Here is a 72,089-nt window from a genome sequence, read left to right as displayed (position 1 = left end):
CCTGAGGCTCTGTGGCCACCTCCCGCATTGAATGGGGGAAGGCAGTAAGGAATCTAGTGTTTGAGGTCACTGATTCACGCAGTACCCAGACAGAGCGATGGAGGGGGAGTCTGGGATGCTACAGAGAGACACCTGCAGGTGGTGCATGGATCTTGGAAGAGCAAGACCTCCAAAGATCGCAGTCCTAAGGCTGCCACTGGAACCATTGTATTCTGCGAGAGACACCAGAGACAGAGAAGACCCACCGATCATTGGGTCCATCTTCAGGTTATAGCAGCTGGAGGGAAGTGCAGCAGCAAGCCATAGTGGCTTGGGGTCACTCCTAGGCTAAGTCCCTCCTAAGACAGTGCCCCCAAACCCAAAGTCATGGACCTCTTGGCTTGTATGGCGCCGTCTTAAGAGCCAGTGCAGTAGTAGGGAATTGAAGGCCCCTGGAAGACTTGACTCCTGAATCCTTTTGAAAATGCTCCATCAAAGATTGGCAGGAAAGGCAGGATCCTCAGTCAGAGGTGGCAAAAGCCCCTAGAACAGCTCCACGGTGTGGACTCCACAGGAGAAGGGAAGCAGAGACAGTAAAAGGCCACTGTTCCCAGAGAAGTACATGAGACAATGTCCTCAGTTTTAATGGTAAAAGCAGATGTGGCCTAGGGATTCTGTCTTCTCTCACTCTGTCCGTTCTGCTGCATCCCAAGGTCAGTGAGCGGTTTTCCAAACCAAAGTGCAGAAGTGATGCAATGAAAGGTTTATACCCCACGAAGCACGTAAGCCAAACTATCACGGGACCTACAGCAATCATCTTGCTACACTAGATGACAGCACAGGGCCCAGTGTGTGACCTTGGCTTAGACAATCATTTACCCTTCGCTTGCACGGGAACAGCACCACTTCCTCTGTCTGAATAATGATTTTCACAGGTGATGCAACAGGCCAAGGGCTTATCTCATGGTTTATCTTTGAACCCTTTCATAAGCAACCTGGTGTCTTGCACATGTTTGTCATAAGACAATCTGCTTTAGGTGACATGACACATTTACAGCATAAACTGTGGATATAGTGTACTTGGACTTTCCTTTGACACAGTCTCTCACCAAAGGCTCTTAAACAAAGTAAGTTGTCATGAGATAAGAGGGAAGGTCCTCTCATGGATCAGTAACGGGAAAAAGGGGTAAACAGTGAGGTGCAAAGTTTGCACATGACGCAATCTTACTCAAGCTATTTAAGTCCAAAGTAGACTGCAAAGAGTCACAGAAGGATCTCATAAAACTGCCCAAAGGAGCAACAAAATGGTAGTTGAAGTTCAATGTTGATAAATGCAAAGCAATGCTCTTTGGAAAACAACCTCAACTAAACATACAAAATGATGGCCTCTAAATTAGCTGTTACCACTCAAGAAAGAGATCTTAGAGTCACTGTGGATAGTTCTCTGAAAACATCCACTCAATTTGCATCAGCAGTCAAAAAAGCTAACAATGTTGGGAACCATGGGAAAAGGGATCGATAATAAGGCAATAAATATCATAATGCCACTATATAAATCCATGGCATGCCCATACCTTGAAAAGTGCATGCAGTTCTGGTCACCCCATCTCAAAAAAATATATATTAGAATTGGAAAAGATGCAGAGAAGGGTAACAAAAAATGATTACGGCTATGGAACAGCTTCTATATGAGGAGAGATAAAGACTGGGCCTGTTCAACTTGGAAAAGAGATAACTAAAAGGGGATATGATATCTATAAAAATCATGAATGGTATGGAAAGTGCTATTTACCCATTCACATAATACAAGAACAAGGGGTCACCCAATGAAATTAATAGGCAGCAGGTTTAAAAACAAACAAAAGGAAGTATTTCTTCTCACTACACACAGCCAACTTATGGAACTTGTTGCCAGGAGATGCTGTGAAGGCAAAAAGTATAACTGGGTTCAAAAAAGACTTAGCTAAGTTCATGGAGAGTAGGTCCATCAGTGGCTATTAGCCAAGATGGTCAGGGATGCAAATCCATGCTCTGGGTGTCCCTAAGCCTCTGACTGCCGCATACTGGGACTGGACGACAGGGGATGGATCATTTGATAACTGCCTTGTTCATTCCCCATGAAGCCGCTGGCTCTGGCCACGGTTGGCAGACAGGATACTGGGCTAGCTGGACCATTGCTCTGACCCAGTCTGGCCATTCTTATCAGCCATATGGAATGTGACCAGTCATACAGCTGCTGGACCCAGCCAAGGCACTTCCATCAATGGTATAGCAACTCAAGGCCACCGCTCAACTCTAGCCTGATAATCCCAGAATCAGTGGCGGGATCCGTCAACACCACCCAGGCAGCCAGGGGAAGATTGAGGCAAGATGCTTTGAGCCAGATGGAGCAATGAGTCAGTGACCAGCAGGCGGTGCGGCACGTACCTGATTGTTATTGGCCGGCCACCAGCTGCTGGTGCAGGATTTAGGGGGGAGAATAGCAGCATAGGTGAAAAATGGTTTCAAAACACTTACAGCAACGCACAATCAGAATCTTGCCAAGATGAATCAGGTCTTTTATATCACATGACTGGGGCTGGGTTACAACAGGCCTGATGGTCATTAACCTTTAACTCCAGTGGCTACTGGTACACCCAGCCACGGCGTGGATTGGTTGAGTACAGCAAGGCATGGTGGACTGGCACCTCTCTCAATCGGCTATCTTTTTCTCCAACATCCCAGCTTCCCTTTAAAAAGAGACAATTTCCAGGTGTAACATTGTGGAGAAAAACCTCAAAAGCATGACCCGAGTGTGTGCAGAGAGCCAGGAGCAATAGCTCTGAAGGGTGAGAAATGCCCCATTTGTCTCAGTGAGGGGGTTCACTCACATGCTCATGGATGTTCGTTTAAATAGCAACATTGCTGGCTATTCGTCGCTCCTGTGAAAAAGGAGAGGAAGGGTCACAGATCTGCACAATTTACTATGCATGAATCATAGAATCATAGAATCTCAGGGTTGGAAGGGACCTCAGGAGGTATCTAGTCCAACCCCCTGCTCAAAACAGGACCAGTTCCCAACTAAATCATCCCAACCAGGGCTTTGTCAAGCCTGACCTTAAAAACCTCTAAGGAAGGACATTCCACCACCTCCCTAGGTGACCCATTCCAGTGCTTCACCACCCTACTAGTGAAAGAGTGTTTCCTAATATCCAACCTAAACCTCCCCCACTGCAACTTGAGACCATTACTCCTTGTTCTCTCATCTGCTATCACTGAGAACAGTCTAGATTCATCCTCTTTGGAACCCCCTTTCAGGTAGTTGAAAGCAGCTATCAAATCCCCCCTCATTCTTCTCTTCCGCAGACTAAAAAATCCCAGTTCCCTCAGCCTCTCCTCATAAGTCATGTGCTCCAGCCCCCTAATCATTTTTGTGAGATCTCATTCTGTGACCCAAGTAGGAGGCAGTTAGGAGAGACCACTTATTCCCCACCCCCCCAGTCAAGATGGCGCTTAGTGACACGTCAACATATAATGAAGGTCAGCACAATCTACTGTGAGATGCATCTCATTTTGGTGACTCACGTGGGTGGAGCTTATTTTGTGGGTGGAGCTTGGAAGAGTATCACCACCTCCCTCTCCCCACTGCCATTTTGACTCCTGTATCCTTGTAACCGAGCGTCGACTCACCAGCGCGGCAGGTCCTGCTCTTTCTAGCCTCAGAGCACCTCCTGCTGGCTGAGGTCTCTCCCTTGGTTACTGGCCCTGTTGTCTCCACCACCTCTGGCCCCATGTACCTCCTGGACCCCAGTGTCCCTTACCTTGGGGTGCTGCTCCAAGGCAGTGCCCCCACACTCTGGGTCTCCCGGTTCTGGGGGAACCTCTTCCCCCTATGCCCACCTTACCTCAGTGGATAATGCCAGTCGTCATCTAGCCCCCTTTCCCTGGGGCAAACTGCAGTCTGTAATGGTCACTCATCATTGGCTAGGGGGTTGGACCAGCTGCCTTTCTCTGCAGCCCAGGTACCTCCTTAGGCCTTCCTGCCAGGCCTCAGCCTGGGAGATAGCCAGGCCTGAGCTCCCCAGCACCTCTTTCCAAGGTACCCTGTCTCTCCCAGGTAGCTAGGTCCTTCTGACTCCAGCCCAGGAGTGAGACTCTCTTGGCTCCTTACTCCCAGGCTCTTATCAGGGCCAGCTGTGCCCTGATTGAGCAGGCCACACCTGTGGCCAGCTACCCCCTTGGCTGCTCTCACTCCTTTTATCCCAGGAGTGGGGTAACCGCCCCGCTATACCCCTCCATTGAAAACAACCAACCAACCAGCCATCTTTGGAATAGAACATGGCAGCCATTCTGTGGGAGGCTATTCACCTGCATGCACCCATGGTGGATGTTAGGAAGAGGTTAGACATAGCTGGGAACTGGAGTGGGTGGATTTAGGCAAACCCAGAATGATTTGTTATCTTCCAGTTGCCCTGTCATCTCTCATAGATGCTCTGGGAGGAGGCTGCCTGTCTTTGATCTGCCCACTGCTCAATAAAGTTCAGACATTCCTCTGTTCAATGCCAATCACTCTGCCCTTTGTTACACTCGGTTCTAGGGACGCCATGTAGAACGTGAGTGGGATAGCGGAGAAGGCCAATGCAAGAATATAGGGCAATAATTAATGGCAGTGCTATGAATGTGATATATGAGCATCTATTTTTTGACCCATCATCCTAAAGCTACAGACGTGTAGTAAATGTTCTAAGTCAGTCGCCATTGTTTATAAAATGGTCTGGGGTTTTACTCTAGATGGAGATTTTTTGGTCAAATGTCAGGTGCTAGATTGTATGCACAAAATTACCACAATTAGGAATTCTGTTCTTATCGAACTGTTGGTCTGAATCCCTCTGAAAGCGTGCACTGACTCTGCAGCTCAGGGGACTGTACACTCCCGCTAGCCCCCACACACAATAGATTAGGTTACAGGTAAATGATTGATTGTTGCGTCAAGCGTCTCCCCATCTGCCACCAATTCATTTCCCTTCCTTTTCATATTAAAGGCTAAGAAGAATTTCTAGCTGTGGTAGCAGTACCCAGCACTCCACCTCAATGCCATAGGATTTAGGAAAGGATTATGCTGGCTGGAAATGGAGAAACAATGGGGCCTGAAAGATTTATGTCTCTCCACCTGATTCAGAGCTTGTCCATACCCATTGTTCACCTTAGGGCCTGGAAATCGAACCACCTCCAGAACTTGGCTTGTTGGGACTTTGCTTTTATAAATTACATAAATGAGTTTTCTGCTTCCTAGTATCAGCACATCAAGAGAATATTCCTTGACTCATTGGACTCACGTGAGCCCTGGCTCCACCTGCATAGGATGTTGGGGCAGGTGCTTCCCTGACACCAGAAACGGTGTCACAATTAGAGCTAGGTGAACTTTTGTTTGTCAAATGAAAAATGCATTTCTCTGTGCTCCAAGCTACTCATAAATTTGGGTCAAAGTCAATTAATAGTTTCAGCTGAGAATTTTTCAAAAATGTTAAAGTATTTCTGTGTTGCTGGCAGATTAGGTGTTAGCTCATGCCAAAGCCCCAGGCCAAGTCATTTATGTATTAATACAGATCAAAGGGATTGCTAAATGTATAAGAGTGTATTGGGTGTTTAAACATCATGAAAACTACTGGGATGTTACTGCCATTGTTTCACTTCTCTGTATCCCCTTATAATGTAATATCAAACATTTACGTAGTGTACACCCCTGTAACTAAATAACCCAATCAAGCGAGAAAGAAGCCTTGCGGAAGGAAAATGAAGAACTTTACCAGAAAAGTGCTAATTTCAAAGCAAGTGGGCATTGTATGTGATGATCAGAGGTCAAAGATGCTAAATGTACTCCTCACTCTCCGTCATCACAGGGTAGTGATCCTGTCAGCTTGTTTTCTGAGAGAAGAAACTCAGTATGGATTTAGGGAAATATCCTTTCTTTCTGGACTGATTGGACTCTTACAAAGTGGAACAACTGAACGAGAAGACAGAGATCCACAGGGAAACTGGCAGATTGCTACATCTCTGCTACCATTTGAAATTATAGTCTGACTCACCTGTACATATATTTTACCTGCTTTAACCTCTCAAGAACTCTCTTTTCCTTTTCTTGGCTAATAAACCTTTAGTTTACTATAGAATTGGCATCTAGAAATTGAATTACTTTTGGTGTAAGATCTAAGGTACCAGTCGATCTGGGGCGAGTCTCCTGGGACTGGAAGGAACATAAATATTATGTGATTTTTGGTGTAAGTGACCTTTTATCACAAATTCCAGTTTGTCTGGGCGGCTAGAGAGTTTAAGGGGACTGTCTGTGACTGGTACAGTGATCCAGGAGTTCATATTTGTTACTGGTGTGGTGAAATCGAATTATAGATCACACCACCAGTTTCGGGTCTCTGCCCCGGTTTCTGACAGTCTGCCCTGAAGGAGGCACCCATGGTTGTGAGCCACTCCACACAGTGTGACAATTTCATTTTGAAACTTTTAATTGTTTCAAAATGTTGTTTTGAATTCAAATATGGCCATGTTTTTTAAACTCTATGAAAAGGGGAGGGGTTTAAAACACCCAAAAAGGACAAATGAAGACAAAAATCTTTTAAAATACCAATAATTTTAGTTGAGTCAAAGCAACTTTCAGTCAGGCAAGGGAGAATTTCAGTGAAGAACTCACACTGAAACGTACCATTTGTAATTGAAGGAAGAGTCCATTCTGAGAGGGGAGAGGTGGTCATCTGCATTGAGGAACGTATTGCAACAACGAGCCAGTTTTTCAGAATGCTGCATGAGCAAATGCATCATCAAATGCATGTGTTGTAGGCTGCCTAATTAACATGTGCATTCACTGCAAACACACACGGGACCAGTACTGCAGATGTAATTTGTCTGTGCAGTTACAATGACTACACAGGTGGAGCAGACAATTTGCTCTAGCAATACAGGCCAATATATAAAACGCACAGGAAACGCTCCAGGTATGTTTCTCACGTGGCTTTATAGTTCATAAAAGGAGCTACTTTCACAGATGATGAGCGTGATCACCACAGGACAGGTTCAGCATGAATAGCTGTAAATCTTTCACACCAAGCCACGCTAATGTATCTCATCCCAGTAGGGTAGGGTCAGAATTGAGTTCAATCCTTGGTGTCTCCTGAGACTATACAATCGAGGCACCGTTAGTGCCAAAATGTGGCCGCTTATGTGCTGCGGCCACACATGCATGGGTAGCCGGACAGGAACAATCCAGCTCATGACAACTCTCACATTTACTGGGTGAGGCTTAAAAGATGCTTTGGCATTTCAAGTCATTGAAAGGCCCGGTCAAGTCTGTCTTCAGCAAATGCCTGTTCCCCACCTACCAGAGTACAGAGCTGTCCTGATAGGAGTAAGGGGTAAACAGTGAGGTGGCAAAGTTTGCAGATGATACTAAACTGCTCAAGATAGTTAAGACCAAAGCAGATTGTGAAGAACTTCAAAAAGATCTCACAAAACTAAGTGATTGGGCAACAAAATGGCAAATGAAATTTAATGTGGATAAATGTACAGTAATGCACATTGGAAAAAATAACCCCAACTATACATACAATATGATGGGGGCTAATTTAGCTACAACGAGTCAGGAAAAAGATCTTGGAGTCATCGTGGATAGTTCGCTGAAGATGTCCACGCAGTGTGCAGAGGCGGTCAAAAAAGCAAACAGGATGTTAGGAATCATTAAAAAGGGGATAGAAAACAAGACTGAGAATATATTATTGCCCTTATATAAATCCATGGTACGCCCACATCTCGAATACTGCGTACAGATGTGGTCTCCTCACCTCAAAAAAGATATTCTAGCACTAGAAAAGGTTCAGAAAAGAGCAACTAAAATGATTAGGGGTTTAGAGAAGGTCCCATACGAGGAAAGATTAAAGAGGCTAGGACTCTTCAGCTTGGAAAAGAGGAGACTAAGGGGGGATATGATAGAGGTATATAAAATCATGAGTGATGTGGAGAAAGTGGATAAGGAAAAGTTATTTACTTATTCCCATAATACAAGAACTAGGGATCACCAAATGAAATTAATAGGCAGCAGGTTTAAAACAAATAAAAGGAAGTTCTTCACGCAGCGCACAGTCAACTTGTGGAACTCCTTACCTGAGGAGGTTGTGAAGGCTAGGACTATAACAATGTTTAAAAGGGGACTGGATAAATTCATGGTGGCTAAGTCCATAAATGGCTATTAGCTAGGATGGGTAAGAATGGTGTCCCTAGTCTCTGTTCGTCAGAGGATGGAGATGGATGGCAGGAGAGAGATCACTTGATCATTGCCTGTTAGGTTCACTCCCTCTGGGGCACCTGGCATTGGCCACTGTCGGTAGACAGATACTGGGCTAGATGGACCTTTGGTCTGACCCGGTACGGCCGTTCTTATGTTATTATGTAAACAAGGAACTGGAGGTGTGGGGAGACTATAACAAATTAGCTGTAACTTTGCTGTTTGTCAAAAAGGAATTTTTCTACCTATGTGCATCGCTTCCTCTCACTTTGCAAATGGCACCAACACGCAGAGCATCTATTTAAACTTCTAGGATTGTGGGAGCAAAAATCAAATTTACAACGCAGGGACAATGCTGAAGTGGAGTTTATCTCTCTCTAGTTTGGGATTAGCCTACAAGTGTCAAAGTGAAAAACTTTTACTCTTCCCCTGCACCAGCCGCACTGCTTAGAGCTGGGTAAAACACTTAAGGGGAGAAGTTTATTTGCCAAGAAAAAAAAATGCACTTGCCGTTGACCTGAAACAAGTCATGCATTTGACATACGTTCGCAGAATAGTTTCCGACCCCAAAGTTTTCTTGGCCTAGATTCACAAGGGGACTGTAGCACGATTCACAAAGCTACAAGAGGTGAGGGTGTAGCAGTACCAGCTTCCCCCCTGTCAGGGCACTCCTGTGGGAGATGCGGGTTCAATTCCTCCCTCTGTTGATACGGAGCAGGGATTTGAAATTGACGCTTCTCCTTCCCAGGCGGATGCCCTACGCACTGGACTGCAGAGTCATTTCTCTCACCTGCCATCCCCCAGCCTGTGTGACTATTCGGGTATTTTATACAAAAAGTGGAATCACTTCAGCAGGTGAGACGCCCCTGTAGTCAAATGGGGGAGGCATGCTCCTGGAAGAATTCAACGCCCATCTCCACATAAGGCAGAGGGGGGAACTGAACTCAACTCTTCCACATCCTGAGTGTCTTCAGAATGTCTAACCTAGTGGTTAAGACAGAGCACATTATCCCCTCCCTCCCGCTCCACAATGAAACTAGCCCTTTCAAAGTGCCCAGCAACAAAGCATTTCTGGTTAAATTAAACTTTGTTCTACCCAAAACAGACCTTGTCAATTCTGCAAAGGTTTCAGAGTTTTTTAGTTCAGTTTGACTTGAACTAATTTTTTCCTTCAACTCCCCCCGCCCCCACCCCTAGGCACTGCCCAAAACTGGGGGGGAAAGTCAGTTATTTGTCCATCGCTACTGCTTGTGCCCATTGACATGGCACTGAAATTGGATGCAAGATCCAAATGTCCATCGTTTGATCAGGTGGCACAGTTAAGTGTGCGCCACCTTGCTGGACTGGGAACACCTAGGAACAATAGTGCCACTTAATGAATTCTTCTCAGGGAGTTGAGAGCAGGCACGTACTTCCTCACTGCTGGGTTCAGCGCACAGGCAAGCTTGCAAATCCGTGTATGGTGGATGAGTCCTGGTTTGAGGTCAGATCCGATACTCCATTTTCAAAATGGCCCTCTCTGGTTATAGCCAGTGCAGCACTTGAAGGGTCTCACAGTGCCTGGAGATGAAGTATTCTGTCCGTCTGCAGAGTAGCTCTAACTACCTCCCCGGCAACAGAACTAAAGCATGACCCTAGAGCAGGGGCGGGCAAACTTTTTGGCCTGAGGGCCGCATCGGGTTTTGTAAATTGCCGTGGCCCAGCCCAGCCCAGCCCAGCCCAGCCCTATTGTCCCCCCAGGACTCCTGCCCCATCCAACCCCCCTGTTCCCTGACTGCTCCTCTGGGACCCCTGCTCCAGCCATACACCCCTGCTCCCTGTCCCCTGACTGCCCCCGGACTCCCGCCGCCCCATCCAACCCCTCCTCATTCCTGACGGCCCCCCCGGACCCCTGCCCCAACCAACCACTCCTTCTCCCTGCCCCCTGCTGCCCCATCCAACCCCTCCTCTCATTCCTGATGCCCCCCCCAGGACTCCTGCCCCATCCAACCACCCCTTCTTCCTGTCCCCTGGCTGCCCCCGGAATCCCTGCCCCTGACTTCCCCCCGCTGCCCCATCCAACCTCCCCACCTTCCTGACTGTCCCTGGGATCCCTGCCCCCATTCAACCCTGTTTCCGCCCCGACCACCATCCACACTGCCCCAGGAGCTGCACTGCCCCACTGCCCACAGCATTACGCCAGCAGTGGAGTGAGTGATCTGAGACGGCAGGGGAGGGGGCACAGAAGGAGGGGGAGCTGGGGGTAGCCTCCCGGGCCAGGAGCTCGGGGGCTGGGAAGGACGGTCCTGCAGGGCGGATGTGGCCCGTAGTTTGCCCACCTCTGCCCTAGAGATAAGGTTACTTCACTCTCTGGTAAGATAATACTGGCTTTCGTTTAATCATGGATAGGGGCCTACCAAATTCAAGGTCTATTTTGGTCAATTTCATGGTCATAGGATTTTAAAAATAGTAAGTTTCATTATTTCAACTATTTAAATCGGAAATTTCACAGTGGGGGGGGGGTCCATAAGATTATGGGGGTGGGGCAGGGGTTGCCTTACTGCTACCCTTACTTCTACGCTGTTGCTGGGTGCAGCGCTGCCTTCAGAGCTGGGCAGCGGGAGAGCGGCGGCTGCTGGCCAGGAGCCCAGCTCTGAAGGCAGAGCCGCCGCCAGAAGCAGTGCAGAAGTAAGGTTGGCATATTATGGTATTGCCACCCTTACTTCTGAGCTGCTGCTGGCAGGGTGCTGCCTTCAGAGCTGGGCACGAGGCCAACAGCTGCCACTCTCCAGCCGCCCAGCTCTGAAGGCAGCACAGAAGTAAGGGTGGCAATACCTTGACCCCCTAAAATAACCTTGTGACCCACTCCGCAACTCCCTTGTGGGTCAGGACCCCCAATTTGAGAAAGGCGGGTCTCCTCGTGAAATCTGTACAGTATAAGGTAAAAGCACACAAGACAAAGATTTCAAGTGGGAGACCGGATTTCATGGTCCATAACACATTTTTCCATGGCTGCGAATTTGGTAGGCCCCTAATCACATGTCATAGACTACCAAAGAGGAATCATTTTTGGCCAGTACCAACATGGGGCCAGCTACAGCAGCCCTTAGCAAAGACTCTCTGGAGTAAAGGAACCATGCCTGGAGGCTACATGTCAGCTGGTGACCTACAGATGACTCGGAATCTTATAATTAGGCCCAGGAGCTATTCAGTTCCTTCCGAAGGGAGGGAAGACACAAGCAGCTACATTGAGAAGAAGCAAAGCTGAAGAACTTCAGTATTCTATAGTGTGTGGTTTTGAGTGCTTTAAAGTTGGCCACAGGACTAGGAATACCTTCATCTCTGAGCACACCTCCCATATTGTGTTGAAAATGTAACCCGACATAGCTGCAGTAGGAAGCTAGACAGTCTGATATTTCTACTGCATGCAAACAGCCTCAGTGAGCGGGGTTCTGACTCAGACCCCCCATTCAAGCCCCAGCAGATATGGATTTGGCTTTGCAGTTGGTTGTTCTTAGTGACAACTGCTCCTGTGTACATACACACTCACAAATTCCTGCTAAAAGTCAGTTGTATGTGCCCTGGCACGAATAGAGGAATGTGCCAGCCACCTGAAGCGGAGGTTGCTCAGAAGGCAAGTCTCTTTACGTCAGTGTCTCAACCCTTAACCTTTCCAGTCCTTGAAGTGTGCAGCTGGTAAGAAGAGTCCTGATAAGATCAGTTCCAGGCAGACCATGACAAAAGTGGAGTGTAGGTGTCTGGAAGATAACAGATATGTTCACACATACATGGAGTTCTTAGAACAGTGGGGGAAATCAACCTGCTGCCACATTCACTGTGGTATTTGCCCAAACAATCAGGGCTTGCTGGGACAAGTCTCATTTCCTCTTGCAAAGAATGGATAATTTGCCTGTACATGGCAATCTTCTGAAAGATACTGAGTCAAAATGTCTATTGAATCATTCACCTATCTGTGCAATTGCTTAAGTGATTGTAATAAAGATCATCCCTACCGAGACTTAGGGCAGAGGGACAACAACGTTTACTTGTACAAACAATTCTCTTACCGCCACCGCTCCCTGCTTATCTCCTCCAAGTACAGCCAGCGCTCCTTTGCTGTTCCTCTGGGCCAAAGTCTGCTGCCTCCTATTGCTGATAGCTCACAAAGCAACCGCAACTGCCACTTCCCATCTCAAGTGCTGACTCATCCCCCTTGGCTTCCACAGCAGCCCTTGGCAAATTCAGGAAGCGATGAGTCACCCGGGCAGAGACATGGAGCTGATCCAAGTGTGTAAGGAAAACATCAGACAACAGAGACCGGGCAATAAGAGATGTGGGGGGGACCAGAAGAAGGTGGCTAGAGAAGAATACTTAACTCTTCCTTGGCGCTTCTCATGCAGAGCATCCTTATCCCCATCTTAAGGAAGGAGAAAATAAGCAGAGTGGCGAAGTGACCCTGGATGTCAGTGGCAGAACTGGGGACAATCCAGATGGCCCAGTGTCCTTTCCCTGGAACATGCTGCCAATCACTCAGTAAGGGTGAAGATAGTAGCTAGGTTGACAGAAGCAGTCACTCGGGGAAGTGTGTTCCTTCACCAACAGAAAAACTCCTGTCAGCGTAGTGTGGGTTTCTGTCACCATAGCGTATACATGGCCGAAGAGTAGAGCTGGGCCAATAACGGATTTTTCAGTTCACTGGCATTTACAAATAGAAAAAAATATTTATTTGATCCGAAATAAAATGTTCCGTTTTGGTTTTGAGCTATTTTTCTTTTAAAAACTGTTATTTTTTAAAATAAATCGAAGGAAATTTCTAAATAAAATTAAAACAAACAAACCCTTCCATTTCGATTGTTTTCAGTGTTTGGGAGATTTTATTTTTAAACAACTCAGCAAAGTCAACAGGAATTCGTGAAATGTTTCTGTGCACTGGAATTTGCATTTTTTTTTGCAGAGAAAAAAAAGTTTCAGATGAAAAAATTTTGCCCAGCTCTAATTAAGAGACCCTGGTTCTGCTCTGCGAATTGCTTCTGTAGGGCTCTGGTGCATCTAAAGGCTCTAGAAAGGCAAAGGATAAGATTACATCATGGAATCAAGGGTCAGTGAGTGACACTTGCCACCTAACCCAATAAGGCTCCTGCATCAACAGCGACGTGTGTTTGTTTTTTTTAACCACACAAAAGGATTTTAAAACTCAAAGAGTAAAAAATAAGTCAGTTTTGTTTTAGCACAAGAGACGAGATGCAGAGTTAATGTTAAAGATAGGTCTGGCAAAAAAGCACCAGACCCTCAAACTCTTGGGATGTGCATAGGATCCCGGTGGCTCAGACCTGCTTCCATAAGCTGGATTTTTATTGGGATGGGCAATCCAAATCTCTTTGGAAACATTCACATTCAGATCCCAGCTTTGTGGTCTGAGTGCCACCATTAGTCAGCATAGCTGGGATCTTATTAACGGGAAGCTCAGGGCAGGGTTCTACAATATTTCCCAGCTGTGGAGTGATTTATTAGTACATGCATTGCGGTAATACCAGGAGGCTTCAGCCAAGAGAAGTGCACTAGGTGCTGTACAGAACCTAGTGAGACATACACCTCAGAAGCTTCCAATCTACATGCCAAGAAGGTGCAAGGGCGGGAGGTGAAGCAGAGAGGGGCAGTGACTTTCCTGAGGCCAAACATCAGGTCAGTGGCATATCCAGGGCTAGATCCCACACCTTACCCACCTGACCCTACTCTTCCCCTTCCGTAAAGGGATTTAAGCAGCCTTCCTTACTGTTTCACTGGCTGCCACCAGCTGCTTCCCTTTCCTCTGGAGCTTGCTAGTGCTACACGTGTCTCCACCCAACTCTGCCTTAAACCCAAAGGGGAGGTCCAATGTATCAGGCTCTTGGGGCCAGGAGAACCCCATGGCAGAGCATGATCTGTTTAACCCAAATACACAAAGATTGCAGCACTTGCTCAATATGGAATTTGGTAAGAAACTAAACAGGATTCTGTTTATTCGGGCTAAAGCCCAATGAACCTGCTAACCTGAGGTTGTAAGCAAACGGCCACTCACGTTACTGCCCGGGCATCTGTGTTTACCAGAGGAACCAGCAAAAAGGTTGTACTTGTAGATTAGCAAGCATGGGAAAGGAAATCCAGGATGTTTGTGTGGACGTACCAAATGCACTTTTAGCCCATGGCTTTGGAAATTAGCGCCAATAGCTGGATGAAAGCCTTGAGCCTACACTGGCTCAAGGAGAGGAAGCCAGCACCAGTGTCTGATCTAACAGTCCTTGTTCAAGGCTATGATGAAAGCAACAATTTTTCTGACCCTAAACATGAAGGAGAGAATCCCATCCTTGCCTTTGCACTGACAGCCCTCAGCATGGGAACCAGGGCACCAGCTATAGTGTGATGCACAGCTTGCAGGGCACAGGTGCCGGTTGAGGGCACAGAGAAGCCAGAGGGTGAGGTAGGGCTGGAGGCCCATCTGCCCACTATGTGCTGAGGGCTCGACCTATTCTAGTGCCCTGTCAGCTGTAATGGTTTGGTCTAATTTTGATGCTTGGGTTTAGCCTGCGGGAGCTGGGTGGAGTTGGTAGCCTGTGGCATGCAGGAGATCAGCCTAGATGATCTGGTGGTCCCTTCTGGCCTGAAACTCTAGGCGACGAGGACACATGTAGGGCCACAGACTCAGCAGTGCTAGCCATGGGTGGCTATGCAGCTTCTCAGCATGCCGGAGAGCAGTCTGACCTCTATGCACCCACCCAGCCCCACAACAGGCAGATCCATGTGTAGCATGAGAAGATGGACGGTCCATCCAGTGTGACCCATCATTAAGGGCAGACTGAGATGCTTTCCCAGGTCACCACTTCCAACAGGAGAGCAGGGAAAGCCTCAGTACCATGCAACACAGCCTGCCTGGCTATTCACATTCACTCCAAAAATGGCCAAGAGTTATGCTCAACTGAGGACCATCCAGGCTATGAGTTCATACGGGACCAGCATCCATTGCAGCCACATCTTCCATGTGGGTTATTGTAGCGGTGTTTGAATAGGCTGGGTTTGAACTTGAATGGGATAAATCGTAGTTACTGTAGCTGGGTTACTGTCACTGGTCAGCCGAACTAAGCGTCTCACATTCATTCTCCTGGGCCGACCAATGCATCACTGTGCTGGTGTTCAAGCAGGTCCATTATTAGTTGAATAAAGAAGCCACAGAACTGAGTGAATAATGGGTTTTTCAGCATAGCAGTCAAACAAAACATCTGGCAGAACAATTCTATTATTTTAACTGAAACTGAAGTTTTTCCTGGCCCCAGTAGAAAAATTGTTTCGAGTCGAACAAAACATTTTGTTCAACCCTAAATGAAACTTGCAGGTTTTCCATTTCATTTTGGAAGGGTTTCACTTTTTTTTTTTTAAATTGCTAAATTTCTTAATGAAATCCTGTTTTGAAATGAAAAGTCAGTGTTTCATTTTGAAACTGTCAAAGTGAAATGCTGACACCGATTTTTCTTCCTTTTTTTTTTCCAGCTGAAACTATTTGCAGAATTTGATCCCATGTCACAAATAATTTTGATGGGCCCAAAAATGCATTTTTCAGAAAAAAATCCCCCCCCCCTCTCCCCACCTTCTCCAGAGAAGGAATCACCCAGCCCTAGGACTGAGGTGTTATGACTCAGGTAGCTCCTTAAAACAGGATAATCTCATGCTCATCTCAGGCAATTGAAAGTAAAGCTTACATTACAGTACCCTCTTGTGGTAGAATGACAGACCTACAAGGCTATAGCGTACATAGAAAATATCCCAGAAGTGATGCGCACCTCAAAGTACCCAGGCCTTTACTTCTCACCGGGGACAGAATTGTCCCCCTGGCTTGTCTAACTTCATAGAACAGGAAGCTCTCTGGAGTTAGAGATTACAACCAGGTTCTGGTACTAGCCCTAGTTTCAGATAAACCCTTTGTCCCACAAATTGACTGATGCAAGTGGTTTAGCTTGAAAATTGCTAGGTTTATTCTGACAGGTTTCAGAGTAGCAGCCGTGTTAGTCTGTATCGGCAAAAAGATCAGGAGTCCTTGTGGCACCTTAGAGACTAACACATTTATCTGAGCATAAGCTTTCGTGGGCTAAAACCCACTTCATTGCATGCATGGAGTGGAAAATACAGTAGGAAGATCTCACACACACCCCCCAAAAAATGTGTGTTGCCATACCAGCTCTAATCAGACTAATCAATTAAGGTGGGCTATTCTCACCTATTACCTTAATTGATTAGTCTTGTTAGAGTTGGTATGGCAGCACCCATTTTTTCATGTTCTCTGTATATATATCTTCCTACTGTATTTTCCACTCCATGCATTCGATGAAGTGGGTTTTAGACCACAAAAGCTTATGTCTAAAAAATTTATTTAGTCTCCAAGGTGCCACAAGGACTCCTGTTCTTTAGGCTTATTCTGTAAGTGCAGGAGAATTTTTCAGCTGTGTTTGAAGAGAATTTGTCTTGTGTTTGAGTTACAGGTCACTTAAAAAAAAAATTTAATCCCAATAGGAAACTGACTCTTCTCTGTCCTTCATTTCCTTCTAGCCAGCTAGCTTTCCATATTGCTTACATCTCCTGGAAAACTTCTCCACCAGCTGTATTTGCTTAATTATCAGGGCCGGCTCCAGACCCCAGCGCGCCAAGCGCACGCTTGGAGCGGTGTCCCGCGGGAGGGCGGCAGGCGGCTCCGGCGGACCTCCCGCAGACATGCCTGCGGAAGGTCCGCTGGTCCCACGGCACTGGTGGACTTCCCGCAGACGTGCCTGCGGAGGGGCCGCTGGTCCCGCGGCGCCCGTGGAGCATCCGCAGGCATGCCTGCGAGAGGTCCACCGGCGCCGCGGGACCGGCGACCGGCAGAGCGCCCCCCCGCGGCGTGCCGCCCTGCTTGAGGCGGCGGAAATCCTAGCGCCGCCCCTGTTAATTATAATGAACTTTCTTCAAAGTTATTTATGCACCTACTTGTAGTGAGCAGAGATGTGCATGAACAGTCTGACTGCTAGAGGGGGAACCTTAAAGAACATATGGATTTGTTAGCCCTGTGTCACCACTGCAGAGGTTTGACCTCAGCTCAAGGGGCAGAGATCTGAGGTTCAAGAACCAGCATACAAACCCTGGATTTACACCCTTGTGTGGATTATTTAGTACTGATGATTATTTGCAGAGGTGGATTTGTTGCAGAATGGTGCCCCGTGGTATTTTTTCCTGCAGAATAGGCAGATAATTGGCCACGCTCATCTTACGTCACCCTGATTAAGTGGTGGAGCCAAGAAACTTCTGAACATGATTTGCTTCCGAGGAAGGCTCAGCAAAACTATTCAATAAATAGTTATGGGACAACCTGGCCCTAGAGAACATTCCTCCAACCCCCACAAGTTAGAGAGTGACTCATGCCTTGAAACAAGAGGGTTTAGATTTCCCTTCCAGACACTCATTTGGTTTCTTAGTATTTATTAAAACTCTGGCTATTATTCTCCATGTAAATGTCTAAGCCCTGTTTCAATCCTGCTAAGCCCTTGGTTGCTGTGATACCTAGTGGCAATGAGTTCCACAGGCTCATTGTGTGAAAGTTCAGTACAGCTCTTGGGATTCAGAAACATTTGATTACACAGAAGTCATCTGAATGCTCCAGTGTAATAAGACCTCATATGAAGCCTAGTGAACCAACCCCAGCATTCTGAGCTGCAAAAATATCTACACATCTGGTGTTTGTTTTGTTTTTTCACTGGAACCAGGGACACCGGTGTATCTTCCAGTCAGCCAGTTCTACTATCACCTGTCTGAGCTGCTGCATCCAAAGTGAATCTAATTCTTAAATGCCTGGGGCCCATCCTGACAACCCATGGGAGTTGAGTTGCAGTCTTTACTCAGGCTTTTCTCTTTTGACAGTGGGAGGGAGGAAAGTGATCAGAGAAGCAACAGACAGATGGTGATGAACTGGTCAGAGTGAACCATTGCAGATTCTGGTGATGTCACCTAATGAGGATGCTGAAGCTGGTGAGGAGGTGTGGAGAGGAAAAGGAGGAGGACCTGTTAGACTGAGGAGTCTTGGTTTGATGCCTTTGTTAAGAGGCCTCAGGCTGCTAAAGGAGGGCATCTGAGGGGAGCTGGAGCTCAACCATTCATTTATAATTGGTTGATGAATTAACCAGCCCTCCCACTATCTCAGACAGCAGCTGAATAGCCAGATTCTCTCAATGCCTGGGATGGGGCCAGCTGGCCACCCTGCAAAGCCATTGGGAGCAGGATGCTGGCTGCTGAGTACGCAGCAATCCCTTCCATGATCTCTTCACCATGAGGGACACTTTACAGGCCCTCAGTCAGCACCCCCCAGAGATAAGAGGGAGTCAGGGATCTGTCAGGATTATAGCTTGAGCAGAAGAAGTGGAGCTGACAACGCTTCCCTGTAGAAATGTCCTTCTTTGGTTGTATTCACATTGGTCCCAGGTGCTGTTTGTGGTTCATGGCCAGGATCGTTCAGGCAACAGAGAGGGGAAGCGTGCAGGAAGGAATGAGGAGAAGAAACGATTCTGAAGAATACCACAATATTTCAGATCCTTTGCAATAGTGATGGGAATGACCAAGCTCCAGTGCGCCTGCATTATTAGCTGTACAGGTTCAGCTGATTGGACATATTGCCTGTTTTAGACTGTACTGAAACCCAGTGGAGAATCAGAGACTCCACAGATGGCCACTTTATTCCTGTAAAGTAGCTATGACCTGAAGCCAAAGGAGAAATGGCCCAGGCTGGTTATTACAAGAGCCCTGTGAAATGTGGATATAGCATAAGCCTGGTTTGTTTTTGTGGGTTTTTTTTATTTTTTTCAAGCTGGTGCCCCTGGACTTTCACTGAGATTCAACCTAAACTCAGCCAGTACCTGGTTTGCTGTCACCCTCCTGTGAAATGGGTGAGCTGTGACTTTCCAGGCTGAAGTTATACAACTTTTCCCCCATTCAGTCTGATCAATGCCCAAAAGCCCACTGCTTACTCCAGTGTATGGCAGGAAGGCAGACAGCCCAGTGGGGGCTGAATTTTAAAATGGAATCACTATGGCTTGAAACAAGCAATTGTAACCTCAGGAGTGTGTGTATGGGGTGTGTGTGTGTGGGGGGGGGGGGGTCTTGTGCCTTTCCTCTCCCGGTGCTGAAGGCATGACACTGCTCGAAGAAAACTCCCCTATGGATTGGCTGATGGGGCTGCAGCTGGTTTTCCTATTTCTACTGTTCTGCTCAGCGTAGCCCATCCCAATCAACTCCTAGGGCTAGTCCCGTGGCACACTGGACACCAGGTATGTATCAGCTGCCTGCTTTCAAGTGCGTTTTATGATTAACTTTCCCTCCTTTAAATGAGGGTTAGTCTCCAGCTACACCCAGCGCCCCAGAGAATGACTGCACGTCACAACGACCTTCAAACACACTTGCCCAGCACACGGTCATGTTGCGATCACATTGTCCCGGGAACTTTGAAAAAGGCTCATTGGACATCTTCACTTCAAGCTGAAAAAGCAAACAGCCTTGTTTGCAAGCATCAAGTACAACAATGATCCCTCATGTCAGAGCAGCTGGGAACTGCAGGAGATACCCAGGAACCCTCTGTTATACAGAAGCTTCCTTGTAACTTTGACACTCTGCAACTTAATTTAAATTGGGGGAATAAGAACCTGATCCAAAAATCAACAAGCATCTTTCCTTTAGCTTCAGATCTGTGTGGTTGATTTTCACATCTTACCTAATAGCATCGTAGGTGCAGGCAGAAACTAGCAAGTACGGTGACAAGAGGCAAAGGCTTACGTTTTTAGTTGTAACCTGGATACGAAACAGAAGCCTTGGTCGGCACAACTGCAGGGTGCAGCAAGAGGTACTGGAAGACACTGAGTTAAATGTTGTACAACTACTACTGACTGTCCTTGTACAGCCATATAAAAATGCTCACTCTCTCCATTTTTGCAGGTCTGGCGAGTCAGTAGTAAAAAGGTTAGGTCCTTCGGAGACTCGTTCAGTTCCTGAATGGCAGCAACCGTTAAGAGACAACGTTGGCCCACATTGCCTTATGGTGAGTAGTACTTTACTCCATGAGGTTGTTGTGCATTATAGTAGCTAGTGGCTCCGAGATTGGGGCCCCAGGGGCGGGCTAGGCAAAACAAAACAGATGAGCGGCAATTCACAGGATGAAACTAACAGCAGGGGGTGGCCTGTTTACGAGTAAAGACAAGGTATTGGTCTGGTCTATCTTGGAGTGCCAAGCGCCACATTGAATCCTACACCGAGGTGGCAAGCGGACAGCCCGCTTGTCTCATGAAAGGAGAATCACAGCCAGCCTGGCCATACTGCGCTTCAAAGATTTGGAGCCAACAATACTCTACAAGCCATGAGAGGAACTAGTTAATTAAGTCCAGACTCTAGAACGTGTGTTATGATTTAATTTTATATGTAACCATTTGTTTCCTGCACTTCTACTTGAATCTCAGTTCTCTGAGAAATAACCTTATAGCTGATCTTACTATAAACACGTTTAAGTGCTGTGTGTCCAGCAGAGCAGTGATTGGAGGTGGAACTGGTGAGCTGGGGGGTACCATTTCTTTGGAAGCAGTAAACCTGTGACTACTGAGAGTCTCCAGTGAAGCAGGGGCTGGACACTCCAGGGAGTTGGCCTGTAGACACAGTGGGGCCTGCAAGGCCTAGAGGGGAGGGCTTGTGTTGATGGTGGTTTCCTTACAGCCAGGGCACGTGGCCGCAAGGGGCCCTCACAGTCTAGGGTAGCATTAGGGTTGCCAACGTTCTAATCACACAAAACCAAACACCCTAGCCCCGCCCCTTTGTGAGGCCCTGCCCCGCCTCTTCACCAAGGCCCCGCCCACCACTTACTACATTCCCCCTGCCTCAGTGGCTCACTCACTTTCATTGAGGGAAGGGTTTGAGGTACAGGGTGGGGCCAGAAATGAGGGGTTCAGGGGGCAGGAGAAGGCTCCAGGCTGGGGCAGGGAGTTGGGATGCAGGAGGGGGCTACAGGCTGGGGGGGTGGGGCTGAGGGATTCGGAATGTGGGAGGGGACTGTGGGTTTAGGCAGGGGGTTGGGGTGTGGGAGGAGGTACGGGCTCTGGGCTGAGGGGGGGGCTGATGGGTTTGGGGTGTGGGAGGGGGTGAGGGCTCGAGGCTCTGGGGTGGGGCTGAGGATGAGGGGCTTGGGGTATAGGAGAGGGCTCCAGGCTGGGGGGGGGGGCGCGAGGGATTCGAGTGCAGAAGGGGGCTGCAGGTTGAGGCAGGGGGTTGGGGTGCAGGAGGGGGTCCCTGTTTGGGGGGGCTCAGGGTTGGGGCATGGGCTTACCTCAGACAGCTCCTGGTCAGCGCTCCTCGTGCCCCTCCCCCCAGCTCCCACTGGCTGCGATTCCTGGCCGATGGCAATGTGGAGCCAGTGCTCGGGGCAGCATGCGGCGCCGTTTCGCCCCACCCTCCTAGGAGCCGGACCTGCAGGCCGCTTCTGGGGCGCAGCACGTGCCAGGACAGGTAGGGACTAGCCTGCCTTGCCCTGCAGCACCACTGGCCGCACTTTTAAAGGCCCGATCGGCAGTGCTGACCACAGCCACCAGGGTCCCTTTTTGACCGAGTGTTCCAGTCAAAAACCAGACACCTGGTCACCCTACGTAGCATCACACTCGCCCACACCAAACGTGAGGGAGAGAAGCGCCAACGGACGAGTTCTAAAGGCCTGCTCCAGCTAAGGTCAGCTGAAAGAGCTTTTACCATTGATTTTAATGGCACCTGCCCCCATTCCCAAGGGTGTCTCTGCCCCACCAGTGATTGACTTCAGTGGGAGCTGTGGGTATTCAGAACCCCCAAAATCAGGCTGCAGGGGTCTGCTGTCACTGCAATGTGAAGTCAGGCTCTTGGGTATTGCCTAACCCCCCCATCCTGCCCACACAAAACCCTCTCACCTGAATGTGGTGGTGCTTTAGGCACCAGGTGGGGGCAAGTTAGAGCCCAGGTTCCCCATTCACTTGGGGTAATCTTTGCAGATAGGAGGTAGGCTCACCCACTCGAGTGCTGATATTCCTCCAAAATTCTATCGCATTCGGGGGTGCAACCCAGACCAGTGAGAGGTTGTGTTACCACCTGGCCTGCAACCATGGGTGCCTCCCAATGCTTTGCTGCTGCAGCTCCCAACCTGGGCCGCTCACAAACAGCCTGCCAGCATGCAGGTCACACCCTGAGTGTCTGCGTATAGCCAGAACCTGCCAGCCACAGTCCAGCTTCCAGCAGCCTTGCTCACCACCTCCAGGGTGACCCCAATCCATTCCCCACAAATGTGTTCTGCACTGTCCAGCCCTCTCCTGGAGAGTGCAGATATCAGAGGTCCAGTGCCCCTGTAAGGGGTCAGTACACAACAGCTTGCTACTTTAATTGGAGTTACCAAACATTCAGTTTACACACCACATTGGATTAGTTTTGATAAATGAACTTTTAAAATTCATGTTAACTGCAAAGTGGGTCTTAAGTGTGTACAAGTATAAGGTATTGAAGTCAGCAATGGTTACAAGAGACAAAGATAAAATGCTTTCTAGTAACTAAAACTTAAACTGGACTTGGCGCAAGGTAAAATCCTTCCCACATGTTCCCAGCAACAGATCTGACCAAATTCTCAGGTCAGGATGCCTCCCAAAGCCTGGGGCCTTTGTCTTCGGTGAAAGAGAGCAATACCTGGGGCATTTTTGCCTCTCACTTTTATAGTCCAGTCCCTCTTTAATGTGGATCCTTCTGAGGATTACCCCTCAAAGCAACGTTTATTCAGAAAAGAAAGCAACATGGAGTCAGGGGATAAAGGTTACCCTATGTTCTTTTTCTTCTCCCCTGTGTACGCCTAAATGCAGATTTGCCTTGTCTCCCTCTTGATGTCTCAACAACCTTGTTTGCTACATACATGTAAGTTTAGGTAGACACACACACACACACACACACACACACACACACACTCCTTTGTTTAAGATAGCCCTAGTTAGGCAGGAGGGGTTACACAGGTCTATGTGGGTTTGAACCTGTGCTACCAATACCATACAGAGGGAATTCATAACATTACACATAATGTTGCTTCATACATTTCATTAGGACATTACTGGCCAGCAAGTTATTAGTTTTCAGATGGTTCCTCACAAGGCATATTTTGCACAAAGATAATTACACTAGTGTGTAAGGTGTGCCTATAGGGGTGCATTTGGTCACACCCTCCCACCATCCCTACTGTGCACCTAGGAGTACAGACAAGTTCCCCCACAAGTCCTTGGGAAAGACTCAGAGCAACTCAGCTTACTGCAGCACAAAGCACCATGAGCTAGGCCCCCAGAGGCCCCAGCAGCACTCCTGGGAGAATGCAGCACCAGTAACTCCAGTACGGCTGCTCTCAGATGGGTGCTGATCACCTGAGTTCGCTGTGCAGCGAAGATTCACCCTACACATCTAGTTCTGTAGTGCACACACCCGTAGGCAGCTCTTGTAAACCACAGCTAGTTGAGGAATGACTGTCACATGACCACCCATAACAAAGAAGTTGCCACAATACACCAGACTAATGATCCAACTCACATACCCTGACTCTAGCAGTGACACGTACCAGATGTTTCAGAAAGTGCAGTAGGCAGTTAAGGGATAACCTGGGAAAGCTTCCTCCTAACCCCCCACTAGTTAGATGTTGGCAGGGACAGGAGAGGTTATTACATCCCTTCCAGAACACCTAAGGAGAGCCAAGTTACAACAGTAGTTATTTACATAAACAGCTGATCCTCCTTTTGAAGCCTGCTAAGCTCTTGGCTCAATACCACCTTGGGACAGTGAGCTCCAAAAGTTAATTGTTCATCATGCGAAAGGGTTTCTTCGTATCATTTCAAATCTGCCACCCTTCAGTTGCACTGAATGTCCCCGTTCTCTTCTGAGACAGGGTGACTACGAGTCCCTCATCTACCTTCTCCCCACCCGTCATTATTTTGCATACCTCTCTAGCATGTCCCCTCACCTCTAAAGTGAGCACTGTCTTTTCACAAGTGTGCTTCCATTCCCCTAATCACTCATTGCCCATATTTACATTGACCACAGTGCCACCCTGAACACCCTGTTTCTGCATGGCTTTGAGATGGGTGCTGAAGATGAGTGATGCTCCTGAGTGCCCCATCATGGCCAGGGATGGTCCTGCAGACACCCTGCCTCAATTTCCCAGACAGGTTTCTGGAAATGACCCACTCAGAGTCTTTACAACAATATTCCCCCGCTCTTGGGGCATAATTTATTCAGCATAGGCTAGGTCCCAAAGTGAGCTCCCTTTCATCCACCTCAGGTTCAGGCTTTCCACAGCCCTCCTTCCTAGGACTGTGTGGTTCAAGTCCTGTCCTCCCCCACCTGCAAACCCTCCCCTCAATTCAGGGTTTCCACAGCCCTCCTGCTGGGACTGTGTCCTTTACGTATGGCCTCTCCGGCCTGGAAACTCACCCCTTTAGATGAGGGTTTCCACAACCTGCCTGCTGAGGACTGTATCCTAGCAGCCCACTCCTTCTGCTGCATTCCTAGGGGCTTGGGCTCAGAACCTCCTTTTGAATCAGCTTCCCAGCCAACCACACAACCAACCTCTTGATACTTCCCCTGAGTCTAATCACCTCAAACACCTGTCTGTGCTGGCTGGGAGAGAGGGGAGCCTTGCCCCACCCACTCTACACAGTCCCAGGCATTTAGAGGAACAATGGTTGCTCGGACAGAAAGGCCCAGAGCCTCAGATGGTATTTAGGTACTTAACTCCCATTGAAATCAAAGTTAGGAGCCTATATGTCTTTGAGGATCTGGGCCTAACCATTCCCCAGGCCCCTCTTCCTCTCTCCCAAACACTGTTTCAATTGTTTTTCCAGCCTTCATGTATTTTCCCGGGACACTTGGAATAGGATAACTGGGCTCCAAAGCTTCCTCTTCTGACCTTAAAGGCCGTACCTGTTACTATGTTCCATTCTAGTCACTTGTTTTTCAAATGAAGACAGGCTATTGGTTTGTATAATTTCTGTTCTCTTCATCCCATCCCATATACATCCAATAATTTGTTTCCTTTGGGGGGGGGGGGGACTGATGCTGCACATTGAGGAAAGGCATTGGTGGAGCTGTCCACAGAGATCCCCAATCCCAGGTGGTTACAGTTAACTCAGAATCTAGCCTGGGGTAGGAGCAGCTCACATAATTCCCTCCAACGTGCATTACTTTGCATTCACTACTTTGGTTAGGTCACTCTGAAATTGCTGAGTCTAACTAGGTCTCAACACAATTAGTTAGGTTCATCTGCATATTTCACCACTGCAACCATCACCCCCCTTCCAAAAAAATCATTAAATATATTAAACAAAACACAGTCCTAGCATAGACCCTCATGGCAACCACACTTGAACTTGGGCTAGGATACAAATTGACCCTTTATTGATTGGTTGAAGCAGAAAAGCTAGTTTCTGATCCAGGACAATATTTGGGCCTTGCACACTATGACTATTTAGGCTTGGTTTTCACTAACCCAAAAGGTGTTGGGGAACGGTGAGAGAAACAGCACAAGGTTATCTCATTGTAAAACCCTAAATGGGGACACAGCATGTGTTATTTTTGCCACAAGGCAGCTTTGCAACGTCAGCACTAGAGAGTCAGTGATCCCACGGTAGAAACCAACATTTTTTGAAGACATAGCTTTAGTTTTTTTTCCAGTAGCCTTTTTTAAAGGACTCAGACAGAGACCCTTTGGAAAGCCTCATTAGTTACGGCATCTGGTTCTCCATTATCCATTACTTTGACATGAGCAAAAAATTCTAAGAGGTGAACCTCGAGGAATGTCCAATTGAATCAACTGATTGTATATACTACTACTGTACTATAAATGTGAATTGAGTAACGTCGAAACACAGTCCTTACGAAAACTGGTGCCACTCTGGTGATCAGTATCATTGTGAAATGTGCATATTAAACACTAAGTGAGGAATTATGGATGCTCACTAATATTACGGCTTTGAAGTCCGTGCCCAAACAAAAGGAGAAACAGGTTTTCTCCCAGGCAGCAGGGAAGGTAGCTAGCTACCTGTCTTCAATGTAAATTAAGCACTATGGAATCATCAAAATGGAAGCCCTATATACAGAATGATCAGCAGGAGGATGGGACATCACCAGGAAGGGAAGAACAGCAAGAAGTCATCCTGCCCCTTGGAGGGACAGACAATGAATGTTGGGGCATATAAAGACAAGCCATTTGGGGATCCGTCAGTGAGGGGACAAAGAGGGTCCCTAGGGTTGTTGGGTCCTCTGGTCTGGAGGACAGGGGATGCTGAGAACTCAACGTAAGTAAGGAAACATGGAGGCAAAGGTTGTAACTCGTTAGAATTACATTTTAGTCACTAGAAGTGTTTGGTTTGTAGTCTTTCCTCTCTCTGTCACTTACTGGTGATCACTTCAACCTCTGGGCCTGAGCGTAAACGTGGTCTTGTTTTATTACCAACCCACCTCAGTGCAGCTTATGAAACTGAGGGGTGGGTCTTCAGCCCGGTTGGTGTGTGCGCTCTGTCACTCTAAGGGCAGTGAACGTGAGGGCCTGACCACTGCAGAGGAGGAAGTTCTGGGGAGACTTGGGCCTGGAAGGGCTGCTGGTGTCACCCCACAAGGAGTAAGCTGGGTGGTGGGAGCCGGCGGCAGGCCACGGTGCTGGGAGCAGGCTGCTGGAATCAGGGCTCCGAGCCAAAGCTGCCAATAATTCCATGCATTGGCTTCTTTAGCCTGAACTCTTCGGGAGAGGGACACTCTCTTACTGGGAGGCCATACAGCACCTTGCACTTCATCTCAGTTGGGGTCTCCAGGTGCTCTATGATACTAATAAGGGACATTTGCAATAACATCTTAGCATGTAAATTTGCCATTCCCAGCAGCCGTACCAGGGATCTGTTGGACATTCCATCACAGAAGGTGGCATTTCGCCCACCGAGCAATGAAGCCTGAGCATTCCAGAGCCTCTTATAATTTCTGGTGAATCACAAGCTGCATTTAGAAATAGTAATAGCCTGATGCTGTCCCCACTTCCATCAACTAAGAATTTTAAGAGCCAAAGCCAAGCACCACAATGATATTTTCAACCACCCTCCACTTCACTATCAACCTCAGCCTGAGAGGCATGAGTCCATTTCATTTAAGAAACAGGATCCAGCATTTTCCCCCGCCCCACCCCGCCCAGGAAATGTTTTATAAAAGCACCCTCATCATTTGGTTATTGTCTGAACTAGGTGGTAGGAGAGAGTCAGGTCTAGCTCCAGGCTAGTTTTTCATTTCTGCAATATTATGTGGTCCATGTATTATACTTCCACTAAGCCATAGTTCTACGTGGCCCTTCACAGCCTGTGAGCTATACACACGCACAACATACTCCGAGCTTAGCATGAAAAGCAAAAATACATAGAACTAGAGAATATAATACTGCAGAATCTGCAGTTACTGAACTGATTACACTTCTTTATGCTCAAATAAATTTGTTCATCTCTAAGGTGCCACAAGTGCTCCTGTTCTTTTTGCGGATACAGACTAACAGGGCTGCTACTCTGAAACTTCTTTACCATGTGTCTCAACGAGAGTGAAGGCTCTGGGAATACACTCAAAAAAATCCGTGTTTGTTTAGGCCTTTTCTTTTGCTTTCCTGACAGTTTCCCACTTATGTGTAGCATGAGCAGGAGTGCTCATGGAGGCTGTTGCTGGTGTTTAGACCACTGCTATCTCCATCTGCGCTGAGCGCGCTCGGACTGGTTAAAATGCTGGTTGCCAATCTACGCTACCTGTAAGGGGGCTGCTTCGTGAAATCTTAAGTGCTAGTGTGAACAGTGGTAGGCCCTCTGCTGCAAAGTGTGAGAACTCTATTGCAGGCAGCAAGACCACTCATTTGCATGAAGGTCAACATTTGCTGGATTAGCAAAAACCTATGAGGAGTCTTTGTGGCACCTTAGAGACGAACAAATTTATTGGGGCATAAACTTTCATGGGACAAAACCCACTTCATCAGATGCATAGAGTGAAAAATACAGTAAGCAGTATATATACACAGCACATGAAAAGATGGGAGTTGCCTTACCAAGTGGGGATCAGTGCTAACAAGGCCAATTCAATTAAGGTGGAAGCGGCCTATTCTCAACAGTTGACAAGAAGAGGTGAATATCAAGAGAGGGAAAATTACTTTTGTGGTGCTAACAAGGCCAATGCAATCAAGGTGGACCTCGGCCATTTCCAACAGTTGATAAGAAGGTGTGAGTATCAGCAGAGGGAAAATTACTTGCTGTAGTGACCCATCCACTCCCAGTCTTTATTCAGGCCTAATTTGCTGGATTTAATACCCAAAGTATTAAACCAGTGTCTTATTACAAATGAACCACTAGATGGCACTTCAGGAGGACATGACTCCCTATCAGAACTCCAGGTGGGGAGGCTACAAAAACTCATTGAAGGTAGGGTCGAATAATGAAGTTGATTCATGCCATATGATCAGACACAGCAATCCGAGACTTGCAGAAGTGTTGTAGAAACACTCTTAGTGATTTAGACAGCGACCACTGAATAATCAAACTGGAATCAAGCATTTGAGTCTCATTTTTCAAATAGGCACAATAGAAAATATTTTAAAAATAGGTTTTATTACTGGCCCTTAGGCTAGATTCTGCCATCCTTACTCCTGCTGCAAGACATCTTGCTACAGAATTAGTGCACAGCGTGAGGTGCTAATCTGGCCACTAAGTGGCAACTCTAACATCCTGCTTTGAGAAGAAACTTTGGTGTTTGCGATTCTTTTTTAAAGGGAAGCCCATGGCCCAGCTCAACTGCCCTTTTGGCAGCTGCAGCAGCCTGACGCATAAGGGTAGCTAGTGCCTCAAAGCGTGCCAAACTTCCTGCGCCCGGCAGGGGGCTGACTTTCAGAGGGCGGGTGCTCATCATCTTCTGACAGTTTCAAGGTGGGCTCCCAAAGCCCTTCCTCTCTTGCAAACTTAAGCCAGTAATTTGGAAGAACTGCCTTTCCTAAAACGAGACTGATCATTTGAAGGGACACCTTGGTTATTGGGAACATTACAAGCCACTTTTAGTCCAAACTGTTGACCGGCCCTCTAACCAGACACTGTGTTCTAAATATTATTTAGAGCAAATAAAGCCGTGGAGCCAACATCTTAAACCTACTGTTTTTCCTTCATACCTTATTATAATGAACCACGAATTACACTCCGTGAACCATATAGAAGCAGAATCTTAATATAAAGGGTTAGCAAATTTTATCAGTATGTTACAGGCATGAACAGTGTCCATTATAGGTTATAAGCACAGTGATTGGTGTTCGGGTGGTTACAAGCAATTTATTCACATCTAACAACCTGCAGCAATCGATGCCCATTCAGGGTGGTCCAACCTTTTCAGTGCTGTGGGCCAGGTGCTAGGTTTGGGGCACCTCCCCAGGCCACATACAGAAATTTAAATCCATGTCCTAGAGTCAGATCTTGCTTTAGGATTTAGCCATTATAGCATTAATGGGGTGAAGAACTACTGAAATGAGAGAGGAGAGCTCCCCACTTAGTGAGAATCCAGAGGAAAAGGTTTCCCTCACAGTAGCACCCTAATATCAATATTACTAAACTATTCACAGTGGCAAGCTGGAGCCAGGGGCTAAAGGTGACCTATCACGGCAATATCACATCCAGGCATTTTTCAGATGGTACATTTGCCACACTCACTCCTGACTTAGTGAGGAGCCTCTGCAGCAGCCTCACTCGTTAGTGTTGCCAACTGGCATAATCCTGGCTGCATTTTCCTTCGGTAAGACACAGATGGATACTACCATTCTTACTTTCCATCCTTGCTCTGTTAACCGAGTGCAATTAACATGCCCCAGGTAAAGAACGAGAGGCAACATTCTTTTTTATTCTATGCATCACTCAGTCATAACTTGTAATTACAACTTTGCGATGGCCTGGTGCTGGAGATTAGACACTTAGATTACGGACGATGCATCAGGTTCTCTAGAACTGCAGGTCTTGGACCTGAGATTTGCCCAACTGGTACCTGAGGTGCTGGTTACAAAGGCTCCTGCGTGCAGGGCTAGATTAAAATCTCTCATTTTTCGGTATCATGTTACTCTAAGTAGCCTCATTTAAAGCAGTGGGCCCACGGGAAAAGTAAGGTAAATAGTCAATAACACTGAAGTAACAAGAACGGAGTACCTGTGGCACCTTAGAGACTAACAAATTTATTTGAGCATAAGCTTTCGTGGGCTACAGCCCACTTCATCGGATGCATATAGTGGAAAATACAGTAGGAAGATATATACATACATATACACACACCCACACAGAACATGAAACAATGGGTGTTACCATACACACTATAAGGTGAGTGATCAGTTAAGGTGAGCTATTATCAGCAGGAGAGAAAAAGAACTGTTTGTAGTGGTAATGAAAATGACCCATTTCCATCAATTGACAAGGAGATGTAAGGAACCGGGGGGTGGGGGGAGGAGATAAGCATGGGGAAATAGTTTTACTTTGTGTAATGGTCCATCCACTCCCAGTCTTTATTCAAGCCTAGTTTGATGGTGTCCAATTTGCAAAGTTGCTAAAGTAACAGCATCCAGTCCTGAGGGAGGATGTTGAGACTCCGGCAGGAAGGCACTGGCTAGAAGAAATTGTTCTCTAGCACTGCACTACTATGAAGAAGCGCTGTGGGAAGAGGCTAAGGAGACAGAGCTAAGAGGCCTACATCACCTGAGGGCAACCTAGAAAACTGGTCCGGGCAAGGGCTGCAGACCTGCTTTGAATTCATGAGAGGGCATCACCATTCCCAATCAGGGCAAACCAAGGTTTTCCCAAGAGTTAGCACACAGCAGTTCTCTCAATCCGCCACTGCAAAGGCAGAGCTAAAGTCAGCAGTGGTGGTTCAGAACCCAGCCCCAAAACTGGGAGAGGCTCCAACATTAGGATGTCAAGCCCACAGACAAGTCGTCATCACTGGAGTGACACGATATGGTCCGTACTTGTCAGGCTTTCCACCAAACCCTGAATTTACAGGACATTTCTACGGCTGTTAGAAAAGAGATTGAGGGTGTTTGGAGCAAAGGAAGCACTAAGGGAAGTGAGAGGTGTTACAGCAAACATTCTTCTGTCTGAAGAAATGACACACTGTTTATTGCAGACCGCTCAGGAGAATGGATTCAGCATGGGGCCCAAAGTAAGTTCTTTTAAGCAGCCTGGAACTGCTTACCTCAGAACATATACACACACAAGTTAAGCATGGGAAACTCTAGCAGCATAAACTCAACAGCTCCTTCCTGCAGATTTTTTTAAATGCATGGAGAAAAAAAACACCACACCCAGGCTTGTATTACACGGAGTCTGCTCAGATAGAATCTCTCTGTGCTGGCACAGGCTGCATAACGGAATCACTTGTTGCAGTGTGAAACATGACAAAAATGACTTTTTAAATATCCCACAGGGGAAACAAACAACTACTAAAGGTTACATAGGGAAGCACCCCAGAGAATCAGGAAATGGCAAATGTCATGTTGCCTGCCCTGTGCACGTATGGATTACCACAAAGTATCTCTCACAGCACAACAGTTTTCCCCATAACCTTACCTTATGTGCAGCATTTTGTACTTCTGTGCTCAATAGATCAGGAATGCCACACATTTCTATGAAAGCACTTAGCACAATAAACCAAATTAAGATGCAGCTATCCTCAACAATAGGGATAAACTCACCATCTTAATTAATTAGCCTCAGAGTTGGTATGGCTACTTCCACTTTTTTATGTTCTCTCTATGCAGATATATCTTCTTAATATGTTCCATTCTATGCATCTGATGAAGTGGGCCGTAGCCCACGAAAGCTTATGCTCAAATAAATTTGTTAGTCTCTAAGGTGCCACAAGTACTCCACGTCCATCACTGCTGTTGCCAGTGATTGAGAAACAATGGAAGATTTCCCCCAAATGAATAGCACAAACGGTGCAAGACTTGGGGGTTTCTTCTTCTTAGGTCCTCCAAATTTGGGCCTTGATCACACCAATACAAAACCCCTACTTGTAGATACCAGGTCAGCAATGGCTAGTGAACCATGCTCCAGCTGCAAGTGGAGATAAGCCAAGCAATATGCAGCACCAATTCAGTCACTTGCATTGCCTATTGCAATTAATAACTGGAACAGCTGTGGGAGTAGTACATTAACTAATTGCCTTGCAGAGAATTGTCCCATTTCCCTACTTTAATAAGAGACACCTGCTTAAACAGATCTTTGCTGGAGTTCCTCTTTGTCCTAACCATGCACCATCGGATGCCGGCCTATGCATAGTCCTGTATTGCTGCTCTGAAATGGAATGTGATCAGAAGGCCATTCAGTGCGTTTCAGGCATATTTTGCGGCAATGAATCAGTTAAACCAGCAGGACTTGCTGAATCCCCTCCTGCTAAGTTCAATTCAATAAAGCTTTTACTTAAGCAATCTACCTCAGAGCAAATGGAAGATGGTACACACATCTGCATTTAGCTCTGATTGCATTGTGTACATGCTTTGAACTTGCCAGCGCCAATATGAAGACAGTAGTGCGGTGACACCTCTTCCACTGCCAAACAAACTTGGGGGGGAGGGGGGAGCGTGAAATACAGGACAGAAGAAAAATGGCTTTACCTGACAGGCACAGGAGTACCTTTAAAAACCAACTCAGGTTTATAATGAGGCAGCTGCTTGCGTACGCCATCCTTTGTGCAAAAATGGGCCCGTTAGACATGGCTAGTGAATTGAACAGAAAGCCAAAGTCTGCTTTAGAAGTGGGTGTTCAGGACGGATTTCTTACATGCATCTAGTTGAGATTAACCCCATCTGCTTTCTGGAATCTTCCGAGTAGGGGCCCGCTTCTTCCATAAAGCTGATGGCCGCTCACCAGATGAGGCAGTCAAACTGATTTCAGACCCTGGATTGAGCAGGAGGGGTTCCTGGCTCCACATGTGAACAACACTCATTTAGGCGCTATGCGATTGTGCTACAGACAGGTGGATACAAACAGTTCCACAGCAGGACATACATTTGGAAAATATTTTAAACATGAGGAGATTCCTGTCTTAGGAAAACACGAAAGGCAGAAAAGTTTAAACACGAGCATAGTCAGTCAGTCACTCTTCAAAGCCCCTTCACTAACTGGCACACTCAGTTCATTTATAGGGAACTGCTTGTAAGGGCCCTGCTTGTCTGCTACAAGCACGAATCACGTAGCTCAAGCTTTTACAGAAGGTGCTGAACAAAAAAAACCAAATGTTTAAACAATTGGGGGGAGGGATGCAGGTTCATTCCCCACCCCACACACACTTTAATACAAATCTGGCATAAGAACAGGATACCAAAATGCCATTTAAATTAGCATAGACTATTACGTACATCTTTGGTCTTCTCCAGTGACTACATGACACTGATATTTAAAGCAGACTGCACACAGAGATAAACAATCTCAACTGCCCAATCGCTGATGGACTCCAGTATAATTTACCTGTTAAGATAAACTGTAATGCTGCACTTGCAGCTTCACTTTCCTAATATAGAGATTTGAAGAAGCCATCGCACACAGAAGAACTTGTTCAGTTTGCACAGTTCTACCCTTCAAGGCAAGAATGCACTGAATAAAGTACGTACCGCGTTGGGGTCAGTTATAACACACTATATTTGCCTAACGGTACGTCCAACCAGCATGTTAACAGCTGGTAACGCTTTCAGTGCTAGCACCAGGAAAGGTGTCGCCGTAGCAATGGCAGCATTCTCCTTTGAAAACAGGATTCGGTGCAATTGCGCAGTAGACGCTTGACAGAGTGAAGGAGAGATTCCCAACTAGAAGCGATGCCTTGGGAGAATCCTAAAACTCAGTCACAAGTGTTATGCAGAACACTTTGCAAAATGCTAGTTAGTATTTTGCTGTCTGGTGGATCTTAACAAGAGAAGGGTATTGCCTGTGATCCTACAGGGCAGAGTTAGTCAGTACAGACTTCTGTTTTTCTCAGAGTGGGGATCACAGAGCTCTATTAAACACTATTGCTTCCCATTCTATTTCCATTACCCTCCAGAGCAGATCTATCAAGGCACTCTCTGTCTGCACTGGCTCACAAGATAATGAAAATAAAGGCAAACTTGAAAACACATGTTGCACTAGTGTCACTACCTCCTAGGCATGGCTGATGAAAGTTAAAGCCCATCTATGCTTTGGGCTCGGGGTCATGAGGACTATCCCAACAGCGCAGATGTCATCTACTGAACATGGATCAAAGGACCAAGATGCAAAGCTCCTGTTCAGCAAAGGACTTATGCCTGTGTTTAAAGCTGTATTAACAGATGCACAGTTACTCCAGAAATAAAAAGTTACTTTAGACAATATACAGTTTTCCCTTGGCTTTAATAATACCTCTTATACAGCATTTTTCATCCATAGATCTTGAAGTGCTTTTCAAGGGAATTAAGCATTTTACTAATAGGGAAACTGAGGTGCAGGAAAGGGATTTGCTGGAGGTCACTCAGCAGGCCAGTGGCAGATCTGAGAACAGAACCCTTGTCTCTGGAGTCCCAGGCCAGGGTTCTAGCCACTCAGCCATGCTGCCTCCCTTTATGAAAAAAGGGAGCCTGTTTTACTAGTCTGTTGCCTACTGCATGCAAAAGGCAGCTCCTGTTTTCGTGGACCGGTACCTTGTGTCCTTGAGAGCTTTGCCCTACTATGTACTGTAGCTCCTGTGTGTGCACGGTGACCCTCACTGGCGACTAGCAAACTCTCAAAGCAGCACTGGAAGCTTTAAACGTGGCAGCAGCACCCACACCGCAGCCACCAACTTGTTCCCCTCAGAGGAGAGGGTCCCCACAGCTGCTCTGGACGTGTTCACCGCTGGGTTCCTTAGGGCACCTATTTTTAAGCATTTTGAAACCAAAACCTCTCTGTGGGACAGAAGCCATCCTGTATGGCACTCTGCCCTGGTGAGGGCATCTTGACGTAGGTTAATGCCACCATTCCCTAACAGACTCTGCTTTCAGTGCGTACGTACTCTCAAGCGACGGCAGGGAAATCCCCCTCCAGAAGATGAGTCACCACACAACGGACCTGAGCCCAATGAGCGCCATCCGACCTGCGAGAGCACCATGCGGTGAGAGCAACTCCACAGAACGCCTTTTAAAAGCGATGGCACCAATTCATCCCCAGGGTAACTCACTTCACTGGGACGGTGCCAGGGAGCAGCAGCCCTGTGTGTTTACAGAGAGGCTGGTCTCCAATGTGCTGCACAGTAGGCCCTTCTCTAAGCCAGTGTGAACGTAGCTACAGCTCTACAACTGCATCAACTCACCCATGCTTTGAACACATTTTCTTTGCTGAGAGTTTACAGTGCTGCAAGGGACCACTATCCAATAGCAGAATTCTCTTCCGTTGATGAGCCACTTTCAGGTGCACCAATCAACGACATTATTTTGGCTATTTTCTAGGCAATATTCATAGATTCTAGGACTAGAAGGGGCCTCGAGAGGTCATCGAGTCCAGTCCCCTGCCCTCATGGCAGGACCAAATACTGTCTAGACCATCCCTGATAGACATTTATCTAACCTACTCTTAAATATCTCCAGAGATTCCACAACCTCCCTAGGCAGTTTATTCCAATGTTTAACCACCCTGACAGTTAGGAATTTTTTCCTAATGTCCAACCTAAACCTCCCTTGCTGCAGTTTAAGCCCATTTGGTTCTTGTTCTATCCTTAGAGGGGAAGATGAACAAGTTTTCTCCCTCCTCCTGATGACACCCCTTTAGATACCTGAAAACTGCTATCATGTCCCCTCTCAGTCTTCTCTTTTCCAAACTAAACAAACCCAATTCTTTCAGCCTTCCTTCATAGGTCATGTTCTCAAGACCTTTAATCATTCTTGTTGCTCTTCTCTGGACCCTCTCCAATTTCTCCACATCTTTCTTGAAATGCAGTGCCCAGAACTGGACACAATACTCCAGTTGAGGCCTGACCAGCGCAGAGTAGAGCGGAAGAATGACTTCTTGCGTCTTGCTCACAACACACCTGTTAACGCATCCCAGAATCATGTTTGCTTTTTTTTGCAACAGCATCACACTGTTGACTCATATTTAGCTTGTGGGCCACTATAACCCCTAGATCCCTTTCTGCCGTACGCCTTCCTAGACAATCTCTTCCCATTCTGTATGTGTGAAACTGATCGTTCCTTCTTAAGTGGAACACTTTGCATTTGTCTTTATTAAACGTCATCCTGTTTACCTCATACCGTTTCTCCAATTTGTCCAGATCGTTTTGAATTATGACCCTGTCCTCCAAAGCAGTTGCAATCCCTCCCAGTTTGGTATCATCTGCAAACTTAATAAGGGTACTTTCTATGCCAGTATCTAAGTCGTTGATGAAGATATTGAACAGAGCAGGTCCCAAAACATACCCCTGTGGAACCCCACTTGTTATACCTTTCCAGCAGGACTGGGAACTACTCTCCAAGTATGGTTATCCAGCCAGTATTCCCGTGTGTTATTCAATATGCAGACAACCACTGATGTGTCAAAAGTGCACGTGCCCCATTCATATCAATGAGATCTTGCCAAGTTAAAATAAATTACAGGTGGACTTGATCCCGGCCGCCTATAGTTAAGCTTGGAAGGATGAGATTTTTTGCCGGTAACTGTGGGTAAATATGGATTCCCTTGTCCATTTGGGCGGTGGGTGAATGCGTCCTTAGGGGAGGCTAGCCACCGGCCCCTCCTCCTGCGCCCCATCCCTTCTGCGCCCCCACCAGAGCACATCACACCACGCTCCTGGCCCGGCCCCAGCGTGGTTGCAGTACTGGGCGGGCAGGCAGGCTGCACTGCAGGAGTACCTCTGACTCCAGCGTAGTCCCAGCGCCGGGAGGACGGGTTTCACGGCTTGTCATGGCCTTGTGCACCACGACCCCCAGCCAGCCACAGAAGGGAACAGCAGGCAGGAGGGAGCCTGGTGGAGTGTGGGTGGGGCCACGCCAGGCTATCTGCCTACAATACCTGCCGCCCATGCTTGTACACACTCCAATGGTCGAAAAAAAATATATCCACTGATGATCATCTACATTTACAGACAGGCAAGAAAGAAACACACTGCTTGAGAACTTAAGAGTTTAATGTTAGGATATTTATTTTGTATATTTTGGTATGTGATGTTGACAATGTGTTTTAATGGTTATAAAACTAGCTTTTTTAATCTCAGTGTCTACTGATTAAATATTTATTGTCTGGCCCTCCCATAATTTCCCACAACTGAAAAAGATAAAAATAGGGGGAAAAAATCTTAAAAATAAACTTAGTTATTACCTGTCAAAATCATAAAGTCTAACACTGTCATGCCTACCTATAGTTAAGGGTGCCTCCTACTTTCCATTATGCGATTGTTTTCAGTTGCTTGTAACTTTGTAAGACTAACTGTTTGGTCTGAGACTTTCCATGCTGGGTGTTTCTATTTTGGAAAGTTTCAGCTAAAATGGTTCAGCTGTTTCTGATGACAAGATTAGGAAAAATTTTGTTTTGCCCAAGTTAAAAAAAAATTCTTACAGCTGTTAAATTGACATGCTCCAGTGCCTCCGTGCTTAGGGACAGGGACTACAGTTTTACAGCTGGGGATCCGAAGCAGAGAGATGAAGGTCATTATCAAGTGTCCACTAATTTTGGGTGCCCAGTTTGAGAGGCCTACCACCTGATCTTCCAGAAAACTTAGCATTATACAGCACTGGAGATGTTGAAAGCACAACTCCAGCAGCAGATCTGAGTGCTCAGCACATCTGCAACTCTGGTCCCAGGTATCTCAAACAGGGCACCCAGAAAACGAGGCACACAATTCAGAGCCAACTGAGCATTTTGGTGTAAGAGACTTGCCCAGCATCACATAGGAACTCTGTGGCAAAGGAAGGGCTAGAATCCAATTCTCCAGGGCAGCATCCAACTGCCTTACCCGGGAGCCCATTCCCTCTCTCCCTGCAAGTCCTGCCTCATCCACTACACGCCTTTCAATTGCAACAAGTGAGGCAGGGGCCCGACAGACAACAGCCTCCTTCACTACATAACCGTGTTTCTCTCCTAGTGCACCGTCCATCCTGCGCACTGAACGAGGCAGGGTCCTGTGGAAGCAATGGCATGTGATCAAACAGTAACATGGATTGGGAACCCCTGACACAAAATACTCATTCCATATGCCAGAACCATAACGCATTAATTTGTTAGTAAAAACCTATCGGTTACCCTGATAAACGTTAGCTACACTTGCTCAAACGTATTAAGGCCAAGAGATTTAGGAGAAGACTTTCAATAGCACTTGTGGCCTCTGTTTTCACAAGACAGAGCTACAAATAAACAGTGTAAAAACACCTGTTATCATTCATCTGCATTTATTATCCAGGCAATAGCCCTTCGGTGTCCCTCTCCAATGGAGCAAGACATTGTGCTGTTTGGAACCTGCCTGCAGGTGCCTTCAGTAACCTGCAGAGGTTTAAAAAAAAAAAAAAAAGAGAGAGAGATGTATTAACAGCAGCATGAAGACCTGGCTTGTTAGAATTGTGTTACTTCTAAGTTAAAAAACATCCAAAAGTTTCTATGTGGGCGGGGGGAGGCTAACCTGCGTAGGGCCAAAACATGACACGTGAAATGAGCTGCTGGGGGGTGGGGGGAGGAATGTGCGAATAGCTGCTGGATTCTACAGAGACTTTGGGAGAACCATCCCCCTATCGCAATGCCCGTAAGAAGGGTAAAACATGCACTCAGAACTCGGTGCAAGAGCACTCAGGCTTTAAAGGAGGGGGGGAAGAGGTGTCTTTTGTGTAGGATTTTTCGGATCACTCACTGCTGCCTAACTCTGCTTCCACTGGAGCTGGTGATGAAGCTTCCATGGGAGCGGGGTTAGGCCACCTCTGAGTGCTTGGTGAGAGGATTTCAGGCCTGCCCAGAAGGGGAAGGAGGCAAGACTGATGAAGCCAGGGAACCTTGGAGCCAGGGGGAAGCCCCCCCACAGCCTGGCTTACACTAGCGAAGGACCCGCCACGAGTCACTGCCAGCACTAACTGCCACAGGGATTTTCAGCAGACACCTTCCTGACCCCCAACCCTGGCGCTTTCCCAAGTCTGCAGTGCCCCTCCACAGAGCCTGGGCCATTGCTCCCCTTCGTTCCCTATGTCAGGGGGCTTCTACACTCCTCTCTGTGTCGCAGTGTGTGTGTGTCGCAGCCAGGGACGCCATACTGGAACCTGCTAACGACAGGCGTGTTTGAAGCAGGGCTCTGCTTTCATGAACGAGGAGGCACCATTGGCACCCGTGGTTCTTCTTGGGGTTGTGGGGGAAAGCGTCTCTGGTCAGTCATATTTCCTCACTCTACTGACAACACACGTCCCTCCTTTCACTCCCCTCTGCCCTGGCACAGCTGCAGGAGAGTACAGGGGATCCAGCCCTACTCACCCCTCTGCAGACCTTTCACTGTGTTTCAACCCCGCCCTCCCTCCTTCCTGTCCATCCCCAGCCCCTGAAACGGAGCTGCAGAGGGGAACCCGAGGGATGACTCTGGCCTGCAGAAGCCCCAGGTGGGACAGGGCAGGAGCTGGAAAGAACACTGCTTGATTTTCACAGCCCAGCTTGGGTTGGCAGGGCTGGCTCTTAAAAAGGATCTAGTTTTTAATTTTAGACTGAGCAACTCTGGTACAGAGTCACTGGGAGGCAAACAGAGAGATGCCCCTAGGGCCATTTTTAACAGAGTCACCCCTAACCCAGCTGCTGCATGTGGAGTTTAAACCGGGCATTGACAGGGCTTCGTTTTCTACACCCCCCAACCCCCAGCCTAACTCACCTTCATGCAATGTCCGTCTCTAGGACATCCTCCTGTTTGGTAGGCAACTCTTTCTCTAGCGTTTCCATTTCTTCTTCCTTGCTCCTCCTGCGGCGCTTCCGACAGTGACTTGCAAAGGGAAGTCAGCGATTAACCCAAGCTAGTTTGGTTAGTAGCAGAAATTCACTCTTTCAAATCAGACGTACTCCCCCACCCCCACCACCCCTTTAAAATAGTATTTTAAGACCCATAGAGCACTTCCCAGAGCCCTGTATAAAACATGATCAGCCTTCCCAGCACACCTAAAAGATCATTAACTAGTCTCCACAATTTACAGATGAACAAACTTGAGGTCGGCTCTCCTCCAACCCCCATTAAAAATCAATGCAGACTCCCACTGACTTCAATGGAGGTTGAAAAGGGTCCTGGTGCTCCAATTCAGCAAAGCACTGAAGCCTCAGGCCTTCCTAGAAATGGCTATAATTAAATTGGTACAAGAACGCTGCCTTCCAGCGGTCAAGTGAATTGTCCACAGCCACAGAGGGAGTCCAGGGAAGAGCTAGACTGGAGTTCTAGCCCATGTACCCGGATCCACTGCCTCCACCTTCAAGTCATTGGTGGGCCCCATTTCTCATTGCCACTTGCCTGTTCACCAAATCAAGGGATCACTTCTGTCCTGTTCAGTGCTTGTTCCAGGTATTAGCAGGCCCGGTATAGGGGCTGCTCCTTTTGTCATCAGTCAGGGGTTCTTGGTGGAGTAAGAGGGATTCCACCATCCTCAAAAAGAAACGTGTAAGATCTCTGGGGCAAGAACGGTCCTATTGTTTGCCTGCACAGCGCCCAGCAGAATGAGGCCCTGGACCGCGACTGGGGCTCCTAGACACTACCGACAGCTACCCTACAGAAAAATCCAGTGCTGGCAGGAACCCAACAAGTCAGGTTGGGTCCTGCATCCCTTGAAATCAGTGGTAAAGCTCCTAGCCACTGCAGTGCTGCAGGATTGGGTGCTGAAAGGGGACAGAGCCCGTGTCAGCTGGCTTGGGCTTGAGGTGTGGGGGCTAGAAAGAACAGTGAAATGTTCAGGCTCGGGCTGGAGCCTGGTCTCTGAGATCTGCCCCGCTCGCTGGATTTCAGAGCCCAGGATCTAGCCCAAACACCTACACTGCGTTTTTAGCCTCACAGCCCAAGCCCCAGGAGGCCAGGCCAGCTAGCCCGAGCTCTCCGACTCTGTGCCACAGGTCTTTTATTGCTGTGTAGATGTACCCCGGGGTTATTAGGAGCAATGAGAAATCAATTGTATTGCAAAGCCACGATGAGAACCATCATAAGCGCACCCCTTGATGCATTCCTCAAAAGGCTACTGGTCCTGCCATGAGGGCAGAGGACTGGACTCACTGACCTCTCGGGGTCCCTTCCAGTCCTAGGATCTATGAATGCCTGATGTTTCCTTTCCAGGCCAAACCCTCTCATTGTAGAAGCGATGAAGGAGTTAGACAGACCTCGCTAGTGTTCACATGCACCTGCACAACAAAGAGATGTAAAACACACAAGCATACTTACTGACTGCACGTGCATATGCATATTATCAGGCCAACCAGCGCCACCATTGCAACGATCAAGCAAATCACTACAGCCTGGCCTTGATCTCCTCTCAAGTAGAATATGTCCACTCGCTCGCATCTTGCGCCAGTATAGCCTTTCTCGCAGCTGCAAGAGGGAGGGAAAGCAGGACAACATAAAGACTTGACACTGCGCCGAGAACACCCAATGGTCACAGGACCGGGAATCAAACGCGCACACGGACACAATCATCGAGGGCTGCATCGTAACTCCGCCAGCTGCCCTGTGCAAGGGGCAGCGCGTAGTCACGCTGCCCCAGGAGCAGAGCACAGCATGAAGTGTGGCTCCCGCGCCGTCCTTCACCCTCGCCCTGGGGAATCACTATGTTACGTCACTTCCTTTCCACCACCTGGTGGGGGTATCAGACGGAGCAGGGACCACACAACTGGAGCCACAGTCTGAGCAAGGGCTGTGACAATCCAGCCCTATATGAGTAAGGCTTTGCAGGATCAGGGTATTGTATCACTTACTATCCACCCGGGGCCCAAAGGAGCCTTTGGGTGAACCCTGCCACCAGGCTGCTGCAGCTGTGGTCAGGGATGGGTTAAAGCCAAGCATAACCTTTTTCAGCTCAAGCTTGCTCAACATGCCTGGTGGGGCAGGGACCACCCGAAGTGTTAATACGCCACCCCTGAGCGCAGGGTGCCCCTGGGACCCTGGAACTCATCAGGGTGAGGGACCCGGGCCGGTGATCAGAGACGGGTGGTTTGATTTTTCCTGCAGGGTCTTGGCCTTTGGCTCTCCAACGAGTGCCCCACTGAGAACACTTGCTGCCAGCATCACTCACAGCAGGCAGGGAGACCAGCCTGGAGACCACTCACGCACCAACGCAAATCGATACCAACCAGAGACAACCTCCTATTACAGCAGCAGGGTACCCAGACTGGCTAGTAAAGGCTCATTATCTTGGGCAGATTTCACTGCATTTTCAAATTTCTCAAGGTTAACTGCAGCATTCGCAAGGGTGCTGCGTTACGCTCGGCTTGGAACGTGGGGAGTCACTGTCCGCCGGTGTGAAACGGCACAGCTGCCAAAAATCACCCTGGGCCTTGAAAATCTTTTTGCTGCAGAAACCGATGGCAGGGTAACCTCATTAGCTGACTTGTGAGCCAGCCACTACAAGCCAAGTCCCAGTCCCCCTGATGAAGTGGACTGAATGTGAACATCTCCCCGGCTGTCTGGTGAAGCCGATTCCATGCCTTCCGTTCAGAGGGGCAAATGAAATCCACAGTACACAAGGTACAGAAGTGAAGAGAGCGCACACAGCACACAGGGAGAGAGACTCAGGGCAAAAATCTTCATCCTGAATCTCTCTGCTTTCCTCCCTTAGGCACTGGGGTCAATCCACTGTAACGTCCCTCCACCAACAGCAGCGCCCCCCCACCTGCCCACAGGAAGGCAAGCATCAGTGGGAGGCTGATCTGAAAGGGCCTGTCTACACTGGGGGGATGGCACTAGACTAGCAGCAGCGCTGGGTATAAGTGGCCTGCATACAGCAAATCTACCGCCTGGGTTTGAACCAGTGCCGCAGCAAACGGTGTTGCTACATTGGGGCAATACAAAAACCATCCCTGCTCACACTGGGTCTTCCTCCCACCTCTACCCCCAGCCTTTCCTATTGAAAACGGTCAGGCAGGGAAAGCCCCACACAGTGTGAGCATGCTAGACAGGGCGGCTCCAGGGGTTTTGCTGCCCCAAGCAGCAAAAAAAGGGGGGGAAAAAAGCCGTGATCGCGATCTGCGGCGCTACTGCTGCCGTTTCAGTCTCTGGCGGCAATTCGGCAGCTGGTCCTTCGCTCCGAGACGGAGCGAGGGACCTGTCGCCGAAGAGCCGGACGAGCCGCCCCTTTCCGTTGGCTGCCCCCCAAGCACCCGCTTGCTGAGCTGGTGCCTGGAGCCGGCCCTGATGCTAGAAATGCTGCACCTTTCGTCCTGCTGCCGGATATCTGCAGTTCCCATCAGCACGCTAAGTCACCTCTACCTTTCCCAGTGAGCCCCATCCTATCACCGAGTTACCTAGGTGTGTTCAAACAGGGTTAGCTGACTCTAGCGGTATAAAACCTGTGGCCCATCTACACTCGCTCTCCCACAGTTCGTACTGGTGGGAGTGCTAGAGCCACAGCGTGAAAAGTCAGACGCACACAGGCTGCAGGCGCTTCTGACTGTATTGTCCCTGGGGCACCCTGCACAGGGCACAGCAAACAGCAAACGCTGAACAAATGCACAGTCACCCAAGCAGGCCACAAAGCATCAGAGGAATGTTAGTGTGGATACGGTAATTAGCATTATCTGGAGCTCACTAATCCCCCAAACCACAAGCACCGAGGCACCAACCTGAAGCGTGCATCCGTCATTCTAACAGCCATTCCAGTACAAAGCCCGGCCAGTTCGCCAAAGCTCAGCAGGCGAGGGGCTGTGCGAACATTTCAGAGGCCAAAAGCCGAGACTCATACATATCTTGGGCCCACATTCATGAACGGAGGGTAAAAGATTGTTTAAACCTTGCATCCCACCTTCGCCATGTACCTGTGCAGCTGCCTTCTTGGAACACTTGGCGGGGGGAGGGCTTGCAAGGGGGAAAGAACAGTGACCTTTGTTCCTATCCCCAAAATCTTCATGGGGCAGCCACTGACTTTCTGCCACGAGGTGAGCGAGGCCATGTCTACCCTACCACCGCCGCAGTAATCGCATCACTTGCACACGTACATTTTGCTCCTTGTGTCAGCGGTGTGCGTCCTCACCAGAAGCGCTTGCCTCGACTGTACTATCAGCGTGGTACGACTCCTGAACGCCATTAACAGTCAACAGAAACAACGCAGTGTCTACACAGACACTGTGGTGAGCTAACTACATTGACCTGGACTCCACGCCGCTCATGGAGGTGGAGTTAAGTCAGCGTAGTGGGGCAGTTACATCAGCAGGAGCGAAATTTAAGCGTGGACACTTCGACAGTTAAGTGGATGTACGCTGCCTTGCGTTGACCTAGCTCTGTACTGCAGACCAGGCCTCGGTGTGCACACACAAGAGTGAGGCAAGCAGGATCTCTAGCCCCCACTTCAGCCAGGTTCTTATGCTCTCACTTTAAGCACAAGTTGCTCCACTAAGTCAGTGGAATTAGTCACGTCCTTAAGGCTAACCATGTGTTCTCTTGCTGAGCTGGGGCCTTGGTGAGGAAGTCCTGAATAGGAGCGGCTTGGTTTGGACAGTGGAAAACCTTTCCCCTACTTTCCAAAATCACCAGGGCAAATGCACAGCGATCAGCTTCCACAGACTAGGACTTGGGAGACCTCGGGTTCAGGTCCCTGCACCACACAGACTCCTGTGGGCCATGAAGATATGTGCAGCGCTCATACTACTGCAATTGGGCAATTACTTACCCAAGACATCAGTTTTGAAAGCTATTTTTATTTCTGTGTAAGATGAAAGCTTAGATTATATAGTCAGTTACCAGCTTCTCCTGGATATCATTATTGCTCCTTACGGCACTCTCAGTGCAATGGAACTGTATGTCGAAAGACTTTAACCCAGCAAGGAAGAGTAATCACGTGCAGGAGACCTAACTAGTAAAACTGGAGCATTATGGGCCACGTTTTCCCAGCAGGAAGTGGATATAAAATGAGGACACATTTTAAAGAGCGCAATGCCCAATATTTCCACCTCTTTCCCATCCAATTCTTAAAGTGCAAAAAAAACTAAACAAAAAAACCCACCAACAGTTTAAGATATTTTTTTAAAAAACGACAATTTTCACTCCATGCACCTGAAGAAGTGAGGATTTTTACCCATGAGAGCTTATGCCCTAATAAATCAGTTAGTCTTAAAGGTGCCACTGTACTCCTCATTGTACGATAATTTTGTTCATCTTGGACAATTCACTCCAGGTAATTACAGCAAATGGAGAAATATATTGCACTGTGTGACAGCACTAAATGAAGGACAAAACTGTGGTTAGAAAAACACACAAGATACCTGTGTCACATCAAGCCCTTATTCTTCATAGAAATATTGTTATGATATGAATCTGGCATAACTAAGCTAGGTTTTATGCAAGATAGGTCCTGTGAGGTATCATTGGAAAGGTTACGCTCTATGGAATGTGTGTATCCAATTTGTATACGTGTACCATTTCTGCATCTGAAGTTAGGAATATTGACTATGTAACCATTACAACTGGGTGTGTATTTGGGGGAATGCCCACCAGACAATCGGCAAGCAGCCTGGACGAGCCATTAAGAAGAACAATAAGACTTTGAAGATACTAATCTCCCACCTTCCTGAGACTTGCTTTGACAGTGCAGGATCATGTGATGAGGTCACCTGGCATGGAGTACCACCTTGGACACTGCTGGTATTTTTCCACTGGAAACAAAAGATTCCCGCCTTTTGTAAATTCCATTTAAGTCTGGGCAGTAAGTCAACCACGGCTCTTCTCCATTGCTTCCCCGCCCAGGAAGGAAGACGGCTAAAAATACCTGGAGAAAGGCAGGGCTGAGTCTAGCCTTTCAAGAGACATAACTGGAACTCTGAGCTGCAAACACCCTGCAGCCTGCTTAAAACAACATTTAGGGCAAGAAATTACTATTTGTAACCTGTTTCTTTGGTGTATTAAGCTTAGTTTGTGTGTTTTGTTTTATTTGCTCAGTAATCGCCTTTGTTCCGTTTGCTATCCCTTATTATCACTTAAAATTTACCTTTTGTAGAGAATAAACTTATTTTTTGTTTATTTCAAAACCCAGTTTGTTCAATTTATATATTGGGGAGGGGGACAAAAAGCTGTGCCTATCTCCTTTCACATTCAGGGAGGGAGCAATTTTTAGGAGCTTGCCCTGTGCAGATCTTTCTATACAGCGCAAGACAATATTATTTTGGGATTACGCTCCAGAGTGTGTGCACACGGGAGTGCTGCCCATTCTCCTCCCATGGACAGCTGATCGCAGACTCTGTGTGATTCTACAGTTGGGCGTGTCCCGACTCGTGGGTGGGCTGAAAAGGGCCTTGACAGCCGGTCACCGCAACACAGAATGGGGGAAGCCCAGGCTGATGCGACAGGCGGGCTCAGTGGGACCCCAGCACATCAGGTGGCACCTCAAAAATGGGGGGGTCCAACCCGTCACAACCTGGACACATCTTTGACCATTCCAATTCAGAGCAAGCTGATCCAGTGTCCCTTCCCGGCAAAGATCAGAAAGGCAGCTTTACTGGGAAATTGCTGCGAAGCAGCAGGCTGACATTATTTTAATGAAATTTAACAGCAGCTTAGCTAGAATTGCAGGGGAAAGATCAACCCCTTTGGGCTGCTACCTCATGCAATCTTAGCCCTTCTCCACACTGCTTTAGGAAACTTATCCTGCTGCTGCTGAAGACAGAGAGAGCTTTGCCATTAACTGCAATATGAACAAGATCAGGCCCTTTATGAATATTTTTGATCTCTAGTTAAAAAATTGTTTACCCCTGGCTTGTACTCAAAGTACCTAGGAAGACAACTAGCCAAGCTTTCTATTTACATTTTCAATGAGAAGAAAGCCTTTTTTTGAAACCTCTTTCCCACTGTCACCACCTGTGTGCCTCTGTGTTATTGGAAAACCTAAATACTATTTGACACAGAAGGTTTTGCTTGCGTACTTTCAGCCAGCCTGGGAAAGGTTCCAACCTTGAACCAGATTCAAGACTTTCATGCTCTCACGTTTCAGTAGGAGCATCTGCGTCACCCTTTCAAAAAGCTCCTGACACTTTGGAACAGCCCCCCAGTGCTGAGAAAGCAAGTGGGGGTTACACGGACCAAGTTAGTTAGGAGTCGGTCTGCCGAAATATTTCCACCGCGTCAAGCCCCGGCTAGTGCAATTTTATGTCCTTCCCCTTGGTTCGGAAGTTTTACTTACACGCAAGCTGGTGTCTCTTCTGCCATTACATAGCGACATCGCCCTTTGACACAGTAATGCTTGTATTCCTCGGGGCACTTAGAAAAGTGCCCTCTCCGCCGCAACAGCGTGATGTTATCTGCAAAAACAAGAGCGAGTTTTCAAGAGACACAAAACCAGGTTTAAGCTATGGACGATCAACTTCACTGCCAAGCTCCTAACAAAACATTTCCATTCTGTATGTTATATAGGTGGATAAAACGCTGGCCCAAACCCCAAAGGTAAAATTCCAGAGGAGCTATAAGGTGTCAGATGAAGGAGTTAATTCAAAATAAGCACATTGTCAAACCCTCCCTGCCCCTCGGAGAAGCATCCACACCACTGCAAAAAAATTCAAAGCAAAAAATCGGCGAGCTAGAAGACTTGGCAACTGAAGAGGGACTTGATCCAGCAGACATCCTAGGAACAGTCAGATGGCAAGAGTCAATGGGATACAATACCTGGCGATGGGACAGATTAGCTCCGAGGTGGGGGCGTAGTGACGTAGCTAAAGGAGTCCATAGAATCTACAGGGGAAAATTCTGGTTGCACAGGACCATGCAATAGAGTAGAACGTGTATGGATACAAATCCCAAGTTATAGGAATAGACATATGCTAGTAGATCTCCAGATCAGGAAAGACAGTTATAACGGGTGGCTTCAACTTCTCAAAGAAACTGCTCCAATGTCATACCAGGGCAAAGCTTCCTGAAGCTACTTCTCAACACTGGTAACAACAGCTAGTTCTCGAGCGTGCAAAAGGAGAAGCAATTATCTACGGAGACCTAAGTAACACAGGACTTGGTTCAATAAGTAACGACAGTTGAGTCGTTCAGCTACAGTGACAGCCACATAACTAAGTTCCACATCTTTCAGGGGGGATCCTATGAACTAAGTAGCTCAGTGACACTAAATGGTAGAAAATGATCCAAAGAGCCAGTCAGAAACCCCGAAGTCAAAAGGGAAGAAGGAAATTAAAATCGTAGGATAGAGGCTACTTACATGGCCATGAAAGAATCATGGCAGATATCCACAGCCCGAAAGAAACACATCCAGCTACGGCAGAGAAAATAGAAGCTAAAATTATGATGGCTAAGAGGGAATCTGAAGAGCACTTCTGGGACACAGCTAGGTCTCTACATGGCTGAAAACAGTGTTTCCTGTTGTAATATTGGGCCAAACAACTGCTGGCCTTTCCTGGTCTATCCCCGCACTACTTACCATCTCAGACTATCAAAACGCTGACTCCCACCCCAGCTCGCCAAGGATGCCAGTCTCCACTGCCCACTTGTTCAAACAAATCCCTCCGTGCATTCACCCAAGCGGCCCCTTATGCTTGGGAGGCGCTCCTAACAAACATCTGCAGAGCTACCTCACCGTCCTTCCTTCCGATCCCTCCTTCAAACGCTCCTTTGCTGCGATCACTACAAAAAACTCGGCAATAGCTAGGCAGCTGACGTGCCGAGAACACGGCTGTCTGACCGTTTCCTTGTCATTCCCAGTCTGTAACCATTTGTCTACTGTCTTATGGGAAGCAGTTTAAGGAAGGGACCACATTTTTGTTCTGGGTTCATGCAGCCCCTAACGCAGTGGGGCGCCGATCCACAACTAGGGTTTCTAGGCACTGCAAATAACTACTCCCGTGCCAGAGGCAGACCTTCGAAGCGTGGAAACTTCAAAAGGCTCGTACAGTGAGAGGTGCCAGACACTCCAGGCACAGAGAATACCCAGAGACTTGTGCTGCGATAAATGTTACGTGTATTTGTGTGAGTGAGGGATCGTATTCTAGCTCCCGGGGAGAAGGTCACGGTTTCCTCCAGGAACTAAAATCAGCAGGGGGCAATTACTAGAAGTTTTCGGACAGGGAACCGGCTCCACTGAAGTACTGCCCCTAGGCAGAACTGCATATCCCGGTTCAGACTGGGCTCAAGAAAAGAATGGGCTGTTGGTCTAAAGGAGCAGTGTGAACTGACTCGGGGACACCCCCTCTGATCCTCTAACAGAGAAAGCAAAACCCTGGTAGAAGGGTTGGAAGGACTGGAACCTGCCAGCCTCCCCAAGCGGAAGACGGGGGACACGTGGTAAGCTTAGCGTGTTGTGTCGACTGTTTACTGTTGTGGGACGTTTTCTCTAGTTGTTTTTGTCCCAAGTAAACAGACTGTGCTCTGTAAACGCTGGCAGGTTGCTGGTAACGCTGTCACACGCGTGGGAGAGAGCAGAATTGCATCTGCTGGACTGAGGTCAGGCCTGCTGGGGGACAAGCACAGTGAATGGCAGGGAGATGTAACCCTAAAACCACCATCTGGAGGGAGAGGGATGTGGATCCCGGACACGCTAGTAAAGCGGGTGCCAACTCTTGCCAAGCCTGTAGGTGTCAGCTGAGCACTGACAATTCATAGCTGGAAACCAGTCCAGCTCACCTATATGTTAATATCGTTCAAGACAGGTGTTAGACTTGTAAGAACGTGTTTATACTCTAGAAAATGCTTGTAAGTTGCTGCATTAATCTTACTTGTAACATCTATATTCCATGCTACAAAGTACAATATAAGTATATTATAATTGTAAAAATGCCTGCCCTGAACTTGTGACTACAGACGGGAAGAGTAGCTTCCCCCGCCCATCCAGGAGAACTATTAAAATTAAGTGGGCCATTGTAGGACAAAAGCTTTTTGATTGCCCCATCCACCCATGGAGAAGAACGTGAAGAAGGACTCATCCCATTGGTTGGAAGGTAGGAAGAGGGAAACAAAGACAGTAGACACGAAGATAGTTCAAAGAGATGAACACTTACAAGGGCTGGAGTTAAGCAACAAAAAGCAGAGATCCCCAGGGTCAACCGGGGTTAGCCCTGAAAAGACATTCAATTCAATGTCACCTTTTGGAACCATAGACTGAACTCAGTTGTGCATATAGGATACCTGCATTAACCGATAAATAACTCATTTCTTTTCCCTAGTTAATAAATCATTCATTAGTTTCCTATAGGATTGGCTACCAACGTTGTCTTCGGTGTGAGATTTAAGGTACAAACTAACCTGGCATAAGTGACTGGTCTCTTGGAACTGGGAGAAACCTGAATATTTTGTGATTTTTGGTGTAAGTGACCATTTATCACAAAGTCCAGCTTTTGCCTGGGTGACAAGATAGACCAGAGAGCCCACAGGGACTGTCCGTGACTCCATGGTACGACTGTCACAGGGATCCATGAGTTCACATTTGTTACTGAGTTGGTGAAATCTAGGTATAGAACATACCACCAGGTTGGTGTGTGTGCCTTGTGGTTGGCACACTCAGTCGTGAACCACTCCAGACAGCATGACGATCTCCACCCATAGATGGCTGGAGACTTGAGACCCATAGGGGTATCCTGGAGGGGGTGCAGGTAACCCGAGAATTGATTTAACATAGTTAACCCTACTAACCATGTTACAACAGGGTCCCTGACACGGCTGTCACTGGAACCCTGGGCGGGTACTTGGGGGCGGTGGGTTGGGTAAGTGAGCTCTGCTGGCCCGGATTTGAGCACAGCTCTATACACCAATTAGGGTATCAGAGAGTGAGGCACAGGGATGTATTCCTACTCAACGCCATATTGCTGTGTGAGCCAAGGAGCCATCACACACATGAACAGATGTTCCCCTTGGCTATGGCATGGCTCCTCTTGACCAGGAGGGTAGGGTCCCATAGCATCACCCAGCAGAAAGTGAATAATAAAAATTACTTGCAAAAAAAGAAAAAGTAAGTGTTCAGTTGGGACAGGGCATTAACAATCATGACCCTCAGGTCAGGAAGTCCCAGCTGTCCAAGTTACTCCAATCACAGCAACGGCTGCAATGAACATCCTACTTCTCCCACAGACAACGCTCGCAGCGTTAATATTCTAAAGGTTACGTGTAAAAACCAGGAGCAGACATTATCACAAAGGCACAACGTGGCTTTATGGACCCCGTATTATGAGTGGGATTTCCTGACTCTGGAAGGCCTCATAAAGCAGCTTTTGTTCTGTGGTAGAGAGATTTCACTGAAAGGAGGAAGAGGCAAATAATCTTGGCTACCTGCCTTGGGAGGTTACCAGCTTTCCCAGCAGAACCTGCCAGGCTCCCCAGATTAGCAGCTCTTCCCTGGGCAGAGCTCTTAAGTGCTGTAAGCACCCGGTCACCGCAGTTCTAGTAGAGCCAGCTTCAATTCTGGCCTCTTTAACTGCTCCTAAGTTTCCTGGCAGGAAGCTATTCAGCCTGAGGAGGTTACAGGTTTAGTCTGATTAAGGTTACACTGACTGATCTCAAAAAGCACCTACACCATAAGGGAAGGCACACACATACTTTTTTCCAGTCACTATTGTATAAAAGACAACAACATTATTCAGACTTCTAATGTTCCTGCGGGTCAATGGCCATAATTCTTACCAAACATAATGAGTCTCGTCTCAACAGCCAAGCGAGTTGCTGCATAAATCCTCTGCCTACCAGCATGAGCCCATCTGTGCTTCTACCCATGCCAAAGAACAGCCACCTCCCGCTATACCATGGAAGCCAGACTTGGTCAGGGCAAGATGGACCCCACACTCTTCTCCACTCCCCTGCCGTACCTACCATCCATCCATGCCCACAGCAAGTGTCACTAACCGCGGTGCACTAATGCTGCATTCCAATGGACCCCAGAACATCTACACCGCTTCAGGGACTCTTCTGAGTGCTTGAAATTAACCCTCCACGCTTTAATAATTCACTGTACGACGGGTGTGATCCAGGAAAATGGCCTCTCTGAACGAGTCCCCATTTTGGACACCTGCAGAGTTCCTGCAAGAGTTCAGTCAACTGGCCCTGAACCCCTAATCTTCCCATGCTCTTCAGAAGTGGAAGTCATTATCAGAGACATTTCAGGGGAGGTCCCAGCAGCACAAAAGTGCTACCACACTGCAGGGCAGGGGGAAGAAGCTAGAGGAACAGAAGTTAACATGGGAAGAAGAAAGGAGCAAAGGGCATGCATGATGGAAAGGGAGGATGCAGGCTAGGGAGACAAAGGCACAGCAATAACCAACAGTTTCTGTAGGACGTCTGAACATTTTTGCTTCCATGAATATTCAAATGCCTGAACCTCACTATTGCAAGTACTGCTGGAAAAGGTATTATTTGAGTATTTATTACTCAATACCTATTTCCTAATTGTACCTTAGGTTATGAGAGTCCCAGGGTGCACCCATTCGTGAAATGAGTCAATCAGGGACAGGAAATATCACCACGGAATTGAAAGAACCATCATAGCTCAGAACACAATGAACACAGACAACAACCTGCACAGACCGTGCATTATTCTTTGAAGAGATTCAGGAAGAATTTCAGACAGACATTCAAAAATTTGATAACCTGCTGCAGGATAACATGCTGGGGATGGGGGGGGCGCGACTCCACAAACATGTTGAATGCTATTCAGTGTGAATTATTTGGCCAGTATAAGTTTATTGAGCTTTTCTTTCCCCCCCACCCCCACCCCCCGATCTTTGGTGTAATTCTTAATATTTAACAAGCTTAGAGTTTTAGGAAGGTCCTACCTGGCTCTGAGCATCTGAGCTCAACAGCTGTTAACTTGTGTTAAGTATGCATGAAATGCCAAGCTCTCGTAATCTACTATTCACTAAAGCAAACTTACCTGCAAATTGAACTGTGAACACCTGAATTCCCTAGCCAAGAGCAGGAGGCAAATGATGTAGCAGAGCAGAAACGAAGCTCTCCTCCCTCCCAGCAGTAATCATCACAAGGGTTAAAAGTTAATTCTAGTACAAAAGAATAATTAGTCTAGAGTGTAGCCTTACCATGCTGGTGCTAAGCAATACTCTTAAAAGCACAACACCAGTACCCCATGGGATTATGTTCTCAATGGCCAGGATATCTAAACCTAATTGCTCTCTTCCCTGTTTGCAAGAGAGGGATGGTAGCACAAGAGACTGTATCACGGAGGGATAGCATGGCAGCCACTCGGGTCAGCCTTGCTTTCGGGGCCATACAAGGCTTTTTGGTGGGTTCGGTGTCCCAAGATCATACGTTTTAAGAATCTGCCTGATGACACTAGAACTGCTGAGTATTTTGATATATTGACACGTCATCTCACTCTCACCACCCCATAATCAGCAAGAATTTGCATGATGTGGGGCATACAAAAAATCAAGGTAGAAGACTTCTAACACCTGAAATGCATTTATTTAACATTTGCAATATCAATCACTAACCATACATGTGAGAATAATGGGTACATAAGGAGGGGATTTGAGGGTTACAGCACAGACCTCAATCTTCATTTGAAACACTGCCCACTCTTTTTAACGTGAAAAATATTCAACAAATATTATTACACATACACAAAGTTATAATTCTAATAATAATTTTAACCAAATGCTTCATTTGGAATCATAAATGACGACTAGTGTTCTCTCTCATTCAGACTACAGCTGAGTGTCTTGATATAGAATCATAGGACTGGAAGAGACCTCATCTAGTCCAGTCCCCTGCACTCATGGCAGGACTAAGTATTATCTAGACCATCCCTGCCAGGTGTTTGTCTAACCTGCTCTGAAAAATCTCCAATGATGGAGATTCTAAAACCAACCTAGGCCATTTATTCCAATACTGGTCACTACTTGTCAATCGACATTCTCATCTGCAAATGCTAACACTGATTTTGTCAGGTCATTGCAACACACACACCACTACTCTTCACCTCCATGTCCTGCACAGAATATGGTACAAGGCCATTTGGCACTGTTATATCCACATTTCACAGATTTACATGGTACCACACTCCCACAAGAGCACTTGCTCCTCCAGATATTCTGAATTGATCAAGTGAGACATTGTCTGGTAAAATTTTTGGAAACAGATTTGGAACGGTTATCGCATATCCACCCATGCTGAAGTAGATCGAGTGCTGATGCAAGAGGAGCCAAAACATTTTCCCACACACATCTGAAGATGTGCTTGTTTGACGTTTTCCTATAAATGCTACACAGCTGGTGATAAGGAACTGAGCTTTGGTGTTTACATGGTACCTTTGCCAATTTATGCGGCCGATGATTTCTACCGTGCTTCAGACACAGTGGCACAATTTGAGTGTCTGTAGCATGCAGTCATGAATTTGGCTGCCCAACAGAGAAGGAAACACGTAACTTGCAGGATCTTCACCACAATGCCTTTGACCAGTCTAAAAAAGGATGCTCCTGTACCATAGTCTAAAAGTGCGTGGGCAGCTAGGAGTCCTGGTACAATGTTCCGGTGTTGCCCAGCAGTGGCACAGCTGTCCATTACAGCTCTCTCAGACTCGGGGCTCCGTGATCACTACAAACATTACGCACTCTTCAAGCTAATGGTGCAAGAGTAGGGCAAGTACATCAGCATCACCTGATAACACTGACATTCCCAATGGTTGCTCTTTTGCAACCCGCACCGTTTCTTGTGCAAGGATGTCATTGGCTTCCTCATCCAAGCTGGCCATAGATCTTCGCTGTTGAGCACCACGCCTGCCTGGTTTATTTCAACTGGGAGGATGTTGCGTCTGCCTGCAATAACCAGCTAGTGCATCGCTGGTGAAACTTCTTGGCTTGAACGAGTTCTGCACAAAATGATGTCAATCAACTGTTTCTTATTTTCAGTGACTGTCAAGACAATTTTCAGTGGAGGCAGCTGCGTACTTGTACTCAACTGATGCACTCTGCTTGCTTCTGTAGCTCGGTTAGATCCTCTTTGTGCTGAAGTCTTTGCCCCTGTCAAAGACAAGTCATACATCGTTTGCTGCGAAGGTGACTTCTTCTGAAGTATGTCTAGTTGACACCTCTGTCAGCAGCTGCTTCTTTAGGTTAGATTTAGCCTGGCAATCCTCATGCCACCAGAGTCAGTGAATGTTGACGTTGGTACAGGAGTGAAAGCTTGTGACAAAATATTCTTGATGTCAGCCCCTTGTGAACTTGCTTGTAGGCCTATCGCTCTTGAATAGATAAGGTTGGTGTCAAATACCTTTGTTGGACCAACCTGTACAAGCTTTTTGGTCACCAGCAGCATCTCTTCTATCCTCGGTATTGTGCCACAGAACCCGACAAGCCAGCTACGTTCAAATTCTTGTATTTAGCAAATTCCAGTTGTAAGTGCGTCATCAGCATTGACTGGTGCCACACTACTATTGCCTCTGTGTGCTTAGATGGGCTTAAGGGACTGATGCATACCTCTAGCTTCTTACCAATGACATCTCTGTTCATTGCATCTGCAACAATCCTAGGCTTCATTTCTTCTTTGGGGATCTCTTGGATTGTATTTGATGTGTGCTTGGTTTATAATAAGTTAGCGTCTCTAACTGTTCAAGAGTGGAAAAATAATTCTCATGAGTGACTATGTAAGAATTTATTAAGTCAGCGCGCTCTGAGTACAAAACTATTCCTTCTGCCTGAGTTCGAGTGGGGAGGATGGGGCTGTATTAGCAAAATATACTGATACAGACATCACATGTGTACCTTCTAGCTAATTATGTTCCATGACAAAATATTACTGAAGTTTTCATTAACAATAATTGAAATTCAATGAAAGTGGTTTCACTGTCATCTGGCTTCTAAGGCAGGAGGAGGTGGTAATAAGTACTCAGATTTCAAAATGCTCAACAGTGACACGGTGTCATCATGCAGCTTCTTTCAATTTAGGGTCTTGAAATTCAGAAGTGTCACACACACACACACACACAGCGCTTGCATTTGGCTACTGGACTCGAATGTGTCACCACTAGCTCATAGATCCCAATTACATCAGGAATGGCCTCAGGGGGTATTTTAAACTGTTGGGTGTATCATAAAGAAATGAGTTTGTCTGCCTTGCAAGAAGCAGCTGACGGACGCTGCTCTCATTTAAGTGGTAATACCAGCCTACAAAACAGCAGCCCGAACCGCAGCCACACGTCTGTGTCTCCCTGAAAGAGAGGACAGTACCGCAGCAGCAGCCAGATCTTGCTATGAGCACAGGATTGGAGGAGGGAGAACAGGTGTCCAAAGTGGAAATCCCATGCTGCCAGGGGAAAACATTCTAGTGTGGGCATGGCAAACTGGCTGAAAATCAGTTCCTAAGATCATTCCATTACAGTCAATGCACTGAGTTTCCCCAGCTCATTAAGGCTCCCATTATCAATGCATTCCGTACTGTCAGAGTTTCCTGGCACCGCAATTCGCCGGTTATAAGGCTGAAACAAATCTAACTTACCTCTCTAACATACTGCTGCTCTCGGTTCGCAGTATTTCTTTAAAGAAGGCCTTTCTAAAATCTTCCTGCACGTTACCAATAAAAATAAGTGTGGCCCATTGACAAAGTCGCAAGTGTGCACGCTGCTTTAGTTTCTCTGTCTTCAAATTGTAACGAGAAACTGTAGGAGGGATTTTCACATCTCCTAGGCCTAACTCAGCTCTCACTGAAATCAAAGGTCAGACTCCCACTGACTTTGTAAGGCCCATGCTGAGTGCTTTAGAAAACCCCACCCTTTATATTGTTATTTTTTAAAAAATACAAATAGGATTTTAAAAAAATGTTTCATTCTTTAACGTCTCTTTTCAGTAGATACCAAATTTTTGCTGCATTGATCCTTTTTGTGCGAGTGGCTGATACTTTGTCATCTTGCTGCTAGACAAGGGTTGCCTGCAAGTGTCCCATTTCCTCCCATCGGCCAGGATGATAGTCAGTGACACCCCTCCTAAGCCCTTGTTTCCACACCAGGTAAAGCCAAGTTAACAAGACCTTCAAGCAGCACCACTGCTGCACTGGGGAGATCTTGGTTAATTTTGTTTGTGGGCTCAAAACTGAGCCTAAAGAAAAGAACTGGCACATTATACCAAGCTGTACCCGTCTGACCTGATCCCAGCAGAAAGGAGCCTTCTGCTATTTTACTGGGTGGCAGGAAGTCACCACAATTCAATTAATTCCTATGTCTGATTTTGCCCATATTATATACAAGTCTAAGGGAGTCAGACTATGAGTTGGGGAGCAGTGACAATTCCCTAAGGGATTTTCCCTCAAGTCTTCTGCGTTTTTAAGAGCATGATGCTATACCCACATTGCTACGATACATGCTCACAAGAGATGGGCACACGCATGTCAGGAAAGCAACAGACCCACATTAGGGCAATGGCAGTTCTGATGCTTCTTTAAGACCGTCTTGGGTCTGGTGTATAAATTACACTGGAGTCAATGGGGCCCAGGTGTGCATATCCGAAGGCTAAAAAACATCTGGGATGACGGACATGCAGAAAGCATAAGAAAGTATCTCTGGCACACTGCAGTCCTGGCAACCAGACCGGGGGGAAGGGGGGGAGATTTCCCTTCCTGGATAACATGAGCTGCATCCACATGAGTGGAATCTAAATGCAGCTGAGAAGGCCTGAAACGCCAGCAGCACATTCCAGAACCACTGCCCAATGGCAGCTCGGGGTAAGGGCTTTTGAACTCTTCCTCTGATGATGCAGCAACAAACAGCATGATCATAAGGAAGTCTAGTGGCACCATGGCCAGCGTTAACCTTGTCAATGTGCAGCAGGAACAGGACAATTAGCTCTTCGATGGGGCCCGGGAGATATGGTTTGCAAAACTGAATCCAGAACAGTTTGCAGCGTAAAGAGTTAATTTCAGGAGTTGTACACAGTGCGGCCACATCCCCAAGGCAGACAGCTAGGGGCTCGTTAACGTTATCTTTCATTTTCAGGCTGCAAAGACACAGTTATTAAAACACTGCTGCAGAATCAGTATGCACCTTGCAGGCCTGTCTACCCCAGGATGGACACTGGAGCATTGAAAATGCCTTGGCTGTTTGCAGCACCAGGCCAGAAAGCACCATTGAGTCCTATACTGACTGTACCATTTCAACTCACTGGTTTGCTTTTAACCTGAATTGGTATCTTGTTATAACGCAGTGTTACCTGCACAGTCCTCCGGAGAGCTGCATAGAGGCATCTTCACTCCATAGTCAGCAGTCACATTCCAGCCGGCACCCACACAGTTGGAAACTGCTAGGCCTTCAATTAAAACAAAAAGAGGTTACTCCAGGGTCTTCAAAGGACTCCGCCTGCTCTGGCTAGGCGCGGGGTAGATGCCGCCACGATAGCTAGCTGAGAATTAGAAAGGCCTGAGCCTAATTTACAAATCTGGTGCACATTCCCGGCCACACCCGTGAGTCGCCTCTGCTCCCCTCTGGAGTAGAATGGAGCTCCAAGCAATGTCACAGCATGTTTCATTGGGGACCTAACCTCACCGACGTCCCCTACTTTTATCACTTTGAAACATGGGACAAGGGCAACGATATGCCAACGAGTGAAGGGAAAGTAACGACTGGGTTAGAGGGAAGATTTCTACTCTTTAAGGCTCATGCAGTCTGATGGATTCCTTGGCCACGTAATTCCTGTTAGGCCCAAACTCTAGCCATCAACGCACACGCGCTGAGTGAAGCAGGGCGATCTTGGAACTGCACAACACGGCCTCTCTGCCCTACACAAGCAAGAGAAAGTGTGCCTGGCTCACGCCGGCAAACACCTCGGCATTAACATTTTAAGTCTCGCCACGCCCAGCCCAGCCCCGCAGCGATCGGGCAGGGTCCCGCGTGATCACACAGGAAAGCCGTGGTGGGAGCGGCCTTGGCACTCCTGCCCCCTCAGCTGGCAGGGAGACGGCACGAGGCGGCGGGCTCCCAGAAAGGCCAGCAGGAGGCAAAGACACAGGCAGCTAATGTTTCAAGCTCAGGATAGGCGAGAGGGGCCTGAGCTCAGAAAGCAGAGGGTCAGGCTCTCTCTACGGGGCAGTTCAGCCTGCCCCACAAGGGAGGGGGCTGGGCCCTGCGATTGCCAGGGCCCGTGGGAAAGGCAGGACTGGTGCTCAGTACAGGTCTGTGCTGCTTCCAGCACCGCACAGGACGGAAACAGCCGAAGGGCAAAGGCACAGCACCTGTAGGTACCACTGCTGCCGCCTCTGCCAACTCTCCCCTATCCCCCATCCTAGCGTCTCCCCATCTCTCATCCCTCTTCCAGCTACTGGCCCCCTGGCCAGCACACCCTCTCCTGCCCTGCTCCGAGCGGACAGAGGGAGAGCAGCATGCCGCAGCAGACACTCATTCGCCCTGCTGCTCACAATGCTGCATGGGGCAGGGAAGCAGGCAGACGGCTGGGGAGAAGCAGCACTTCATTACTGGAGCCAGAGCCCCTAGCACCTCTAGGCAGAGCCTTGGCAACAGAGGCTTTTCTTTCTCACCTCCGCTCCCGAGCGGGCAAGCCCAGCTGCCTTTCCCTTTTCCCTCAAATCACCCTTCGCCGCCTGTGGGGAAACCCACAAGAGGCTCCTTTCTCACCTGACTTGCGTCGGGGGCAGGATCAGGGACCGAAAGTCAGGGAGAGAGAGGACAGCACTGCAGAGCTCCACTACTTATTACCATGGCCCTGCTAACTTCACGGCCCATTTCTGTAAATTTCACATTTTAAAAGTCTTGAATTTCAGGGTTTCTGATATTTAAATCTGAAATTTCACAGTGTTGTAACAAACAAACTACAGGGATATGTATTTAAAAATGGAAAATAAGCACGTAAAGCCCTTAAGAGCATAAGAACGGCCATGCTGGGTCAGACCAAAGGTCCATCTAGCCCAGTATCCTGACTTCCAACAGTGGGCAATGCCAGGTGCCCCAAATCAGCGTTTCTCAAACTAGGGGTCCCACCCAAAAGGGGGTCAGATCCCCATTAGCAGCTGAGTCAGAACTAGGATTGCTACATGACTGCTCTTGAGGCTTTTCAAACAGAGCAATTGCCTTTGGTTGTGCATCAAGCTTTATCCTTAGAGATGCTTGACGACCTGCTGTGTCAGTTGACCCAATTGCTTCATTTGAACATCTTGTAAAATTAAGGACAAGACTGAAACAACCTTCTCTCCTCTCCACAGAGGAACAGATATAGGAGTGGAGTGCCACAGATCCTTAAGGAAGTCATGAGGCGGGATTGTATATGGGGGGCTTTTTGCAAGTGACCAGTGATTTGGTACCTCAGTTCAAGACACCTGAAGGAGCCTGATCTTCAGAAAATGTTGAGTGCCAACCCTCTGACAATGACACCATTTCAAAGCATCTCAAAAATTGGATTCCTAAAAACCGAGACATCCAAAAGTCACTAGTCACTTTTAAAATCCTACCCTTATGTGTATTTCTAACTCTGCTCCTATTGATGTCAATGGGAATTTTACCAGAGATAGATCACCACTGAGTGCCTTTGAAGAATCCATCCCCAGAGCTCCTTGCCCATAGTAGGTTATCCTTATGCCTAGTTTTATACCACTGTTTAAAAGTCAGTCAAGACAATCATAGATCTGTTTTCCATTTTACTTAGCATGGGCGTCACACCTAGATCACCACAGTTAGAAACAGAAGCGATCCATCAGACCAACCGCATGACCCTGGAAATACAGAATACAGTACCCAGATAGTTAAGATATCACATATTTCACATACATGCCTTGCTGAGTTTTCTGCCTGGCTTGCTGTTCTCAGTCACTGATCTAGGATAATTGCAAGGGAAGGGCAAGAGAAACAATTCTTTTCCTTATTTTAAGCCTGCCATAATAGCGTCCAGGGGCATTCGAGGGGAAACAGGTGAGAAGCGGCAAGTTACACCTGTTATGAGAAGAGAGCTCCCTCCCCTTCCTCAGCACTGTGTCCACAGAGCAAAGTCTTGACTGCGTATAAACGTTCTGGTGGGCTATTCTGCCAACCAGCTTGTTGCACAGAGGGCAGAGTTACTGCTTTGCAGGTGGTTCTGTGTGTATTTCTGTCTCCCTGGGAACAGGCCGCACCCTCTCCAGGCATGCCTCTCATGAATGAATGCAGTCAAGCGGGGAGAGAGGTGGCGGGTCATGGGAGCACCTGCTCCGAGCACATGCACCTACTCCACACCACCACACCCACAGCCAGAGCAACACAGACCGCACTGAAGGCAACAGCACATGCCTGCTTCTGAAGGACATGGGTGGGGAGAGAATCGCCCCTCTCAACCGGCAGAGCTGCTTCTCAGCCTGTGGGAAGACTGCAGTAACTTCTGCATCCCCACACCCGCTCCGCCCGGGCAGGAGTTGGGGAAAGAGGTGGATACCTTCTGGTTCCTCACAGCCCCACCTGCTTCCAGCCTCACAAAGCCAAGCTTCATGGCAGCAATGCAAATTGCTGGCACGGCTCCCCATCCCACAGACAACGGAGCCGCTCGAACCACAGGGGCAGAATTATCCCAACTGGCTTTTTCTGTTGTTGTTTTTAAAAGAGCAAGATCTACACAGATATTTTCCACTCGATCACCAACAACAAACACTGAGACAAGGTCACTGGGAGAACGAAACGAGACCAAATTTAGAATCTTGGCGTTTGCTCACACACTCACCCCAGGATCATTCAGTCTCACAGCTGGACAGTTTATCTACACAAAAGCTAAGGCCTCAATCCCCCGACGTCTGCCCAACTGTTGAATGCAAGCACGGGAGCAGTTCCATTGACATCAGTCAGACTACTCATGGGTGAAGTTCAGCATAAGTCTGAGCGACAGCAGGATCAGAGCCTAAATCCTTATTTTAGATGCACTTGCAGCGCTACAAGGCCAACTGAGCACAGATCTGGGGTGCCTACTTTCAGACACCTTAAAGCGAGCTGATTTTCAAAGAGTGCGCTCTTAGCATTTTCTGAAAATCAGGCCCCTTTCAGATTAGGTCTCTAAAACTGGAGGCAGCCAAAACTGTTAGTCGCTTATGAAAATCTTGGCTTCAGTGTCTAATATGACTCCAATTCAGGAAGTGTAGAATAGCAAAATAAAGCCACTGCAAAACCAGTGTAATTGTAGCTGGGCAGAACTCCCTTCTCTCCTGAATTGTTAATACGGCAGCAATCAAGCGCCATCACATTCCAGCAGATGGGACAAGGCTCTATCCCACGTGTTAAATATAGAGCCAGTCCCATGTCAGGAAGCCTTTCCCACCAAGTATTTCTCACCCAATCTATACCAAGGCTGTTTTAAAGCTTTCGGTTAAGTTCTGTGCTTAGGGCCCAATCCTACCCCCCTGAGTAACCTGGCTAGGGTGACAAAAGTCCCTTGCTCTCCCAGTGGTTGGCAGAGATAAGGACCTGGATGACAGCTGGCTGGATTAAATTCAGTCTGCGTGAGAGAGGGGTGATGCTGACTCTCTCCCACTGACCTGCTGTGACACCTTGGGCAAGACATTTCTCCTCTGTTCAGAAGCCAGTGGGAGGGCTGTTCAGAGTAAACATGAAGAGACGGGGCTCTAAAAGGCTGATTAGAGGGGCTCATGGTTCCAGGTTTCATAGGACTGTTGTCCAATCACAAGTTATTGGACTCAGTGGCGTTCGCCTACTTAGAAGAAAAGAATAATTCCCCCTGCCACACAAATTACTGGGTTATCCAGGAGATCAGACTAAATCAGGGGTTGGCAACCTTTCAGAAGTGGTGTGCCAAGTCTTCATTTATTCACTCTGATTTAAGATTTCACGTGCCAGTAATACATGTTAACGTTTTTAGAAGGTCTCTTTCTATAAGTCTATAATATAGAACTAAATTATGGTTGTATGTACAGTAAATAAGGTTTTTAAAATGTTTGAGATGCTTCATTGAAAATTAAATTAAAATGCAGACCCTCCCGGACCGGCGGCCAGGACCCAGGCAGTGAGAGTGCTGCTGAAAATCAGCTCCTGTGTTGCCTTCGGCATGTGTGCCATAGGTTGCCTACCCCTGGACTAGATGATTAAACATAGTGGTCTCTTCTGGCCTTAACATCTATGAGTGGAGTCCAGGACAGGTAGCACCCCACACACTTTAGCTGGAGGGTGTGGGTTCCCCAAAGCAACCGAGTTTGTTGTCAATTCTTTTGAGCCTTCCAGCAACAATAAAAAAAAAAGTTCCTGCCAACCCCCCTAAGAACTCCCTTCGCTTGCCAGTCAATAACAAAACAATATTGTACACGATGCATAATTTCTTAATGACAGTGTCTCCGCACACACTAATTCTATTGACACAGGAGTACTCAGAGCTTGCCAGTCCAAAAATCCCCATGCTGCAGGACAGCTACAACCCAAAGTAGAGCAAATTCTATTCAGTTACACTACACTGGGACGTAACGAATCACTGAATGTGCAGAAACCCATAGGAACACATCTTATACCCCAGCTGGCGTGTTAAAGGTCCAAGTGGATGCCACAAAAGCACAGAAATCCCATAGCCCTGCCCCACCCATGCAGCCCAAACCCCACGGACCAGTAATGAAAGGGCACATATGGAGTGAAGCAGGTTGATGCTGGGAAGGCAGTTCTCCCCTCTGCCATGCATTCCCCAAGGACCCAGATCTGCCAGGCCCATGTCCCTTCCATTTATGGTGACCAGATATCCCGATTTTATAGGGACAGTCCCGATTTTTGGGACTTCCACTCAAAGGTAGATGGAATAACGCATGCCTCCTCTCTGTACAAACAATGGACTTTCAACTTACAAGTCTTATTTAAAATGGGTGAGCTGAAAAATAGCATATCAGGGTAGGGACGAAAGCAGCCCGAAGCCTGCAAAATATTAAAATATTTGTTGCACTGATTTCACTAAAAAAAAACTGCACCACCAAAAGAGAATGCCCTGCTTCTCACCAGGCATTAGCTTCTATGGGTTTTGAGGCTACTGAGAATGCTTAGGACCCAGATCCAAATTCAAGGTTTGCGTGGCAATCTTGGCAGACTGTCACTGCAGGAATACCTGGAAATAATCATTTCTGACCCCCTGCCCAGGACAGGGGCAGTGTGTGTTCAGACAGAAATCAGAGCCCGCTACAGACAACACTGCACACACTATGTCAAAATAGGGTAACCAGATAGCCAGTGTAAAAAATTGGGGTGGGGGTAATAGGCACCTATATAAGAAAAAGCCCCCAAGATCGTGACTGTCCCTATAAAATCGGGACATCTGGTCACCCTATGTCAAAAGAAAGTAAGTTACCACTTGTATATAGGACTTGGAAAAGTTACTCGGAGTCTACAAGCCCCTGGACTAAGCGTAATCATCAGGCAAAGACGCACTGGTACCCCAGACATACAACCCCAAATCCCCCAAGGGCCCCACACGCCCCCCCATCCCAACTCACACCTTATCCTGCTCAGTGTCTGGGCACCGCCACTGCTTTGGCCCTGAAGACCCAGCTCTTCCACCAGCTGAATGCTGCCCCCCGTCCAAACCCCACCCTTGCCAACAAACCTGTATGCGCTGGGGTGATAGCAGTTTCAGCTCGTAGTGTCCCCTACACAGAGCCCTCTGCTGATGTGCCCCCCCCCATGAAGCAGCAGTAGCAGCCCCACTCCCCAGCATCCTATTGTAAACAATGGGGAGCAGCTCCGTTCCCCCACCCCAATAGAAGCCCCCGCACCAGGCAGTGCAGCGGTCTCTCTGCTGGCTCAGGCAGACATGGCTGCATCGGTTTGCAGCACGCTGGTATCTGACGGTTCTCCCGGCAACCCCCAGGACTGGAGACGTATGGCCAGAAAGAGCTCCGCTGACATTAAGACACCTATATGCGGGGGATGGATTTGGCAGCTGCTAGGAGTGAAGTCCTTTTGAAAATCCAACCATGAATTCCCACCCCCACCCTCCCAAGCCCTCCCACAATGAAACCTTTGCCATCAGCAGGATCTCTCTCTGGCTAAGTGGATTCGTCACGCCCTGCTGATGTACATATAAAATGCCATCGTTGTTTATTTAAATGGAGTTACTAAGAAGGGATTAGGAACAGTGTCCTGTTCTGCTGTTGGTTTTCAGACTCCTGTAAAAAGCCCAGAATTCTGGATAGGGAACTGTGCTGTGTGACGTTCACATGCTCCATAAAGCCGGCAGGAACCCAGCACTTCTCTGAAGATTGGTAAAACATTTTATAGGGCAACTTTCACCTGGGTTGTATACTTCTAAAAAGGGTTTTTTTTAAATAAAACAAAACAGGACCTTTAAAGCTTACTTCACCAACACCACCCCAAGATGAGGAGAAAATTTCAATCCAGCCTTAGGTAAAGCTAAGCCTTTAAAATGAAGTCCCTGCCATGAAAACACAGGTGAGATGGGTCTATTCTTCTACCCGCATGCTCCATTCCCATTGATACTGACTGTTATAGACATGCACTGAGAGGAAACAGCACAGGCATTCTCAAAACAACCAACTGGGATCATCTGAAGTCTCGGGGCTGGATCCTGCAAATGGGAGACCTCAGAAGATTGGAAAGGGAGGATTAATTCCATCCCGAGTGCCCACAGAAATACGTATCTAACCTCACACATGGAGTACAGCCGCATGATGATGCAGGGGAGCTTCCCCTCATATTACTACATGCACTCGGAGAACAGACCTTCAGCCTGATGGGACAGATGAACATTGAAAGCCTCACACTAATGCTGGACAGAATGGCAGGTTTAAAGCCCCACACGCATTAAATTGAAAACTGTACCTCTGCAGACAGTGAGGGCAACCCAACCCACCGAAGGGAACATGCACAGGGGAAACATTATGAATTTGTGCCCTTTCTAGCTTCTTTATCACGTACAAGACGGCTTGAAGGGCTTGTTGTTGGAAATTGATTTCCTCTCCCTCCTCAGGTCCCAATGGCCCTGGAAGACAGTGTCATGACCGGACAAGCAGTGAAACGACAGCACAAAGGCAAAGTGGAGCAATTGTGAAGGAAAGTGATTGTTAGCCAGTTGTAACTCATAAGAACAGCCGTACCAGGTCAGATTAAAGGTCCATCTAGCCCAGTATCTGTCTACCAACATTGGCCAATGCCAGGTGCCCCTGAGGGAGTGAACCTAACAGGCAATGATCAAGTGATCTCTCTACTGCCATCCATCTCCATCCTCTGACGAACAGAGGCTAGGGACACCATTCTTACCCATCCTAGCTAATAGCCTTTTATGGACTTAGCCACCATGAATTTATCCAGTCCCCTTTTAAACATTGTTATAGTCCTAGCCTTCACAACCTCCTCAGGTAAGTTGACTGTGCGCTGCGTGAAGACGAACTCCAATAACTCTGCAACACATTAGGAAAGAGCTGGGCTTATTACAAGATTCAGCAAAGGGGTGGCAACACACATCACTAGGCCTCCACCGGCTCCACCATCGAAAGCAAGACTTGACACTCCTACCGTGTTGATGGCCTTGTCTACACTAGACAATGTTGCTGCTCTAACCAGACCAGTATAGTTAAAGCAGCAAAGAAAAACCTAGTGTGACATAGTGACACCAGTGTACGAGTGCTTTTAAGCTTAGACAAAGCCTAAGGCTGAAAAACAAAAACAAAAAACATTTTTAAATAAGACTTTTGGACCCTCTTTATACATCTTAAAGGCCTAAAATAGGAGATAAGTCTAAGTCTTGTAAAAATCCTTTACAGTTCATCTTTAGGGCTAATATTATATCGGGGCAGGATGGGGGAGCCATGAAACCATCCCTTTTGCTAACAACTCAGTAAATCTATCCATCCCTCAAATACTTGCAAGGAAGTCAGCGGCTCAGAATTACCATCGGGTTTAATTTCTGACAGGTTTAATTTCAAAAAGTTACCAGGCTTCTCCCATCTTATTTTAGGTTGGGTTTTCTCTCCCCATTTCATGAGATTTTTCTTGGTGTTTTTTTAAAACAATCATTTAAATGACTCCATTGAAAGATGGAAGAAGGACCACTCAGAGGAGCCTGGAAGAGCTGTGACATTTCAGGCATGCATTTTAGGTTAATAAGCAGCAATTCAACCATTAACTGATAAACATGTATTTTGTTAAAAACTACATGTTGCCTACCAACCTCCATGCTAGCCAAAAACCCCTGTACTATTTATTCTCAGATGTTAAGAGCCATCAAACATCTAAAGGGGGTTGTTTGTTTTTTTTGTTTTCTGAAAGCTTTAAACAGAGCATGTTTTGAGCACAGAAGATTTGGAGGCCACACTTCATGAAGTATATCTTCAACATAAATGGCTAATAAGGATTAAGAGATACTATGTACCCTGTTACCAACACCAGTACTGGGTTCTACATGGTTATAAGTGTATCAGTCAAAGCTGTTCTTGATTGTTATAACCCAGGTGTTGACTATAACGACTGATCAGTCAGTTGTAAGACAGCTATTAATCACTTATTAACCTTTCACGTGCCATTTATAAATGCACCTTAATCTACAAGGGTGACTGATTCTTCACTTTCTTCGGTCAAGGAGCCCAACAGTCTATTGGTGTCTCCTGCTTGGACCACTAATGGCTCTGCCCACATCCTTCCAGCAGCCATCCCACCCACACCCCCTATCACCACCACTACCAACACCACCTGATGAGGTTTTTAACTGAAAATATCTCAAAGGGTCTACGCAGAAAACTGCAGCTTTTAAACAGGACACATCAGGCGTTTTGTAGCCAGATGCACTCAGCGTCCTAACCCTGATCTGTGGCTCCGGGACCGCAGGGTGCCAGTGTGTAAGACATAACCCAGTTTTGAGTTACAGGGGCATGGGAGGAAGAGAGGAAGGGAGGGAGGGGGGCGGACAAAGCCCCTAGCTACACCATGCCGCGCTGGTTTTCTTTTGCTAACATTTTAACGCACGAAGAACTTGAATCCTCAAGTGCCTTAAAATAAAAATGTTTGTTCTACAGCTAAAAATAGCCCCCCGCTCTCGCTCGGGGCAGATTCCGAAAGCGGAGAGACTCAGAAACCCCTGGAAGCAGGGTGAGGGCCAGCGAGGTCACCATGCAAGCAGCCAGGGTGACAAGCCCCCGCTGGGCACCCCGGGAAGGGCCGGATCAGTCAAGCTGCCACGTTTGAGTTGGGGGCTTTTCCCTGCAGGGCGCAAACAGCTGGCAGGGAAGGCAGCGGGGCTCTGGCTCCCCCCGCAGCGGCAGCAGCGATTCCCCTCTCCCAGCAGCGCCGCTGGAGCCACCCCCCTCCCATTGCAGCAGCAGCAGGTGGGGGCTGCCCTTTGCTCCGTCCCCTCCTTACCCAGCAGCAGCAGCAGCCCGGGGCCGCTGCCCAGGACCACCGCGTCCATCCGAGCCCCGGGGCTGGGGGAGCAGCCGCCTCCCCCCAGCAGCAGCAGCAGCACCTGGGCAGCGCGCGTCCGGCAGCGCAAATAAACCCGGGCACAGCAGGGATTGAACCCGCGCGGCCAGCGCGGCCCGCCCCCTGCCGGCGGCCCGGGGCGCGGAGCGCGCGCCGGTTCCCATTGGCTCCGGGGCGGGCCGGGAGTCGCGCGCCCCGGGGCCTCGTGGCAATTCTCCGGCCGCCTCGCGCCCCGAGCGCTGCGCCGCAGGCAACAGGGGGCGCTCAAGGGGCCGCGCTAGGCAGCGGGTGCAAGGACGTGTGGTGGACACAGGGCCTCGGATCGGGGGTGAACGCGCAGCGTGCAAGCTAAGCTGATGAAAGACCCGTGTGTCCGTCCACGCGCCGGGGTGTGTGTGTGTTTAAACAGAACTGGTGTAAAATCACACCTGTGCGTGAAACGGCTGCAGTTGGCAGAATGGGGGGCACACAATCACATCGGTTTAACATGCACCGTGCAAGCTAAGCTGATGAAAGACCCTTGTGTCCGTCCACGCGCCGGGGTGTGTGTGTGTAAACAGAACTGGTGTAAAATCACACCTGTTCGTGAAATGGCTGCAGTTGGCAGGATGGGGGGCACACAATCACATCGGTTTAACATGCACCGTGCAAGCTAAGCTGATGAAAGACACCAATAAGAGTGTGGACACAGGGTGTGGGTGTGTGCATGTAAAAGAGAACTGGTTTGAAATCACACCTTTAGCTAAACTGGGGCACGTGCGTGTGCAGATATGTCTTTATACCCTAGAGTCCCCTACAGAGGGGGGTTGGATTGCATACACACCCGATGGATATTAGTAATGAGGACATGGCATCATCCTTCTTTTTAATTCTGCTTCTCTTTTGCCAGCCGTCATGATTTTACCTCATAGCTTGCAGGATTTGGTGTTTTGTTTTGTTTTGTTTTTTAAGTCCCAGCTGCTGGAGCCAAGAGAGGAGATAGCATGAGAATCTCAGCTAAATCAGTACACTTCTAGCGCTCCTGGTTACAGAGAAGTGTTTAAGACACAAAGCAAGTGAACTCTGAAGGCTAAAAACCAGAAGTCAAATAAAAAAAAATTGGGACGGATTAAGTCATGTGTTTAAACCATTTTTCTGAGTTGTGCGGGGATGACTCTGGACTTTTCACTATTTGGGGTTGACACTGTTCTGGGTTTGCTGTGTTGATCAACTAATTACTCCCTGATACAATCTCTATTATGTCAATAGGATGCAATAAAACAAACGTGTCGATGGTTTGGCATCAATCCAGAGCAGGGAGTGAGTTTGCGGTAGGCCCATTTGTATAGCGAATGCCAGCCTGATAAATGGAAAGAGAAGTCACCTCCAAACAGAGAAAAAAGGATTGGGGAGGAGGGGATGTATGTGACGCTCTGAAGTTCAACCCAGTCAGAGGTTTTGTTACTGCCTGCCCTGTAACTCTGGCTGAGAGCAGCTGATGCCAGGAGGGTGCGCACAGCACAGTGGCCTGGTTACACCATGCAAGGTGCCACTAACCCTCCCAGGCTCGAGTTCTCCCCAAAACCATCTTGCTCTGCAGTGCTCATCCCCTCAGACTGTGGCACCCACAAACCCGGCTCAAGTTTGCTGCTCCTTTACAGGGACAACACAGAAGCTGACTAACGGGACTTGACAAACCCGCCACTTCCATCAAAGCACTGTGTTGGCTTATGGCAAAGGGAAAACCAGGACATAGGTTTAAGGGAGACCACACATGAGGAATAAGGACAGAAATGGTTACAAACGAAAAAAGTAAAAATATGCTTCTGAGACTAAAGCACAACTTAAGAGTCCAAAGACGTTTTTGCCACCACAGTCATTCTTGCAGCATGACTGGCCCATTCCTTAGCCAGACCCAACATACAGAGCTCAAAGCACTTGGTTTCTTGACTCCTCGGGAGAAGGATGCCTGTGATTGGCATCCCAGTGGAGCCAACTGAGATCACTCAATTAGGGTGAACTACAAAGAATGGGGCAGACAATCCCCAAAGCTTGTGGATATTTCAATACTTAGATTTACTCAGCCGGCACAAAACAGTTTCTTTATTACCTCATTGGTTGCCCAGAAGCCAACAACACAGTTCCCAGCCTCAGGTCTCCACCCAGATACCCAAGTCAAGAATGATGAAGATTACTGAAAATCTTTTTCATCGTATAAAAGAAAAGGTTCTTCCAATCCCAAAGGATCAGACACATCACCTCCCACATTAATGAATATTCCAGATCTTACCCAAATACATGCTTACAGCCAATTCTTATTAACTAAACTAAAATGTATTTAAAAAAAGAAAAGAGAGAGAGTATGGTTAAAAGATCAGTATACGTACAGACCGGAGTTCAATTCTTGAGGTTCAGATCCCTAGCCGAGTTGGTGAGCTCTGAAGTTGCAAAGAGTTCTTTTAGAATTTAGTCCATAAATTATAGTCCAGTGTTCAATATCAAATTCAGGGTGTTCCAGCTTAACTGGGATCTCAGTCTTGCAACTCAAACTTCCCCTGATGAAGCTTAAGCAAATCTGAGATGACAGGATCAGGACCCAAGCATCTTTTATACAGTTTTCTAGCAGCCGCTTGACCATACAGTCCTGGATAAACAATAGGCTTTTGATGTAGCCTTCTGTTTCCTAAGCACCACCAGTAATTAGTTACACAAATTAACATAGGGTAATTTATCCATTAGGCAGTCTATCACTAACTTCAAAGAGACATACAAACAATGACATTATTTCACCCAAGATTCATCTAAATCAGTGGATCCCAAACTTGGTTCACGGCTTATTCAGGGTAAGCCCCCAGTGGGCCACAAGATGCTTTGTTTACATGAGCATCTGCAGGTACAGCCACTTCCAGTTCCCAGTGGCCATGGTTTGCCATTCCCAGCCAATGGGAGCTGCGGGAAGCGGTGGTCCGGTCTGCACTGCTTCCCACAGCTCCCATTGACTGGGAACGGCGAACTGAAGCCACTGGGAGCCGTAAGTGGCCGTACCTGCAGACGCTCAGGTAAAGCGTCTCATGGCCCACAGGGGGCTTACCCTGAACAAGCCACAAACCAAATTTGGGAACCACTGATCTAAACGTTAATATTTCCTTTTGATCCTTGAATTAATAGTTATAGTGACAGACAGGAACTGTCTGTTTACATGGCTAACGTTTATGAGTACACACAGACAATTAGTATTACTTCTTACTTCTAACTGCTAACAACATAAGTTTGCCTTTCAAAATTCTGGCCTATTGCATTGAATGGCCCTTATTACCATTCTAACATGACTTTAAAGGTTGGCTTTGGGTCATTCAGCCTGCAAGCTGTTTAACTCTTTCTGGCCAT

At 47.6% G+C, this 72,089-nt stretch overlaps 1 protein-coding gene and 1 long non-coding RNA gene across 3 annotated transcripts; both read right to left on the bottom strand.

Annotated features, from left to right (window-relative positions):
- Positions 1-2,425: 2,425 nt before the first annotated feature.
- On the bottom strand, positions 2,426-24,790 carry LOC120405823. Its single transcript, XR_005598908.1, has 3 exons — positions 24,722-24,790; positions 2,850-2,900; positions 2,426-2,708 (listed from the first exon to the last, which is right to left on the bottom strand). It is a non-coding gene; the product is annotated as an uncharacterized LOC120405823 (long non-coding RNA).
- A 13,874-nt stretch (positions 24,791-38,664) lies between these two features.
- On the bottom strand, positions 38,665-68,819 carry BTC (betacellulin). Of its 2 annotated transcripts, XM_039539462.1 has the most exons (6): positions 68,664-68,819; positions 58,555-58,650; positions 47,604-47,721; positions 41,666-41,812; positions 40,127-40,234; positions 38,665-38,772 (listed from the first exon to the last, which is right to left on the bottom strand). In XM_039539462.1, exons 1-5 carry the CDS (start codon positions 68,710-68,712, stop codon positions 40,129-40,131), a joined length of 516 nt encoding a protein of 171 aa, XP_039395396.1. In that variant the 5' UTR covers positions 68,713-68,819; the 3' UTR covers positions 38,665-38,772; positions 40,127-40,128. The 2 variants fall into 2 exon arrangements, with proteins under 2 accessions (XP_039395396.1, XP_039395397.1); XM_039539463.1 differs by lacking the exon at positions 58,555-58,650 and having other exon boundaries at positions 68,664-68,769.
- Positions 68,820-72,089: the final 3,270 nt, after the last annotated feature.

The sequence above is a fragment of the Mauremys reevesii genome, linkage group 5 (assembly GCF_016161935.1).
Source record: "Mauremys reevesii isolate NIE-2019 linkage group 5, ASM1616193v1, whole genome shotgun sequence".
In the NCBI taxonomy this organism is placed as follows: domain Eukaryota; kingdom Metazoa; phylum Chordata; order Testudines; family Geoemydidae; genus Mauremys; species Mauremys reevesii.
This window is presented reverse-complemented; position numbering and strand designations above follow the sequence as displayed.

Coding starts and splice junctions, on each gene's coding strand:
- BTC (XM_039539462.1), bottom strand. CDS start 68,712: ATGGACGCGGTGGTCCTGGGCAGCGGCCCCGGGCTGCTGCTGCTGCTG. Junction 47,722..58,554: donor CTCTCCGGAGGACTGTGCAG/GTAACACTGCGT, acceptor TTGTTTTTGCAG/ATAACATCACGCTGTTGCGG. Junction 40,235..41,665: donor TGCATATGCACGTGCAGTCA/GTAAGTATGCTT, acceptor TCCCTTTGCAAG/TCACTGTCGGAAGCGCCGCA.